At 36.6% G+C, this 72089-nt stretch overlaps 2 protein-coding genes across 3 annotated transcripts; both read right to left on the bottom strand.

Moving 5' to 3' along the window:
• Positions 1–7009: 7009 nt before the first annotated feature.
• On the bottom strand, positions 7010–8488 carry LOC149179889 (uncharacterized). Of its 2 annotated transcripts, XM_089418073.1 has the most exons (3): positions 8337–8488; positions 8101–8208; positions 7010–7698 (listed from the first exon to the last, which is right to left on the bottom strand). In XM_089418073.1, exons 2-3 carry the CDS (start codon positions 8112–8114, stop codon positions 7158–7160), a joined length of 555 nt encoding a protein of 184 aa, XP_089274199.1. In that variant the 5' UTR covers positions 8115–8208; positions 8337–8488; the 3' UTR covers positions 7010–7157. The 2 variants fall into 2 exon arrangements, with proteins under 2 accessions (XP_089274199.1, XP_089274198.1); XM_089418072.1 differs by lacking the exon at positions 8337–8488 and having other exon boundaries at positions 7011–7698; positions 8101–8286.
• Positions 8489–34424: 25936 nt separating this feature from the next.
• On the bottom strand, positions 34425–35703 carry LOC149179888 (uncharacterized). Its single transcript, XM_089418071.1, has 2 exons — positions 35504–35703; positions 34425–35102 (listed from the first exon to the last, which is right to left on the bottom strand). Exons 1-2 carry the CDS (start codon positions 35524–35526, stop codon positions 34562–34564), a joined length of 564 nt encoding a protein of 187 aa, XP_089274197.1. The 5' UTR covers positions 35527–35703; the 3' UTR covers positions 34425–34561.
• Positions 35704–72089: the final 36386 nt, after the last annotated feature.

Raw genomic sequence — 72089 nt, 5'->3', positions numbered from 1 at the left:
TTAAGTATCTCTCGTTATTGAAAACCCAACCCCCCATTACATTCAATACAGATGTAACCTTAATTTTTCCATACAAATCCATCAAAGATAGAAAAATTACATACATCATAGGGAGACTGACAGAGCACATAGGACAGACTTCACCTTTCATACTAATATCCTCATACCCAACACTGATTTCTTCAAGACTTACCATAAAACACATTTTAGAAACAACCAGTAAACTAGTTGAACACAGACACAAAACCAGGTTCAAGAGGAGGGAAAGAGGGGAAACAAAAGAAGCATATATGCATCAGAAGCATGCCTTCTAGAGGCCATAAGTACCTTTTCATCTCCCGCCCACGACCAATATTGCAACCTGAACCGGGCTCTTGAGTCTAATCAAGGAACAAATAGCCAAGTTGCATCCAAAACACCAGAGAAAACCGCACCACCTTCCTCCACAACTCCCTAGATATCTCTCCTCTAACGATGCCACCTTACACATGCAAATGATTAAATGTGAGTCATCAACCGACCACCTCGCCTTATGAACGATCATGCCTCTATTTGTGACTCGAGTCCCATCGAGTTCAATGCCCTGTCTCACACCCCGATCAGGGATATATCCTATGAATATATTAAAATCTTTAAAGACATAAATATTTCCACATCAAAGTTGTAATATTTGAAAATATTAGTTTGATGTAGTTTTATTATAAATTTTGCTATCATTCCATGTAAAAAACATCATTAAATTCAATATTAATATTATTAAATTTGATAACTTTGGAGTAATCTAATATTAAATTTAATATAATATTAAATTTGTTATATTATAATATATATTAATATATCATGATATATATTAACTCTAGATATATATGGAGGGAAGAACAAAGACATAGAGTGATAGAGGTGGAGAGATAGAGGGAGTGACAAGGGAGAGATGGAGATAAAATGAAGGAGAGAGGAGAGGAGGAATGAAGAGAGAGAGAAAGAGAGGAGTGAGAGAGGGAGAGAAGGGTAAGAGAGAGGGAGACACAAATATGGAGGGGGGGGAGAGGGGGAGGAAGAGAAGGAAAGAGGGAGGAGATAGTGACAAGTTTGAAGGGAGAAGAGAGAGATATGATATGGGGGAGATAGAGGGAGGTTGGAGAGAAATGGAGAGAGGGGGAGGAAAAGAGAGACAAGGAGAGAGGGATGGACAAAGAGATGGAGTTCACTACAACAAAACCCTGTGATTAGCAACCCTTTTTGCTTCCTTTTTTGCATCTAGATCCCATTTTTGGTGTTATTTGCGTCCATTTATCAAATATGGTGCAAAACTTGATGCAAAATTTGCATCGAGTTTTGCACCAATTCTTACACCAAGTTTAGCACCAGGTATTGCAATAGGCTTTGCACCGGGTTTCGCACCGTGTTTTATGCCAAGTTTTGTGCCATCCTTTGCACCAGGTTTTGTTCTAGGTTTTGCATCAAGTTTGGCACCTAATTTTGTTTCACCTACTTTTTCATCCTCTATTGCATCCATTTTTTGTGCTTACACTTGCATCAAATTTTGCATCCTCTTCTGCATCCTTTTTTAATCATATTTTGCATCCTTTTTAGCAACCCCTTTGCGCCAAGCTTTATGTTAAGGTTTGTATCTAGTTTTGCATCTCCTTTTACATCTACTTTTGTTGCATCCAATTTTTTTGTGCCACAATTTGCGCCTAGTTTGGCACCTCCATTTGCAACCATTTTTGTTTCTAATTTTTCATCCACATTTGAATCCTCACTTGCATGTAGGTTTTCATCATCTTTTACATGTATTTTTGCATCCCTTTTTGTATCCACTTTTGCATTAGAATTTGCATCAAGATTTGTTTCTCCTTTTGCATCCACTCTTTCACCCATGCTTACGTCCACTTTTTCATCCCTTTTTGCATCTTCATTTACATCAAAGTTTGATTTTTTTTTGCATCTATCATTACATCCACTTTTTTTGTGCCACAATTTGCACCATGTTTTGCACTTACGATTGTACCGACATTTGCTTCCAATTTTCCATCCAAGTTCGCATCCTCTTTTGCATCAAATATTGCATATATTTTTGCATCCACTTTTGTGTTGGGTTTCTGCATTGGGTTTTCTATATCGTTTTGTATCTACTTCCATTGCATCCAATTTTGTTTCGTTTATTGCACCCATGTTTGCATCCACTTTTACATCGCTTTTTGCATCTTGTTTTGCATCAAAGTTTATATATTTTTTTGTGTCTATTGTTACATCCACTTTTGTTGCACCACAATTTGTTCCATATCTTGTGCCTAATGTTGCAACCCAAATTTTCTTCCACTTTTACATCCACATTTGCATCCTATTTTGTGTCCAAGTTTACATCGAATATTGTGTATGTTTTTTCATCCCCTGTTGAATCCACTTTTATGTCAGGTTTTGCATCTCATTTTGCATCTACTTTTGCATCCACTTTTGCATCTAATTTTTTATCCATTGTTGCACCCATTTTTGTGTCCATGTTTACATCCCTTTTAACATCTTATTTTTCATCCAAGTTTGCCTCCTTCTTGCATATAAGTTTGTGTCCTTTTTTGCGTTCGTTGTTGTATCCACTTTTGTTTTGCAATAATTCATGCCAAGTTTTACACCTACTATTGCACCCATGTTTGCTTCCACCTTTTCATCCACATTTGCATCCTATTTTGTGTCCAAGATTGCATTGAATATTACATCTTCTTTTGCATCCACTTCTATGTCAATTTTTGTGTCTTGCTTTTCATCTACTTATGTTCCATCCATTTTTCATCCGATTTTACATCTATTGTTTCCCCCATTTTTGTGTTCGTTTTTGCTTCCCTTTTCCAACACTCGTCATACTTTATGCATTGATGATACTTCCTATGACATTGAAAATTATGAACAACTGATGGCAATGTCAATAATCATGACAATGATGATAATGAACATGGTGACGATGACATGAATTATGATTATGATTATCATGACTATGGTGATAAATATGATGGAGGTTACAATGAAACAATCCCTCCTTAACACACTTGGAACTCACTAACACTACCTTTCATACACTTTTCCATGCATTTTGACCTAATGCTCCCTTGTGTTTCCTTGGCACTCCCTAACACGCCTTGGCACACATTAGCACACCCTAGCACGTGGCACATCTTGGCATGCTTCTCTAACACTCTAGCATGCCTTGGCACTGCCTAGCATACCTTTTCACTCCTTCCTTAGCACACTTCTCACACTCCCTATCACACACTCTTATTTATTCATTTCCATGCATTTGAAACTAGTGTTCACTTGTGTTTCCCTGGAACTCCCTAACACTCCCTAGCATGTGTTGGTGCCACACCCTAACACCTGACACATATTGGAATGCCTTAGCACTTGAACTATCTTGGAATTCCTAACATGCATTGGAATTGTCTAGCATGTGTTAGAACTTCTTGGCACTCCCTAGTTGTCATGCCCTCATATATAGCCTTACTTTTTTGTGACTTGGGAACCCAATCAAGTCATTGGAAAAACATTATTGTGCTTAGCACAAAGTATCCCTTTGTCTAAAACTGCTTTATCTAGCCTTTTATTGTAGTTGTAAGCTTGTCTCCTGCAAGTCCTATTTTGAACTTGTCCTAACACACTTCATCCCTGGGACACCTGGAATTCGCTAACACTCCTTGCCACACACTCTTATTCCTTCATTTCCATGCACCTTGACCAATCCTCCCTTGTGATGCCCTGGCACTCCCTAACACTCCTCAATGTGCATTGAAATTGTATGGCATGTGATATCACACCTATTCATTCTTTGGCATGCCCTGACATCCCTTAGCTATCATGCCCTCACAATTACCCTTACTTTTTTTGTGACTCAGGAACCCAACCAAGTCCGGCCTCGATTACAATAGCTTGACCAAGTTACGGTTACTACAACTAGACTGTGCCTTGTTCACCTAAGAATTGCCTATAACTCATCTTAGGCTACTCATGTCGAATCTTAACTCATCCCACTTAATAAGTTATGAAGATAAGGCTCATGTCCAACTTTGGTCGTAAAATAACTAAGCAACATAGTTTACATCTTGACATGACATAACAATTGGCACATCTTAAAATCCCTTGGCACCATGTGGCACACGTTAGCACACCCTAGCACTCCCTGACATGCCCTAGCACTCCCTAGCACACCCTAGCACTCACTGACATGCCCTAGCACTCTAGCATGCCTTGACATTGCCTAACATATAACCTTGTCATCCCCTCCTTAGAACACCTGGAACTCATTGGCATACCTTATCACACACTCTTATTCATTCATTTCCATGCATTTTGACCTAGTGCTCCCTTCTGTTTCCATGGAATGCATTGACACACATTGGCACCTATCACATCATGGCATGTCGCCTTGGCACTCTAGTATTCCTTGGCACTACCTACCATACCTTGTCACTCCCTCCTTAACACACCTAGAACTCACTGACACTCCATGTCACATACACTTATTCATTCATTTCCATGCATTTGAAGCTAGTGTTCCCTTGTGTTTCCTTGACACTTCCTAACACTCCCTAGCATGTGTTGGCACACCCTGACACCTAACACATCTTGGCATGCCTTAGAAATTAACATGTCTTGGTATTCCTAGCATGCAACCTTGGAACTGTTTAGCATGTGTTAACAATTCCTCACATTCCCTATCACACCTTGGCACTCCCTAGTTATCATGCCCTCATAGACAGCCTTGCTTTTTTTGTGACTTGGAAACCTAACCAAGTCATTGGAAAAATAGTTTTACACCTAAAACAAAGGTTCACTTTGTCTAAAATTGCTACCAACCTGCCTTCCTCAGACCCTCCCCTATTAGTTGCAGGTCCGACCCTTCAGGGTCACAGGTCAATTCCCCAAAGGCGGTTGACCCACAACCAGCACTAGTGGTTACACTTCGCCTCAGACACCTCCTCTCAGCCTCAATTTGGTTTGCTTCTTCTCCCTAGTTCCAGGTTGGTAAGCGCGATTACTTACCAGCTCTCCGCCAACCTTGGCTAGCATACCCTTTACCCTTTGCCCAGGATGTGAAAGGAGGACCCGACCCAATCATTCACCCATCCTTGAGCTCCATGACTCTGCCATCTCAAATCTGTCGTACATAGCCAATGTCACTCCCTTGCCATACTTCCCATCCGTAATTTTCAACCTTCCCCCTCATGCTGAGGTTTCTACCTACCTCCCTATAGCTACGCATGGACCTAAAGCAGAGGCTGCCACCCAGAATGCAGGTGGATTGGCCAACTCTACCCCCAAGGCCCATCTCCCTAGCTTTACCAGCAGGACTCCTACGAACTGCAAAACTAGGCCCTTTGTCCAGTGCCAACATAATTCCCATACGGGAAAGGAGAACTTCAAAGCAAAGAGAAATGGAGAGTATGCCAAACGGGTGCGAGAGACAGACACAGAACCAAGCACATGCCACCAGCCTACGCCCCCAGTGCTTCTCAATTTTGCAATTCTCCCCCATAATTCCTCCCCTCTCCCTCAAACAAAAACCAGAGTAGGTCAACATTACAAGAGTAGAGAGATATCTGAGTACATACCCGTTAACCTTCGCGCACAGTTGATAGGCTTGTTGTTGTTGGTGGCGCCACAGAACCCGCCCGTTGCACCAGTCTCCTCGTCTGCAATCGTTCCGATCAACACCAACCTTCCCTCCTTCACTGTTACTAAAACCAACGTTGTCTTTACTCCCGCTGCCACCTTTCCCATATACACTGCATGCCATCATGCAAGGGGCCACCACACCCATCACCTTGAGCGTGTGGGGGGCAGTGGTACTGTACACTATGGTACAGACCATTAATCCCTTGTTTGAGTGCTTAACTACAGACTCACTCCCCGATCAAAATGAAATAATTATATTTAAAATTAAAATTAAATATATAATTTTCAATAAATTTTGAAATAATTATATTTTTCAAATATGTAATCTCTAATAAAATTTAAAATAATTATTATTTTTTAAATATTTTAATTATATAAATAAAACATGTAGCTGTGGGCCAAACATTACTAAACATGAAAAAATTATAATCAAATAGGAAACTAATATGCTGTCCTTGCACAACCTTAACAAAAGTACATGATTTACTAAGCATATAAAAATGTTCAAAGCCAGAATCTAAAACTTCGGCTACAGCGTCACTACATTAATTCAAAAGAATGCTCCTCACCAGCAAACGGTAAAAACCAAAAGACCATGTTATAGACATTTATAATGTGGGTTGAACTTCAAACTGCAGGATGAACATTAAAAGTAAAGTCAGCAACTATAAATTACCTTGAAAAGTCCACACATTATAAAGTTTTATACGAGGAAATAAACGCTACTCGATTCAAGGGCTCTTATCTCAGATTACATCGGGTGACAAACATTAAAAGTGAAGTCGCTAACTGTAGATAACCATGAAAAATCCGAACATTAGAAAGGTTTACATGAGAAATTAACCCTAATGGATTGAAGGGCTAGCAAATCAGATAAAGGAACATGGATTAAAATACAAAACTAAAGCTCCGGTTGGGTATCATAGCTGGTCGTTTGATCTTGAAGTTCAAATGCAATTCCATATTTGAGCTATACACAAAAACTGAAAAACTTCAAACCCTGTTGCACACACTTGCAACTTCAAATCCTGTTACACACACTTGAGTTGCAGTCTATGAATACATTACAATAAACAACTTAATCCAATGAGTCTAATTTTGAGTAGGATTATGTATGTTTCAGAGTTGCTATTATCTTGTTACAGTACAACTGCTATAAATATATGAAGAAGGACACGGAAGCCAAGGAATTATCTAGATAGTAAAAAATGTTTGGAATTTGGGTAAAAAAATTTCAAAAAATATTGCAGTAGAAGTGTTTGAATCATGTTTTCTAGGGTGGAAATGGATTCAACATCATCAAAAACCTATGGATACCCAAAATCTTAAAGTTTGACAACTATAACTTAGATTTACAAAATTCCCTGTCAGATTTTATCAAAACCTTAACAGAATTTATATAATATTTCAAGAAAAAAAAACAATTTGTTTAGAGTAGGTTAAATATATTACATCTCATTAAAATCTGACTTTCACTAAATTGCAGTACAGTACTAATGAGTAAAGGCATAAATGACTGTAGATATATAAACAACCAAGGCCGTTGAAACTAGAGCAATCAAAGTTGCAGTTGCCATCACTGTGGAGCTTACTCCACAGGACAGGACGCCCAACCTGATCTGTATCACGTGCACCATTGACAACATCAAGAATACACATCCAACAATAGACCCAAGTGCCGAGGCAAGCATGCCAATCCTCAGAAGCTTCTTGTTGATATGACCCTTAGTGGCCTCGTTAGGATCCTTGCTGTTGTCTATGACGATTATTAATTTCAAGCCCTGTGCAACCAGGCTGGAGAACAGAAACGAACTGAATGATACGACCTCAAATACCATAAGGTTCTTAAGAATGTTCTCCCCTGCATCACAACCGCCCAAACTCTTCTGCCCAGGAGTTGCCAATGACAGCCCAACGAATACTGCAACTGTGAACAACGAGTTGACACTCACCAGGCCATCCAGTGCTGTAACTTGCACACTTGTTGTTCCTTTGCTCAGATCCTTGTTAATATCTTCTAAAGGCTTATCAGTACTATATGCCCACACGGAAATTTCAGTATTAAAGAATGATTATTTCCTAAAAACTACCTTTAGAAAGTCAGAAAATCAAATCTTGCTACAAAGAGGAAGCAATAAAATTTTGACAAATTTATGAATGCATATGCCACCAGAATCTTAAGTACACTAAATATATCTAAAAACAATTTTAGAAAACCCAAAAATTAAAAACTACTCACCAGCTTGAATTTAATTTGATCGGAATATTTTATAATTTGATTCACATGTTTAATATCATCACTTTTGTATATCAAATTTTGAAATATTCTCAAAATCTACTCTCCAAAATGATAACCGAATCAAAACTAATGGCCTTCTTAAAAAATCAGAAAGTTGGAAAAATTCAAATGAAGAAATTGATACTCCTGAAGCTTACAAAATTGAATCCATTCCCGACAGAGTTGGTAGATCGCAGGTCAATATGCAGTGTGAGCTTCTTGGATGAATTCCTCGCAGCAATATGGATAGCTAATGATAATGTGTTCTGCAGGGGGAACAGCTAGATTGGAACAGTCTTAATTTTTTTTCCTTCACAAATTAAGTTGGTAGTTGTTGAAAAAACACACACCTGAATCACAATTAATTTGCTAGTTGTTGAAAAGAAGACGCTACCTGCATCTAAAAGTTAAGAGAGCCAGAAGGATTGAGAGGGACGCAGGCCACCGTGAGCTTTCGTTCTTTTCACGCATTCACACTTTCATTCCTTTCCAGGGTTGTTTTCCAATGTTATAATCAAAAGATCCACGCACTTCCATTCCTTTCAAAAGAAGATCTTCTTGACCGTCTCTAGAGTCTAGGTTTTGCTAGTTTTCCCGACAATATTTATTTACTCCACTTGTATTTATTCCCTATTTTATTTTCGCTCCATTTGCTTGGATTTGCTTGGATTTATGAGTAGTACTAGCATGTCTTTTATTCTTATATAATACAAAGACATGATAGTAGGAGTCATGAATGGAAATTGATTGATGGTTTGTTTTATTTTGAACATAATGTCATTTCTGTGTTTAGCTATGAACGGAAATTGATTGATGGTTTGTTTTATTTTAAATATAATGTCATTTATGTATTTTTATTTGCTCCACTTGTATTTATTGCTTATTTTATTTTTGCTTCTCTTGCTTGGATTTATGAATAGTACTAACATGTCTTTTATTTATATATAATACAAAGACATGATAGTGGGAGCCATGAATGGAAATTGATTGATGATTTGTTTTATTTTAAACATAATGTCATTTCTGTGTTTTTTTGACACATGTTATTTTTCGTCATAATGCACATGTGCACCCATCATTAGACCTACAATTCTTATGACAAAATATTATTATAAGTTACAAATGTTTTATGGAAAATTTAAAGAAATTCATTTTATTGAAATCTCTCCACATAATTTTTATATACACTATAGTTAAATGGTCCAATTGAATTCCCTCCATATGATTTCTATATATATTATAAGCAAATGAATGAAGATGATAAGATTCATAATTTGAGGTTTCCACAACTTGACATAGTGGTGTTGAAAAGTGTTCAACAAGAAATGCTTGTTGAGAATGCAACAAGATGATGGAGCTTAGTGGAAAGGAGTCGCCTTCACTAAGTGGGCCCACAGGCAAATTATGGCACAAAGTCTATTTTTGGATCACAACAGGAGTGATCACAGCAGGGGTGATCACAGCATGAGTGATCACAACAGAAGTGATCACAACAGGAGTGATCAGAGTCTATTTTTAGACTGCTAGTCAAAAATAGAAAAGTCAAATATTATTGTCTCATAATAATATTTAGACTATAAACTTTATCTTATTCTCTTGGAGCACTTCAGTTTGAGCTACAGATGTGGCACATGTAGCTGTCAGAAGGAAATACGTTTTCTTGTGGGTCAGTTGAGCTATTACATGCAGGACATCAGTTAGAACTCATGTGGTTGAGTTCTGTGGAGTTGGATGAGCAGTTAATGGAGTTGTGTTCAATTTGACTTAGTTGAACTAGTTGTATTTAGTCTAACTGATCAATAGACTAAGTGATGAGTTGTGTGAATTAGTTATTAATTAATTCACTAATTATTAACTCATAATGCAACTGAAGAATACATCAGTTAACTCGGTGCATGTACAGTTCAGTGGAGACAAGTGTTAGAGGTTGAGATTGCTACCAGTTGTGCATGAGATTGTACACATGCATGGGATTGGTTATGCTAATGATCTCTGCACAGTGTGGGCCAATACCAAGTGAAATATAGCTTGTGCTCACGTGATTTACAGTGTGGGTGATTTTCACAAGATAAATAGGAGTTTGGATCAACCATTCTCATTCATTCTCAGCAGGTATTGTGCAGTGGAGGCAGGCAAGCAGCGGAGGAGATTTAGAGATCAGATCTGAGTTGTATTGTGTGTAACAGGTGGAGATAGTGTTGGATACTTGTGAGGAGTATTGTACTATGTTTGTTACATGTTCTCAATCAATATAATATACAGATAGTTGGGGTTTTTAGCGAGATGCTTTCCCCGGGAAAATACTGTGTTGATATGTGTGATTGATGCTTCTATGTGCGCATGTTATTATTTCTACTTTTGTAAATTGATGATCAACGTAGAGGAGGTTATGTATTATGCATGTATTCCGCAATAGTGTATAATCGGGATAATCTCTGTGAATATGTGTCATATTATTCAAAATTTCTACATGGTATCAGAGCTGCTTGATTTGTAGAAGAGATTTTTACAGGATATCAAGCGAGGATTGATCATTGGATCTATTATTCAGAAAGTGTTTACATTTTATTTCTTCAGGCAGAGTCTGTAATCGGGCCAGGTAGCCTTTGGATTCATCCTTCCTTCGGAAGGTGAGATATCCGATAAAAGCCCATACAGTCGATCTCTGTACGAGAAATACTTTGTTCTCACGAATTTTAGATTGGAAGCGGTTGAGTTTTGAGCTGGTGGAATTTGTTTATTCCAAAGCAAGAGCGACCAAAGGAAGTTGGCGCTCAAGGATAAACTTAGAAACATTCAGTGTGAGAATGGAGACAGTATGCCCAAGTATCTCACGAAGTTCACCCAATGCCGGCATGAGATGGGAAGTGTGGGGGTGACTGTCGGATGGGGATGGTGAGTCTAAGACTCCTTGACCTTCCTAAGAGTTGGCATAGCTACCAGGACTTTGTGAACGACTATGGTCAGATTTGATGCAGGAGGAGATTAGACAGCGCACCAGAGACAGTTCTTCATCTATTATGATGAGGAGAATTGTGCCTTAGCGAGAAAGGCGAAGAAGGGGAAGGGGAAGGTTTCTCTTTCCGAATCCAGTTCTTCCAATGATGGGAAGAAGGTTGACAAGTCGAAAGTGAGATGCTTTCATTGTCATGAGTTGGGTCATTATGCTACTAATTGCCCAAAGAAGAAGTCTAAGAAGGGATCCGGGGAAGGATCTGAAGATGAGGTAGCCTCACTTGCTTCACAGTTTGAGTTGGACTTCACACTCTTCACATGCATCGTTTCATCCATGGTGGGAAGTGGTTTGTTTCTTAACAGTGGAGCTTCTTTCCACATGACCGGTGACAAGAGTTTGTTCAGTACTTTGGAGGAGAAAGATCTCCAAATACTCATAGGGATGGGTAATGATGAGAAGTATAGTGTCTCAGGTGTAGGCATGGTTATTTTTTAGAGGGAGCATGAAGCTCGCCTTACCTTGACCGATGTCAAGTATGTACCAGGATTGAAGAGAAACTTGGTGTCGATCGCGATGCTGGAAGACAGAGGCTATGATGTAGTCTTCAGTAAGGGAAAAGTTTTCCTTAGACACATCATCACTAGACAGGTGAAGCAGATTGGTTCACAGGTCAAGAACCTGTATGCTCTTGAGGTTCAAGATGCATGCAAAGCCTTGAGCAGCGAGGCAACTGATCGAGACTTGGTGGTTGAGAGGGAGCGTATATTACCTCTCGACATGCAGAGCCAGAAGAAGTCTCAGACGATTGTGGAGGAGCCACGATTGGTGCAGCAGCTTTAGGAGGTTATGGAGCAGCCACAACAAGGGAAGCTGAGAGGAGATCTAGTAGAGACATCTACTCATGCAGAGACCTCCAGTAGGGGGAAACTTTGAGCCAGGTGGGCTGAGGGATCACATGCAGCCATACCTCTAGGTAGGAGGTGGGGCGATATAGAGTGATCGTCCCAAGGAGGAGGGGCAGGATCCTTGAGGTACCCAACCTCTTGGATGAGACCTTGCTACGGAAGCCCCGATGTGGAGTAGCAGGAACTGACTGCTTGGGTAGAGACAGATGCAGATGGAGTGGCAAAGAGAGCAACAGTGCAGCGCATAGCACGCAGGCTGCAGCAATGCGAGAGGCACAAGTGTTTTGCACAATGCTAGGTGGCACAGAGAGGTGTGCAATGGTGCGAGATGCATGGAGATGTTGCAATAGCGCAGATGTCAGAGAGGGAGCACTTGTCAACAGCAGGTAGAGCTTCAGCATCAAAGTATGTTCCTTGCCCAACAGAGTGGTTAGTTGGGAGTGTTTTTGTTCCAAGTGTTGTCGGAGCAAAGTGGAGCGGGCAGATGTGTTGCATGCATAACATTCTAGAGTTACAGGATCGGGTTTGAGAGGAAGCCTTTCTTGTTGAGAGGGAGTGTTGAAAAGTGTTCAACAAGAAACGCTTGTTGAGAATGCAACAAGATGATGGAGCTTAATGGAAAGGAGTCGCCTTCACTAAGTAGGCCCGCAGGCAAATTATGGCACAAAGTCTATTTTTGGATCACAACAGGAGTGATCACAGCAGGAGTGATCACAGCAGGGGTGATCACAACAGAAGTGATCATAGCAGGAGCGATCAGAGTCTATTTTTAGACTGCTAGTCAAAAATAGAAAAGTCAAATATTATTGTCTCATAATAATATTTAGACTATAAACTTTATCTTATTCTCTTGGAGCACTTCAGTTTGAGCTATAGATGTGGCACATGCAGCTGTCAGAAGGAAATACGCTTTCTTGTGGGTCAGTTGAGCTATTACATGCAGGACATCAGTTAGAACTCATGTGGTTGAGTTCTGTGGAGTTGGATGAGCAGTTAATGGAGTTGTGTTCAGTTTGACTTAGTTGAACTAGTTGTATTTAGTCTAACTGATCAATAGACTAAGTGATGAGTTGTGTGAATTATTTATTAATTAATTCACTAATTATTAACTCATAATGCAACTGAAGAATACATCAGTTAACTCAGTGCATGTACAGTTCAGTGGAGACAGGTGTTAGAGGTTGAGATTGCTATCAGTTGTGCATGAGATTGTGCACATGCATGGGATTGAGTTATGCCAATGATCTCTGCGCAGTGTGGGCCAATACCAAGTGAAATATAGCTTGTGCTCACGTGATTTACAGTGTGGGTGATTTTCACAAGGTAAATAGGAGTTTGGATCAACCATTCTCATTCATTCTCAGCAGGTATTGTGCAGTGGAGGCAGGCAAGCAGCGGAGGAGATTTGGAGATCATATCTGAGCTGTATTGTGTGTAACAGGTGGAGATAGTGCTGGATACTTGTGAGGAGTATTGTACTATGTTTGTTACATGTTCTCAATCAATATAATATACAGATAGTTGGGGTTTTTAGCGAGATGCTTTCCCGGGGGAATACTCTGTTGATATGTGTGATTGATGCTTCTATGTGCGCATGTTATTGTTTCTGCTTCTATAAATTAATGATCAACATAGAGGAGGTTATGTATTATGCATGTATTCCGCAATAGTGTATAATCGGGATAATCTCTGTGAATATGTGTCATATTATTCAAAATTTCTACAAGTGGCATGTGTGATGTATAAGATATGCATGAAATTTTATATTATTTTTCATTTTCATATGAAAATAATAGTATACTTTACCTTGTCAATATTGAAAAGTTATAATGAAGTGACCCCTTCAAATTGAAATGTAACTTTTCTTTTCAAATTTGGTGTCTGATAATGACCTCTAACTTAAGAAAAGTTGTATTTTAAATATTCTTTACAAGCATACTTTCTAGTCAATTTTTCTGTAAATCCCAAAGAAATTTGTTGGAATTACAAGTTTGAGTTGTAAAATTTGCATAATTTGAGTGCTCCAAGATTTTTAGAGCATTGAATCCATTTATGTATTCAAAAACACATTTTAAACAACAACAACAAAAAACGAAAATTTATTGCCAAATTCTAATGGTAAAAGCCAAAACATAAAAGAGATAAATTCTACCTTTAAAAAGTGTAAATATGATTAATCTTAAAATATGATATAAATTTTTATATACATTATTAAAATTGAATTGTTTTAAATCTAATATATACACATTTTCCTTAGGCCAGTAGCCTTGTTTGACGGGTAAGCCTGGTTTCCCTCTTTGATGTACAACCCAGATACTAGGCAAACAAACCTTGGTTTCCCTATCAAGCAGGATACTTTGCACATTTTTGTTTATAAAGTTCATCTGAACAGTGGTTGTACACATTTTGACAACTTATAAATAAAATTATCTTACTTACCAAAAAAATGAATAATTTAAATATAAATATTACATAATTTTGTATAGTTAAATTTAAATGATTTAAAATTCAATAATTATGTTGAAAGGTGTTTTTTAGTCTAATATGGAAAAATAAAATAATAATACATATTTATTCTTTTTTAACCAAGAAAATATTTGAATATCCAACATAAATATTAATAACAAAAATATCTTTCAATATTCACTGCAAATAATTGAAAATAAAAATTTCAATGACTTCTTATTTCTAGTAGTTAGAAATGTGTATTCAATATGAAAATTAATATATATATATATATATATATATATATATATATATATATATATAAAGTTTATATTTATGAATTTTTTTTTATAGGGATCTCGTATTTTTTTTTCCCTTCAAGTTTTGAACATCTCTCTTTAAACTTGATAAACCAAATTTAAGATAGATGTATGTTGATATACATAAAATTATATACTATATTTAATGTTATATAATACAAAAAATAAATAAAAAAATATATAAAGGTTATGTGTAATTCCTTTCCTCCTTAAGTTGAGAGGTGTTCCATTTAAACTAAAAATAAAATATTCTTTAAATTAAAAAATAACAGTTTTTCTTAATTAAAATTATTATAAAACATAGTCTTACTCTAATTGTGATATCTTCATTCACGGTTGATCTTATAACTCAATACCACTGATATGAAGGAAATATGATAAAAATATTTCACTTTTGCTCTCAACAATAAATAAAATATTTCATTGTATATGAAAAACAACACAATTTATATTAAAGAGATAAAGTATGTTATATATATATATATATAATCTTTTGAGCTCAGAAGAAAATCATAAACCTTATATTTTTTAAAAATATTTTAATATAGAATATAAATAAACTATTTGAATATCCATATTAATTAATTTATTTCAATATTAGTTTTCTCATATATGTATGAAATAAAAAATAAATTCTTATGATTAAAACATTCATTATTTTACATTTTGGTCCATTTTTTAGGATTAATTTTGATTCTAGTATTGGAATAATTCCATGTTTAAACTATATAGTCTACACAATACAAGTAACCAAAGTGATTTTCAAGGAACTTAAAAAATGTAATCACAGATCAATACACCAGTATTCTTGACGTGGTTAAAACCCTCAAAGAGGGAAACACCATGGCCTGAGCCAACGCGGCCACTTCAGGCAATTTATTAATAAAAGAATGAAAATTTACATAAGCTTCTCTCATGAACGATTACCCTACAAATGACCCTCCATGCTATTTAAATAGATATCACAGACCAATCGGGTGTTAAGCCATGGATCAAGTGTCGGTAATACCAAGGAGAGAATGAACCGTCGGATCACTTCATGTCTAGAACATATTGTGAACACACTTTACCTAACTCTACACTAGACCAAGTTATATTAATTATTTCCTATGTGTCGGAATATCCTAACAACCCCCCCTTAAGAACAACTTGGGATATGATTGAAGGATGTACAAATATGACAGAACAGGAGAAGGAAGGAGGCATTAGAGCCTATCCCCCCTAGTGACAACTTCTTGAACTCCAACCATAAATCGAAGTTTAGTAAACTTCGCCTTTGTGAGAGCCTTTGTAAAGATGTCTACAGTTTGATCCTCTGTTGAACAATATTGCACTTCAAGAACATGGTCATGAATGAGCTTTCTGATGAAGTGGATGTGCAGTTCAATGTGTTTGTTGCGCTAATGTTGGATTGGATCTTTGCATAGTTGAATGGCACTTTGATTATCACACCAAAGTGTAGTCGGATGTTGCTGCTAAAAGCCAGACTCTAACAGGATCTGACAAAGCCACAGGGCTTCCTTACTAGCTTCTATGACACCATGATACTCTGCTTCTGCTGAAGAAAGAGAAATGGCACTTTGTTTCTTGTAAGCCCATGTAATAGGTCTTGAACCAAGAGTGAACACATAACCTGCAGTAGACTTCTGATCATCAGGGTCACCATCCCAATCGGAATCACTGAAACCAACCAATAGAGGAGATGCTTCTGCACTGTAATGAATCCCAAACTGAACTATACCTCGAACATATAGAAGTATTATTTTATTTGATTTCCAATGACTTTCATGTTGGTTTTGCATAAACCGAGCAATAAGGCCAATAGCGAAGGAAAGGTCAGGACGAGTATGGGTCAGATACAAAAGTTTTCCTATAAGTTGACGATATAAGGTAGCATCAACTTCAGGGGAAGTACAAGTGACTGAAAGTTTGGCTCCATAATGAAAGGGAGAAGGGGTTGGCTTATAGTATTCCATGTGAAAATGGCGTAGAAGATCACAGGCATACTTGGACTGGGAAAGGGAAATACCTTCCTTGGATTGCAAGACTTGAAGACCAAGAAAATAATGCAAGTGTCCTAATTCTGTCATTTCAAACTTATTTTTAAGGCTGGACTTCACATGGTTTATAAGGTTGGGATCACTACCAGTAAGGATAAGATCATCAACATAAAGAACAAGAATGATAAGAGACTTGCCCACTTTCTTGGTGTAGACAGTATTGTCAGAATAACACCTAGAAAAGCCAGTTTCTAAAAGAAATCTATCCATTTTGGCATACCAAGCCCGAGGGGCTTGCTTGAGACCATAAAGGGATTTCTTAAGCTGACATACAAGGCTGGAGTTTGTTTGTATAAAGCCAATAGGTTGTTCCATATAGATTTCTTCATGCAAGTCCCCATGCAAGAAGGCAGATTTAACATCCATCTGATGGACTTCCCATTTGAAAGAGGCAGCAAGGGAAAGAACAAGGTGGATAGAGTTCATTTTGGCAACAAGGGAGAAGGTTTCAGTATAGTTAATACCTTCAACTTGTGAAAAACCTTAGCAACAAGACGAGCTTTATGTTTATCAACTTTTCCATCTGGTTCGTACTTGGTTCTGTAAACCCATTTGCATCTAACAAGTTTTTGTCCCTTTGGAAGAGGAACAAGATCCCATGTATCATTTGCGAATAATGAACGATATTCTTCATTCATAGTTGTGTCCCAATCTGGATGGCTTGAAGCTTCTGCAAATGTGTCAGGATCATAATTCGTTGACGCTTGAGCCAGTAAAGAAGAGGTTCTATCGAACTGAGAACGTGTACATCGCTGATCTGTAGAATCACCAACAAGAACATCTGCTGCATCCCGAGTAGCACGGATCCATTTTGGAAGCTGAGGAGTTGAAGGAGGATCCTGAGAAGGTGGGAGAGGATTGTCATCCTTGCTGTCATCATCTGAAGAAGAAATATTTTCAGATGTAGAATAGATAGAGAGAGGTGGCACATAGGCCGATATATTTTCAGCAAAATTTACATCTCTTCTAATGATAACATTTTTGGACTTAAGTGGAATAAGTCTATATCCTTTGACATCTTTAGAATATCCAACAAAAATACATTTTTCACTCTTAGGTTCTAAAGCTTTATGTTTCTCATCTAGAATATGGGCCCATGCTTCACTTCCAAAAACACGAGAGTGATATTCTTTAAAACCTTAGTAGGAGTGCAATTTACTATGTAATTTGCACAGTTAATTGCTTCTGCCCAAAAATTAAGACTAAGTCCTTTAGATTGAAGCATACAATTAGTCATTTCCTTTAAGGTGTGATTCTTCCTTTCAGCTACACCATTTTTGTTGTAGAGTATATGGAATAATATGTTGCATTTGAATTCCATTCTCAGTGCAAAAGTTGATGAATTTTTTGTTAACATATTCTCCGCCATTATCATATTTTAGTTTACGAATTTGATGTCCAGATTGTTTTTCAACTAAGGCCTTAAAGGCCAAGAACATGTTAAATACTTCACTCTTTAGTTTTAAGAAGTATACCCAAGTGCGTCTAGAGAAATCATCAATTAAAGTTAAGAAATACTTGTAGCCAGAGAATGAAACAACTGGAAGTGGACCACATAAATCACTATGCACAAGCTGTAAAGGGGTTGAGGAGTGCCAAGAGGCACGTTTTTCAAAACTATCCCGATGATGTTTTCCGAGTACACTTCCAGAACAAACACCATCTCTGCAAGATATAACTATTGGAAGACCTATCACCATATTTTATTTACTTAGATTCTGAAGGGAGCGATAGTTTAAGTGACCAAATCACTCATGCCAAAGTTTGCTCACTTCATCATTATGAGCAACAAATACCGAGGGAAGATTTGATGACCCAAAGTTGTTAAACTTATACAACCTTGTAGAATCATCAGCAATGCCAGTAGCTAAAATATGTCTAGGATATCTTAGTTTCTTAATTACAACATCGTGAGGAGAAAATCCAACAATTTTACCTTCACCTGAATGAGTTATCTGATATACAGATAGAAGGTTGCAGGATAAGGTTGGAACACATAATACATCATTAAATTGACTATTGTCTAGATGAACAGTTCCAGTCCCTACAACACTAAGAGATCTATCATCACCAACATATATATTTTTTGTGTTACAATCATTTACAGAAGAAAACATGGCTTTGTTCTTTTCCATGTGATAAGAAGCTCCAGAATCAATGAGCCACTCATGAGAATGAGAAGAAGAAGATACATTTAGTGCATAACCAGAATGAGATGCTTGACAACCACATGCAGAAAGTGTTATTCCTGAAGATGAAGTTGAAGTTGAACAGTGCTCCAAATGGATTTTATGCTTCTTCATTGTTGCTTCCAAGGCTTCCATCTTCTTAAAGCATTTGGATTCTAACTGGCCATCTTGATTACAAAAGTGGCAATGTCTATCAGTCTTCTTCCCTTTGTTTTTATTTGCCTTATCATTTTGAGACTGAAATTTCTTAGGACCCTTGTTTGGTTTAGGACTATTCTTTTTAGGATACTGCTTCTTAGGATTCTTTGAATTTGGTGGTTGCTAGGCGGCTAAGGCTTTCTTAGAAGACTTTCCAAGATTAAGAAGACCAAAATATAAGAGCTTTTCTTGTTCTCTTATTAAAGAATCACAAAAGGCATCAAAAGAGGGGGACTTGTAGTCCTGTCCTTGATAAATAAAGGCTTCTCTAGTAGAATGGAAGGTGGAAACAAACACAGAGTATGTTGGTCTCAATTTAGTAAGAATGGAATAGATAAGGCTATCATCTTCCTTCTTAACCTTAACACCTTCCAAGAGAAGTCTAAGGGTCTTGAACTTGGACAAAAAATCTTCAATGGAAGAAAAAATATTGGGGTCCAATGTAAGCAACTCATTTTCGAGTTGATGGGCTCCAATTTCATTTTTAATTCCAAAAACTTTAGTGAGTTGTTTCATTGTTTCATTAGGAGCATCAAGTTCTACAATATGGAATCTAAGGTCTGGAGAAATAGACATCCTTATCAATCCACGTGCTTGATCTTGCCTATTTTCCCATTTGGTTGCCTTATCTTCATCTTGAGTTTTGGTTTCTTGGCCTGAGGCTATTCTGTAAAGACCTTTACTTCTAAGTAAATCCACAATGTAGGACCACCATTGAAAGTAGTTGGTGTTGTCAAGAATAACTTGTCATGGAATTTCCATTTTAACAGAAACAAAAGTTGTCGATGCTAAAATTAAGTGTTCCAATGGAAAGATCTCGAAAAATTAGGCCGATTAAAAAAAAGCGGCTCTGAAAACAGCTTATGGATGAAGAAGTTATGGCTTTTTGAAGAAACGTTATTGAAGATGCCGACGAAGTGCGTGAATGTGCATAAATTAATGATAATGTTATATTTAAAAAAATCCCTCCATTTTCCAAACTTAACCTAATTAGCTCACTTAAAAAAAAGAAAAAGATTTTATGTGACTCACTTCTATAAATAAGTGAAATTCATTTTTACAATGCTACTTTATGAGCTACCCACTAAATTGTAACTTAAATAAAAGATAAAGAGACTTTAGAATTATAAATGACTCACTTTTTATAATGGGTGAGAACACTTTTACATAAAGTAACTTTAAAATATAAGTTATATGTGCTTTTTGAAAAAGTAACTCAACAAAAAGAAAGACTTGAATTCAAGACCTCTATTCTCACAAAGTAACTTTGGACCAAGTAAACTAGTTTAAAAGGTTAGTAATTTTTGGAAAAAAATGAAGGGTTTTTTTTTTTTTTAGTCACTGAAGCTTTGGGGTGTGTGCTTACTTGAAAAAACTCTTTTTTGCCTACAAAAGAAAAACCACAAAATCCAACACGGACATACAAAAAAAAACAGACCTTACGGCTTGAAGTTAGCTTTATCCGGAAACTAAATTTTTTCCTCAATGTTTCTGATTTTCCGAGATCACACTAAGGCGCGGTGGAAAAGAGCATACGCATGAGAAAAATCCTTCCTTTCTGTTTCTGGTTTGCCCAGATCGTACAAAGTCGCGGGACAAAGAGCATACACAGAAATGAAAGGTATAGATCCGGTAATAAAAAACAGAGCTAAATAAACCAAAATAGGCAGAGAGATGAATAGCTAGAACTGCAAATAAAGACTTTATACCTCCAGATCTTAAAAATGACGTAACTAGGGCCATCAGAAACCTTTTCGCGTGAACGAAAGGGGTTCCCCACTGGAACATATGCTCCTAACACAATAAAGCAGTCCTTTCGGCCCGAAAGCAGTCAGAAATAATAGATCTGGGAAACGATAGTCGGATGCAGTTGTACCGACTTCAGATTTGGATCACCAATATATGTGGCCCTCAAATAGTTCTGATACCATGTATGAATTTACAGGGTAGGTACCTCAGACAAAACTCCAAAGGACACCGCTCACAAACAGATCATAGATCAATACACCAGTATTCTTGACGTGGTTAAAACCCTTAAAGAGGGAAACAGTCCATGGCCTGAGCCAACGCGACCACTTCATGCAATTTATTAATAAAAGAATGAAAATTTACATAAGCTTCTCTCATGGACGGTTACCCTAAAAATGACCATCGATGCTCTTTAAATAGAGATCATAGACCAATTGGGTGTTAAGCCACAGATCAAGTGTCGGTAATACCAAGGAGAGAATGAACCGTTGGACCACTTCATGTCTAGAACATATCGTGATCGTCAAATTGTAAGTTACAAAAGTACATAGTAAAGAAACACACTTTACCTAACTCTACACTAGACCAAGTTATACTTAACTATTTCCTATGTGTCAGAATATCCTATATATATATATATATATATATATAACAAACACAAGTATAGATCCATCTTATCCATGGATCTATCAAGGGGTGTAAACTTTTTAGGCTTTGCACTTTAAAAGGGATTTGCACATCAAAAGATTTGATCCCTCTAGGTTCTTGCTAGATTCATCTTTAAGATGGATCTATCTCAGTTTTAACAATAATAACGACACTTGTATTGATTTCAAAATGTGTGTCGGTTCAAGTTTTACACCATGGGTTACAATTCCATTTTTTCATATACTTCACTTATTAACCTCTATTGAGGGAAGATAAACTTATAGACAAACTAGGGGTCTTTGGAGGTGAAAACCTTCCAAAAGGACCCCAAAATAAAGCAAAATCTACAAAACATCCAACCTATTTGAGGATAAAATCCTCCATTACATTATACTTGCCCACAAATTCATTCATATATAGGCAATTATTTATTGTTGTGCAACTTGAGCTAGCAAAATCACTCATGTTCATTGGAAATGAAACTTAAGAAACAAAGGTCATCCACCTTTAATTAGCCAAACTTCAACCTGCAACTTATTTTCATTGGCACATCTATTTGTTTCTTTATTTTTATCATGTAAAATATGGAAATAGTTAATTGAGGGGATTTCATTTACCACTTTTATGATGTGATTTAATAGGTTTTCCAATATCTTATCCCTGAGAGAGGATCTTTTTACCATGTGCTGAAAAATTTGAAGGGAATCCCCCAACACACTAAGAGAAGGAACATTGTTTTCTCTAGCTATAAGGAGGTTTTTTAGAAAACCATAGGTCCCTGAGAGACAATATTTTTACCACATGCTAAATTTTTTGAAGAGAATCCCCCAAAACACTAAGAGAAGGAACATTGTTTTCTTTAGCTATAAGGAAGTTTTGTAGAATACCATAGGCTTCTGCTTGATTACTTGTCATATTTTCTCATCCCTGTGAGTACTTCAATACTTTAGTTTCCATTGAAACCATAGAGTATCCCTCCCCTCCTACAACTCCTATTATAAAATAATTATTTAATATTATATAATAGAAGAATTATTAATTCACCAATTTGGCACATATTGCAGATCTAGAGCATACTAATATGTTCCAGCAGGCATGGAAAAATACCATCACACTGAATATCCCACCATGCTGGCAGGTCAATTGGCAAAACTATATTATAGCATTGATGGAATCGCATGTTCAGATTACCGAGTGGGAGGATGAACTAAACTGGTCACACTCAACAAATGGGAAATATTCCCCCAAACTCAGATACTTGCACATTAATGTTGAACACAGACCCCTTGATATGAAATGGTGGTGGGTTGTTTTATGGAAGCTGAATGCGACCCCTCGGGAAAAACTATTCATGTGGTGCATCATACAGAATAAGGTTCCTACAACAGACAACCTACTTAAACGCACATTTCATGTCCCGACTTGGTGCGTATTATGCAAGAAGGCAATGGAAACATGTGATCACTTATTCCTCAAATGCACAACCACTACTTCCATTTGGACCAAGGTAACTGCACAATTACAGATTCAGAACAATTGGATGGGACAGGATTTTTGGGTGGCATGGCACTGATGGTGGTCTACTGCTCATACACACAAGTGTCGGAACCTACCTGTTATGGTTTCTTGGTGTATCTGGTTACAATGGAACAAGATAATATTCACAGACATTGCACTATGTTGGGCCAATATCATTGCTTTACTCGTTATTAATTATCCAAGTTTACCGGATGAAACCCGAGATCCACCCACTGGCAACATCATTGCTGAAAACATTGATTATGATATTCCATGGGCTTATTTTGATGGATCGACACGACAACATGGACGTGGGGGAGGAATACTTCTTCATATCAATGACACACACTCCTTTAGGATTCAATTGGGACTGGGGGTGGGACAAATAATTTTGCAGAACTAATATCTCTCCGGCATTTATTATATTTTTCTCTTATCAAAGGATGTGGAAATTTGCAGATTTTTGGTGACTCACAGATCATTATTAAATGGTTTAATCAACAATTTGTTTGTCACACGAACACACTACGACACATATTGGATGATGCTTTGAGTCTGAGAACACATTTTGACATATCTTCTTGTCATCATATATACAGGGAACGCAACCAAGTTTCTGATAAGCTATCCAAGGAAGCCACGCCCCTGCCAAGGGGGGTCTGGTTGATCCATGAACTGCAGGATATGGACTCGTACAACTATTACCACCACCGATTCATGGATGGGCAATTTTGATGGGGCCAGGGGCCCTGATTTTTTAGTATATTATGGCACAATTTTGTTGTAAATATTTGAATTATAGCATATTTATGTATATATATTACTGAACTTTCATACGTAATTATTCATAGCAATCTCCCTTAGATGGGATCAACATATATTTTTGAGACAACAACATAGATAGTGGTCAAACCACTGATAACTCATATGTAACCTAGCATCTTCAACATGTAATTTTCTATATTAATGAAAATTATGATTTTTCCATGGGAAAAAAAGAAGAATTATTAACTATTAATATAATTAATTAATATTCTAATGAATCATTGACAATTATGATATATATATAAATAATTATTTAATATTATTAATATAATTTCAACATGGCTAACAAATATTTGTGTGTGGAAAGACGCATGGAAAGGCACATTCTACAGCATAGTATGACCCTTCCTCAGAAAATAATAAAAATAATTTTCGTTAATGTTGGGCAAAACATTAGCTTGAATCTTAAATTATATATAACTTAAATCTTTAGATTATATATAACATTTTAATTTTATTAATGAACTAAGATTAATTATTAAAATATAACTATGTATTATTATATATAATTTGAATGGATAATAAATTATCTCATGTTTTTAATAGTTCCTTTCTCATATAGGTGAATTTGATAAGATCTTAAATTTACCTTTAACAAAAAAAATTATCACATTAAAATTCGAAATTACGTAAAATATTAGACATCTTTACTCTTTACTAAAGTCAATACCATTTCTTAAATCAAAGAAAAAAAGGTTAATTCAACACACATAATAGAAATCTTGCTCCAAAAGCTTTTAATAATTATTTTAATTAAATATTTGTAAAATGAACCTTTAAAAGGAAAAACCATATCCTATGGATATCTTTTTTTTGTACGCTGGGTAGGACTCTTCTATTTTATTTCAAAAAGCAGACATGAATACATACACATCCAACAAATGTTAGATGCCTCAACCCACCCACTGGGAAACCAGATTTGTTGGCCATCTAAGTGTGTGATAAGCCATCCAAAATTCAGATGTCTTCAAAATGTTAAGAAGTGCAATATAGGTCTGAATGTCTTTAGCAATCCTAATATCTAGATAACTACAATAGCAAGGAACTTTTGGAGAAACTAAACTAACATAACTCAAATTTTTCCAAACAGAACAACCATGCTAGTTTGACCATTACTTGTCTAAGGAGTCCACAAGTGTTGGATCTCTGGCACTGGAGACTGACAACTTAGTATGTGGAAGACACAGGTGTTGGATCTCTAGCACTAGAGACCGACAACTTAGTCTGTGGAAGACACAGGATATGCTTCTCAATCCAGCTAAGAAAAAAATTCTAGAGTTGGATTTGTAGGAGTGTGATTTACTGTGTAATTAGCACAGTTAATTGCTTCTGCCAAAAAATTAAGACTAAGTCCTTTAGATTGAAGCATAAAATTAGCCATTTCCTTTAAGGTGTGATTATTCCTTTCAACTACACCATTTTGTTGTGGAGTATATGGAACAGTATGTTGCAATTGAATTCCATACTCAGTGAAAAAGTTGATGAATTTGTTGTTAACATATTCTCTACCTTTATCATATCTTAGCTTAAGAACTTGATGTCCATATTGTTTCTCAACAAAGATCGTAAAGGCCAAGAACATGTTAAATACTTTACTCTTGAGTTTTAAGAAGTATACCCAAGTGCGTCTGGAGAAATCATCAATGAAAGTTAAGAAATATTTGTAGCCAAAGAATGAAACAACTGGAAGTGGACCACATAAATCACTATGCATAAGTTGTAAAGGGGTTGAGGCGTGCAAAGAGGCATGTTTTTCAAAACTATCCCGATGATGTTTTCCATGTGCACATTCGAAACACACACCATCTCTGCAAGATACCATAGGAAGACCTGTCACCATATTTTCTTTACATAGATTTTGAAGGGAGAAATAGTTTAAGTGACCAAATCGCTCATGCCAAAGTTTGCTCACTTCATCATTATGAGCAACAAATACCGAGGGAAGAGTTGATGACCTAAAGTTTTTAAACTTATACAACCTTGTAGAATCATCAGCAATGCTAGTAGCTAAAATCTGTCTAGGATCTCTTAGGTCCTTAATTACAACATCATGAGGTGAAAATTCAATGGTGAATGAGTTATCAGATATACAGATATAAAGTTGTGGGATAAGGTAGGAACACATAATACATCATTAACTTAACCATTTTCTAGATGAATAGTTCCAGTCCCTACAACACTGAGAGATCTATGATCACCAACATATATATTTTTGGTGTTACAATCATTTAAAGAAGAAAACATGGCTTTGTTTTTTGCCATGTGATAAGAAGCTCCAGAATCAATGAGCCACTCATGAGAATGAGAAGAAGAAGATATATTTAGTGCATAACCAGACTGAGATGCTTGACAACCACATCAGACCCCAATAATTTTTCTTCCATTCAAGATCTTTTGTCCAAGTTCAAGACCCTTAGACTTCTCTTGGAAGGTGTTAAGGTTAAGAAAGAAGATGGTAGCCTTATCTATTCCATTCTTACTAAGTTAGGACTAGCCTTCTTATAGTAATTTACATGGCATCAAAGTGATAAACAACTATAACTGCAAATAAAGACTATATACCTCCAGATCTTGAAAATGACGTACCTAGGAGCATCTGTTCGAGTGAGGAACCCCTTTCATTTCACACGAAAAGGTTTCTAGTAGCCCTAGGTACATAATTTCCAAGATCTGGAGGTATATAGTCTTTATTTGCAGTTATAGTTATTTATTGTTCTGATACCATGTAAATTCCTACAGGGTTTTGCGTTGAATCAACTGAAATTCCCTATGAATTTCCTGGAGCTCATAAGGGGGTTGAGATGGGCTAGCTAGACTCTATGGATTTTTCAATAATATTCTTCGTAATCTAGTAAAGTTATACTGACTACTGGAATTGGGTATATCTACCTCTGGAGTGGCATGGATCTTGCACTAAAGATAACCATTATCCAAAGTCTAACTCTAAGTTTTCAGCTTGCTCTTTAACTTCTGCTTCCCACCCTTGTATTAGTTGAGGAACAGGAGGAGGGGTGATGTTATGATAGACCTGGGAAGCATCTCTAGGTTTTTCAACTATACCTCGGCGACCTCTACCCTTGACTGACGGAGTCAGGGTCTACCTTGTAAGCCCACGACCACGGCTTCAACCTGAAACATTTCTCCCCGTCTAGTATTTCCTTTACAAGAGATAGGGCGTGCTACAGAAATCCAATTTGAGCAATCCTGATAACCACTTGACTCGAATCAAATCAACCAAGAAAACCCAAATCTTGGATAAATAATATTGCCAATGTCGATCAAACATAATTTCGACCAAGAAATAACCCGTCCAATGGATAGACAGGAAGGCACAGGAAAAAATCCTAGTAAGAGGTAAAATAAACCTGTAAAAATACGAGGGCATGGTATAAAATAAACATGAGCAGGAAATTCAGTAAACCATTTAGACTTTCCACCTTTAAACTGACCATAGCTCAGTGGGATGTCCTTGTTTTCCAAGACAGTCCATAACCCAAACAAGGACAGGGATATCCGCCATGTGGAAGTCCCCTCCACCCAATTGACCTAGTCCTCTTGTAGCAACTAGTGTTTCCTTAAGTATCTCTCATTATTGAAAACCCAACCCCCCATTACGTTCAATACGGATGTAACCTTAATTTTTCCATATAAATCCATCAAAGATAGAAAAATTACATACATCACAGGGGGACTGATAGAACACAGAGGATAGACTTCACCTTTCATACTAATACCCTCATACCCAACATCGATTTCTTCAAGACTTACCATAAAACGCATTTTAGAAACAACCAGTAAACTAGTTGAACAAAGACACAAAACCAAGTTCAAGAGGAGGGAAACAGGGGAAACAAAAGAAGCATATATGCATAAGGAGCATGCCTTCTGGAGGCCACAAGTACCTTTTCATCTCCTGCCCACGACCAATATTGCAACTTGAACCGGGCTCCTGAGTCTAATCAAGGAACGAATAGCCAAGATGCATCCAAAACACCAGAGAAAACCGCACCACCTTCCTCCACAACTCCCTAGATATCTCTCCTCTAATGATGCCACCTTACACATGCAAACGATTAAATGTGAGTCATCAACCGGCCACGTCGCCTTATGAACGATCATGCCTCTATTTGTGACTCGAGTCCCATCGAGTTCAATGCCCTGTCTCACCCCCGATCAGGGATATATCCTATGAATATATTAAAATCTTTAAAGACATAAATATTTCCACATCAAAGTTGTAATATTTGAAAATATTAGTTTGATGTAGTTTTATTATAAATTTTGTTATCATGCCATGTAAAAAACATCATTAAATTCAATATTAATATTAATATTAATATTATTAAATTTGATAACTTTGGAGTAATCTAATATTAAATTTAATATAGTATTCAGTTTGTTATATTATAATATATATTAATATATCGTGATATATATTAACTCTAGATATATATGGAGGGAAGAACAAAGAAATAGAGTGATAGAGGTGGAGAGATAGAGGGAGTGATAAGGGAGAGATGGAGATAAAATGGAGAAAGGAGAGGAGGAATGAAGAGAGAGAGAAATAGAGGAGTGAGAGAGGGAGAGAAGGGTAAGAGAGAGGAAGACACAAATATGGAGGGGGGGAGAGGGGGAGGAAGAGAAGGAAAGAGGGAGGAGATAGTGACAAGTTTGGAGGGAAAAGAGAGAGAGAGAGAGAGAAGATGGGGGAGATAGAGGGTGGTTGGAGAGAAATGGAGAGAGGGGGAGGACAAGAGAGACAAAGATAGAGGGAGGGACAAAGAGATGGAGTTCACTACAACAAAACCATGTGATTAGCAACTCTTTTTGCTTCCCTTTTTGCTTCTAGATCCCATTTTTGGTGTTATTTGCGTCTATTTATCAAATACGGTGCAAAACTTGATGCAAAATTTGCATCAAGTTTTGCACCAATTCTTACACCAAGTTTAGCACCAGGTATTGCAATAGGCTTTGCACCAGGTTTCGCACTGGGTTTTATGCCAAGTTTTGTGCCATCCTTTACACCAGGTTTTGTTCTAGGTTTTGCATCAAGTTTGGCACGTAATTTTGTTTCACCTACTTTTTCATCCTCTATTGCATCCATTTTTTGTGCCTACACTTGCATCAAATTTTGCATCATCTTTGACCCCTCTTTTGCATCCTTTTTAGCAACCCCTTTGCGCCAAGATTTCCGTTAAGGTTTGTATCTAGTTTTGCATCTCCTTTTACATCTACTTTTGTTGCATCCCCTTTTGCATCTTATTTTGTATTCATATTTACATTGGATCTATTATTGTGTCCATTATTGCATCCAATTTTTTTGTGCCACAATTTGCGCCTAGTTTGGCACCTCCATTTGCAACCATTTTTGTTTCTAATTTTTCATCCACATTTGAATCCTCACTTGCATGTAGGTTTTCATCATCTTTTACATGTATTTTTGCATCCCTTTTTGCATCCACTTTTTCATCAGAATTTGCATCAAGATTTGTTTCTCCTTTTGCATCCACTCTTTCACCCATGCTTACGTCCACTTTTTCATCCCTTTTTGCATCTTCATTTGCATCAAAGTTTGATTTTTTTTGCATCTATCATTACATCCACTTTTGTTGTGCCACAATTTGCACCATGTTTTGCACTTACAGTTGTACCGACGTTTGCTTCCAATTTTCCATCCAAGTTCACATCCTCTTTTGCATCAAATATTTCATATATTTTTGCATCCATTTTTGTGTTGGATTTCTGCATTGGGTTTTCTATATCGTTTTGTATCTAATTCCATTGCATCCAATTTTGTTTCGCTTGTTGCACCCATGTTTGCATCCACTTTTACATCCCTTTTTGCATCTTGTTTTGCATCCAATTTTGCATATTTTTTTGTGTCTATTGTTACATCCACTTTTGTTGCACCACAATTTGTTCCATATCTTGCGCCTAATGTTGCAACCCAAATTTTCTTCCACATTTGCATCCACATTTGCATCCTCTTTTGTGTCCAAGTTTACATCGAATATTGTGTATGTTTTTTCATCCCCTATTGAATCCACTTTTATGTCAGGTTTTGCATCTCATTTTGCATCTACTTTTGCATCCACTTTTGCATCTAATTTTTTATCCATTGTTGCACCCATGTTTGTGTCCACGTTTACATCCCTTTTTACATCTTATTTTTCATCTGAGTTTGCCTCCTTCTTGCATCTAAGTTTGTGTCCTTTTTTACGTCCATTGTTGTATCCACTTTTGTTTTGCAATAATTCGTGCCAAGTTTTACACCTACTATTGCACCCATGTTTGCTTTCACAATTTCATCCTATTTTGTGTCCAAGATTGCATTGACTATTACATCTTCTTTTGCATCCACTTTTGTGTCAATTTTTGTGTTTTGCTTTTCATCTACTTATGTTCCATCCATTTTTCATCCAATTTTACATCTATTGTTTCCCCCATTTTTGTGTTCATTTTTGCTTCCCTTTTCCAACACTCATCATACTTTATGCATTGATGATACTTCCTATGACATTGAAAATTATGAACAACTGATGACAATGTCAATAATCATGACAATGATGATAATGAAGATGGTGACGATGACATGAATTTTGATTATGATGATCATGACTATGGTGATAAAGATGATGGAGGTTACAATGAAACACTCCCTCCTTAACACACTTGGAACTCACTAACACTACCTTTCATACACTTTTCCATGCATTTTGACCAAATTCTCCCTTGTGTTTCCTTGGCACTCCCTAACACGCCTTGGCACACATTAGCACACCCTGGCACGTAGCACATCTTGGCATGCTTCCCTAACACTCTAGCATGCCTTGGCACTGCCTAGCATACCTTGTCACTTCCTCCTTAGCACACTACTCACACTCCCTATCACATACTCTTATGTATTCATTTCCATGCATTTGAAACTAGTGCTCACTTGTGTTTCCCTGGAACTCCTAACACTCCCTAGCATGCGTTGGTGCCACACCCTGACACCTGACACATATTGGAATGCCTTAGCACTTGAAATGTCTTGGAATTCCTAACATGCATTGGAACTATCTAGCATGTGTTAGAACTTCTTAGCACTCCCTGACACACCTTGGCACTCCCTAGCTGTCATGCCCTCATATATAGCCTTACTTTTTTGTGACTTGGGAACCCAATCAAGTCATTGGAAAAACATTACTATGCCTAGCCCAAAGTATCCCTTTGTCTAAAACTGCTCTATCTAGCCTTTTATTGCAACTGTAAGCTTGTCTCCTGTAAGTCCTATTTTGAACTTGTCCTAACACACTTCATCCTTGAGACACTTGGAATTCGCTGACACTCCTTGCCACACACTCTTATTCATTCATTTCCATGCACATTGACCAATCCTCCCTTGTGATGCCCTGGCACTCCCTAACACTCCTCGATGTGCATTGGCATTGTATGGCATGTGATATCACACCTATTCATTCTTTGGCATGCCTTGACACCCCTTAGCTATCATGCCCTCACAATTACCCTTACTTTTTTTGTGACTCGAGAACCCAACCAAGTCTGGCCTCAATTACAATAGCTTGACCAAGTTACGGTTACTACAACTAGACTGTGCCTTGTTCACCTAAGAATTACCTATAACTCATCTTAGGCTACTCATGTCAAATCTTAACTCATCCCACTTAATAAGTTATGAAGATAAGGCTCACGTCCAACTGTGGTCGTAAAATAACTAAGCAACATAGTTTACATCTTGACATGACATAACAATTGGCACATCTTAAAATCCCTTGGCACTATGTGGCACACGTTAGCACACCCTAGCACTCCCTGTCATGCCCTAGCACTCCCTAGCACACCCTAGCACTCCCTAACATGCCCTGGCACTCTAGCATGCCTTGACATTGCCTAACATATAACCTTGTCATCCCCTCCTTAGAACACCTGGAACTCATTGACATACCTTATCACACACTCTTATTCATTCATTTCCATGCATTTTGACCTAGTGCTCCCTTCTGTTTCTCTGGAATGCATTGGCACACATTGGCACCTATCACATCATGGCACGTCGCCTTGGCACTCTAGTATTCCTTGGCACTACCTACCATACCTTGTCACTCCCTCCTTAACACACCTAGAACTCACTGACACTCCATGTCACACACACTTATTCATTCATTTTCATGCATTTGAAGCTAGTGTTCCCTTGTGTTTCCTTGGCACTTCCTAACACTCCCTAGCATGTGTTGGCACACCCTGGCACCTAACACATCTTGGCATGCCTTAGCAATTAACATGTCTTGAATTCCTAACATGCAACCTTGGAAGTGTTTAACATGTGTTAACACTTCCTCACATTCCCTATCACACCTTGGCACTCCCTAGTTGTCATGCCCTCATAGACAACCTTATTTTTTTTGCGATTTGGGAACCTAACCAAGTCATTGGAAAAATAGTTTTACACCTAAAACAAAGGTTCACTTTGTCTAAAACTGCTACTAGCCTGCCTTCCTCAGACCCTCCCCTGTTAGTTGCAGGCCCAACCCTTCAGGGTTGCAAGTCAATTCCCCGGAGATGGCCAACCCACAACTAGCGCCAGCGGTTACTCTTCGCCTCAGACACCTCCTCTCAACCTCAATTTGGTTTGCTTCTTCTCCCCAGTTCTAGGTTAGTAAGCGCGATTACTTACCGCTCTCCACCAACCTTGGCTAGCTTACCCGTTACCCTCTGCCCAGGACGTGAAAGGAGGACCCGACCCAAGCATCGACCCATCCTTGAGCCCCATGGCTCTGCCATCGCAAATTTGTCGTACATAGCCAATGTCACTCCCTTGCCATACTTCCCACCCGTAATTTTCAACCTTCTCCCTCATGTTGAGGTTTCTACCTACCTCCCTACAGCTACGCATGGACCTAAATCAGAGGTTGCCACCCAGAATGTAGGTGGATTGGCGAACTCTACCCCCAAGGCTCATCTCCCTAGCTTTACCAGCAGGACTCCTACGAACTGCAAACTAGGCCCTCTGTCCCGTGCCAACATAATTCCCATATGGTAAAGGAGAACTTCAAAGCAAAGAGAAATGGAGAGTATGCCAAGCGGTGCGAGAGACAGACATAGAACAAAGCACATGCCACCAGCCTACGCCCCCAATGCTTCTCAATTTTGCAATTCTCCCCCATAATTCCTCCCCTCTCCCTCAAACAAAAACCAGAGTAGGTCAACATTACGAGAGCAGAGAGATATCTGAGTACATACCTGTTAACCTTCGCGCACAGTCGATAGGCTTGTTGTTGTTGGTGGCGCCACAAAACCCGCTCGTTGCACCAGTCTCCTCGTCTGCAATCGTTTCGATCAACACCGAACTTCCCTCCTTCACTGTTACTAAAACCAACGTTGTCTTTACTCCCGCTACCACCTTTCCCATATACATTGCATGCCATCATACAAGGGGCCACCACACCCATCGCCTTGAGTGTGTGGGGCAATGGTACTTTACGTTGCAGTATTGACCATTAATCTCTTGTATGAGTGCTTAACTGCCGACTCACACCCCAATTAGGGTGAAATAATTATATTTAAAATTAAAATAATTATATTTCTAAAATATATAATTTCCAATAAATTTTAAAATAATTATATTTTAAAATATATAATTTCCAATAAAATTTAAAATAATTATATTTTTTTAATATTTTAATTATATAAATAAAATATGTTGTTGTGGACCAAACATTACTAAACATGAAAATTTTATAATGAAATAGGAAACTAATATGCTGTCCTTACAAAACCTTAACAGAAAGTACATGATTTACTAACCATATAAAAATGTTCAAAGCCAGAATCTAAAAACTTCGGCTACAATGTCACTACATTAATTCAAAAGAATGCTCCTGACCAGCCAAGCGTAAAAACCAAAAGACAATGTTATAATTTACAACGTGGGTTGAACTTCAAACTGCATGATGAACATTAAAAGTAAAGTCAGCAACTACAAATTACCTTGAAAAGTCCACACATTATAAAGGTTTATACGAGGAAATAAACGCTACTCGATTCAAGGGCTCCTATCTCAGCTTACATCGGGTGACAAACATTAAAAGTGAAGTCACACCATGAAAAATCTGAACATTAGAAAGGTTTACATGAGAAATTAACCCTAATGGATTGAAGGGCTAGCAGATCAGATAAAGGGGCATGGATTAAAATACAAAACTTAAAGCCCCTGTTAGGTATCATAGCTTGTCGTTTGATCTTGAAGTTCAAATGCAATTCCATATTTGAGCTACACACAGAAACTGAAAAACTTCAAACCTTGTTACACACTTGGGGTGCAGTGTATGAATACATTAGAATAAACCACCCAATCCAATGAGTCTAATTTCAAGTAGGAATATGTAAGTTTTGTGGTTATTCATAGTGCGATTTTTTTAATTTAAAAAAATAGTAATTTCCACAATTATAGTATTTAATGAAAATTATTTTACTACAATACAACTGTTATAAATATATGAAGAAGGATACCTGGGTAGAGGAATTGCCTAGACAGATCAAAATCTTTAAAAAAAATTGTAATAGTCGTGTTTGAATCATGTTTTTAATGGTGGAAATAGATTCAGCACCATCAGAAACCTTTAAGTACCCAAAATCTTAAAGTTTGACAACTATAACTTGGATTTAGAAAAATCCCTTCCAAATTTAATCAAAATCTTACCAAAATTTATATAATTTTAGGAAAAAAAACAGTTTATTTAAACTACAGCTAAATATATTACATCTCATTAAAATCTGATTTATCACTGAAATTGCAGTACAGTACTAATGAGTGAAAGCATAAATGACTGTAGATATATAAACAACCAAGGCCGTTGAAACTAGAGCAATCAAAGTTGCAGTTGCCTTCACTGTGGAGCTTACTCCACAGGACAGGACGCCCAACCTGATCTGTATCACGTGCACCATTGACAACATCAAGAATACACATCCAACAATAGACCCAAGTGCCGAGGCAAGCATGCCAATCCTCAGAAGCTTGTTGTTGATATGACCCTTAGTGGCCTCGTTAGGATCCTTGCTGTTGTCTATGATGATTATTAATTTCAAGCCCTGTGCAACCAGGCTGGAGAACAGAAACGAACTGAATGATACCACCTCAAATACCATAAGGTTCTTAAGAATGTTCTCCCCTGCATCACAACCGCCCAAACTCTTCTGCCCAGGAGTTGCCAATGACAGCCCAACGAATACTGCAACTGTGAACAACGAGTTGACACTCACCAGGCCATCCAGTGCTGTAACTTGCACACTTGTTGTTCCTTTGCTCAGATCCTTGTTAATATCTTCTAAAGGCTTATCAGTACTATATGCCCACACGGAAATTTCAGTATTAAAGAATGATTATTTCCTAAACACTACCTTTAGAAAGTCAGAAAATCAAATCTTGATACAGAGAGGAAGCAATAAAATTCTGACAAATTTATGAATGCATGATGCCACCTGAATCTTGAGAAATACACTAAATATATCCAAAAACAACTTTAGAAAACCCAAAAGAAAAAACTACTCATTAGCTTGAATTTAATTTGATTAGAATATTTTAAAATTTGATTCATATGTTTAATATCACTCTGGTATATAAAATTTTGAAATATTTCAAAATCTACTCTCCAAAATGATAACCAGAATCAAAACTAATGGCTTTCTAAAAAATCAGAGACTTGGAAAAACTCAAATGAAGAAATTGATACTCCTGAGGCTTACAAAATCGAATGATGTGATGCCATCCCAGACAGAGTTGGTAGATCGCAGGTCAATATGCAGTGAGCTTCTTGGATGAAATCCTCGCAGCAATATGGAATAGCTAATGATAATGTGTTCTGCAGGGGAACAGCTGGATTCAAACAGTTTTAATTTTTTCTAAGTCGGTAGTTGTTGAAAGAAAAAACACCTAACAATTTATTTGTTAGTTGTTGAAAAAAAAAACACCTAACAAATAAATTGTTAGTTGTTGAAAAGAAGACGCTACTTTTAGTGGGAAGGTAGTGGCCCACTGCATTTAAAAGTTTAAGAGAGCCAGAAGGATTGAGAGGGACACAGGCCACCGTGAGCTTTCGTTCTTTTCACGCATTTGCACTTTCATTCCTTTCCAGGGTTGTTTTCCAATGTTATAATAGAAAGAGCCCCCAAGCTCCGTGAAAATTTAATTACCAAAAATTACAAGTATTAAAAATTTAGTAGAAATTTTGGGAAATTTGAGTTGTAATTGTTAAATTTTAAGATTTTAATGTTCCAAATTTTTTGATAGTGTTGAATCTATTTTTATTATCTAAAATTTTATTTAAATATTTTTGTGATTAAATTTATTTAAAAAAAAATAAAAAAGAAAAAAAATATTCAAACCAAAATTATGATTTTAGAAAACATTTTTAATAAAATTTATTTAGAATTTTATAAAATAAATTGAAATCACTTTTCACAATTCCAATATTCAAAATTTTCAAAAATAATAAATATATATACAAAATAAATTACATTTTAAATAATAAAAAAATCAAATTAGATATAAAATTATTTCATCAAATTCCAATAAAAAGCCCTCGTTGAAAACAAAATCAAGTTCTGATTAGCAGACCACTTGAATGCCCTGTTCAATTAATGAGTCCCGAAATATATTGAAATGTTACACTTTAAAAGAAAGTGAAGTTGGTTGGCAGTTCTTTTTTTGGTTCTTTATTGGGCGGTTTCAAAATTGATGTAGTCATTTTTTTAGTTTTCAATTATCAAAGTATATGGTTATTAATTTAAAATAAAATTATTAAAAATATAATATTTTCTATAGTATATTTTATTTTATTATTTTAATAATTAGATATTTTTATATATTATAATAATTAAAACAGTTTGAAGAAAGTTTAATTGGTGGAGTTCATAGTGCTAAGTATTTTGTTTATGGGGAGAACATTTTTTTGACTGAGTCTTGAGCCTAGGCTTTGCTATTTTTGCCAACAAGATCTATTTACTCCACTTGTATTTATTGCCTATTTTATTTTTGCTCCACTTGCTTGGATTTATGAATAGTACTAGCCTGTCTTTTATTCCTATATAATACAAAGATAAGATAGTGAGAATCATGAATGGAAATTGATTGATGGACTGTTTTATTTTAAACATAATGTATTTTTTGTGTTTTTATTTGCTCCACTTGTATATATTCCCTGTTTTATTTTTGCTTCTCTTGCTTGGATTTATGAATAGTGCTAACATATCTTTTATTCCTATATAGTACAAAGACATGATAGTGGGAGCAATGGATGGAAATTGATTGATAGTTTGAGAGATGGCCGAGTGGTTAATGGCTCCGGTCTTGAAAACTGGTATAGATAAAAAAACTATCGAGGGTTCGAATCCCTCTCTCTCCTTTTGTTTTTCAACAATTTTAAACATAGTATCTTTTATGTGTTTAGCCATGAAAGGAAATTGATTAATGGTTTATTTTATTTTAAACATAATATCATTTTTGTGTTTTTTTGACACATGTTATTCTATGTCATAATGCACATGTGCACCAATCATTAGACCTACCAATCTTATGGCAAAATATTATTATAAATTATTAACCCTGAGTTGGCTCGCCTGATACCGGCATTGAGGGTGGGCGACTCCTATTTCCAATCTTATAGCAATATTAATGCTATCTGACATGCGAGTGGAATAGCCATGGAGTGCCCTCTCCAGGCTCGCCCTCTCTCTCCACGTGCTGTCACTCAGAGGGCCATGACTATTCCGCTAGCATGTCAGATTGCATTAATATTGCTATAGAATTGGAAATAGGAATAGCCTTGAGGGTGCTCTTGAAGTTGGCAGCGTTGTTCCCGGCGTGAAGTTGGCAGCGTTGTTCCCGGCGTGAAGTTGAATGACAGAAACTCTCTTTCTGGGCGTGAGATCAATCTGGGAGTTTGGCTTTCGAATTCTTCGTCGAGCGGTTCTTTTACGGTGACTGTCAACGCTGATCTCGCTGCGGTTACCAGGTTTCCTGATGGCATTGCTGTTCCCGGCGTGAAGATGAGTGACAGAAAACGTGCCGAGGGTTGCTCTCTCTCTGGGCGGGAGATCAGTTTGGAAGTTTCGTATCCCAGTCCTTTATCGAACGGTTCTTTTCCAGTGGGGGTCTCACGGTTTTCGCAAGGGAAATGCTCCTCTTCTCTGCTGCCGAGTCGCTGCGTGAAGACTGTTGACGGGTTGGCTGGCCGGAGTTCGATGGACTGCGAGCGCTCCGTAGGTGATAACCCGTCGTTCATGAATCCTCCGCGCGTGCATTCAAATAAGGATTTGGGTTTTAATTGTAATATGAATTGCAATCGATTGAGCATTATAAGAATATTAATAAAACATTATTAACAATAATATTAATAATTTATTTAACTGTTGTAATAATACTATTATTCACTGCTTGGCTAAGAGCTCGTCTTCCTCGGACGTAAGGAAACAGGTTAACGGTCCAAGACCCAGAGGCATCTGGCAGGAGTGAAAGCCTGCTCCCTTACGGACCACCAGCGGAGCGGGTTATTACAGGTGGCGTGGTTTTCCTTGATAACAGTGATGAGTCAAACCGATATTCGCGGATAGCAGCCAGAGATGGCTGTCCTCACTGTTGGTTTGACACCTGAGTTTGATAGGTTTTGCCACCTTCGGAAAAAATAATTATTAATAATAGTTTATTTAATAATAAGAATAATAGCCATGATTATAATTTATTTAATAATAATAATAATATTCTTGATAATAATAATTTATTTAATAATAATAATAATAATAATTTATTTCTTAATAATAATAAAAGTGGTAATATTGATAATATGAATGTTAACATTAATAAAAATGAAACATTATTTAATAATACTAATGATTTTATCACAGTAAGTAATAAAATATTGAGTAATAATAATAATAATTTAAATCATAGTACAAATAATCTTTTTCCTTTTTCTCATTTTAATAACAAGGTTATTAATCTTTCTAGTTTCTCTTTCCCTCTTCGGTTTTTAAAGTTTTAAGGGATTAAATTTTGCCTTAGCTCCTAAGAAAATTTCTGTTGATGATATCATTTGTGACATTGAGTTTGGAATCAGAAGTTTACCTGATAAAATCAAGGACATTATAAGGCAGGATTGTGCGGTTGTCTTGAGAAAGGCTAAGCCCCCTAAGAGCAACCTGAGCAAGGAAGAATCAGTAACCCTCAGATCCTTAAACCAGAACAAAGATATCATTGTTCTAAAGGCAGACAAAGGTGGAGCTGCCGTCATTCTTAACAGGGTTGATTATCGCAATAAGATGTTGGATCATCTTCATAATAGTGGTAGCTATAAAAAGCTTCCCAAAAACCCCTTAAAAAAGGTTGCTAGGAAGGTGGCTCTTGCCATTAAGTCCATTAGCTCAGTGAGTTCCCTGCAACATAAACTCATTGAGAGCAACCCTATCACTCCCAGGATCTATGGTCTCCCCAAAATTCACAAGGAAGGAGCTCCATTAAGGCCCATTGTCAACACCATTGGAGGTCCTACCTACCTTCTTGCTAAGTTCCTTGCGTTAAGGCTTAAGCCCTTAGTTGGTCGTACGAATTCCTTCGTAAAAGACTCTGCGTCCTTTATTAATGAACTCAAGGACATTAGGCTTGACCCTGGGGACATTCTTGTTAGTTTTGATGTTGTTTCCCTGTACACTTGCATCCCTATTGGTGAGGCCTTGGAGGTTATCAACCGCCTTACAGATCCTGATACGGCTCGGTTAGTTGAAATCTGCCTCACTTCCACCTTTTTCTCTTTTGAGGGAGAGTTCTTTGAGCAAACCTATGGGGTTGCAATGGGCTCACCCCTATCCCTGTCGTTGCTAATCTGTTTATGGAAGATTTTGAGTCCAAGGCTCTTAGCTCATCCCGTCTCCTGCCCAAGCTTTGGAAAAGGTATGTGGATGACACCAATGTTATCTGGTCTCATGGCCAAGAGGACTTAGATCTCTTCTTCGATCATCTCAATAGTCAATCCTCAGCCATTAAGTTCACTAGAGAGCAGGAAGTTGATGGATGCCTCCCTTTCTTAGATATTCTTATTTCTAAGAATAGTGATGGTTCTCTCTCCCACCAAGTTTTTCGAAAGAAAACGCATACGGAGCAGTATCTTCATGCCAGTTCCCACCATTTCCCTGCTCAAAAGATGGGGATTCTCAATACCCTTGCTACCAGGGCCCTAAGGATCTCGGATAAAAAGAGCTTTGAGAAATAAAAATCCCATCTCCTTGATGTCTTTTTTGGGAATGGTTATAGTAGATACATGGGACAAAAGGCTTTCAAAAAAGCTGCCAGGAATTCTCTTACTAAAAGGGAACCAAAGGAGCGTATTCCAGGTGTCCATCTTCTGTTTGTGCAAGGGACCACTGATAAGATTGCAAGGATTCTCAAGATGCATAGTATCCCTGTAACCTTTAGGCCCCTTAACACCATTCGTATGTCCCTCATATCAGCAAAGGATCCTATCGACCCTAAAGATATGAAAGGGGTATATATTATCCCTTGTTCCTGTGGGACCCCCTATATTGGTGAGACGGGCCACTCCATCAATCAAAGGATTAGTGAACACGCAGCTGACCTTAAGCATAGGAGATCTAAGTCTTCAGCTTTAGCTGAGCATGCGGAAAAAACCAATCATCATGTTTGTATTGAAGAAGCTAGGGTCATTGCTAGCGTTTCTCAGTTCCATCATCGAAAATTTAGGGAAGCTCTGGAAATTGAAAAGAGGCCAAGCAATCTCAATAGAGAGGATGGTTGGAAAATTAGCAGATGTTGGGTCCCAGCTCTCTCTTCCTAGTCGCTTCCTTCCTTTCCGCCCCTCCTCCTTCCCCTCCCATCCTTCCCTTTCAGATTGTGTCTGTAATTTTTTTATTTTATTTTTACCTAATATTTATTATTATTATTATTTTAACCTGTTTTAAACTCTTTATATAGTTTGTTTTTTTTTTAAACCTAATAGTTATTTATTTTTATATTATTATTATTATGATTATTTATTTATTATTATTATTTTATTATTTTTTAACTCTTTGTATAGTTTTTCGTGGGTTTTAATCCTTATTTATTTTTGCTATGTATTTATTAATTTACTAATGACTCTATTTATAGTTAATTATACATTCTATCCTAATAGTTATATTTTCTATGTATTTATTTAATTGTTAAATCCCGCTTAACAACCAATTAAATTAAATTATTTATATATTTATTTGGTCCCTTATTACAACTAACTTCCTATTAAATTAAATTATTTATATTATTTATATATTTATTTTCGAGGTTAGAACCCTAATCCATTTTAGTCGTCGGCCTAGCTAGCCGTTAGAGGCTCTGCTCAAGCTATTTAACATGCAAAGATGGATCTGGTTCTTCAACTTGTCCTGACGATGAACCACATTGGCTGGTTTAAAACGCGTCGACAAATGATAGATCTTGTGATTTACACTGAAAAATCTCTCATAATCCCTCCACATACTGACCTAGAGGCTGCTCTGGCCGCGTGACCTAGCTCTTCTTAGCTCTTGCATTGCGCATGCCCGCAACTGCATACTTACTACCCTTCAATCTGCCATGGCCTGAGACGGGGGCTCAGAGCCCCTCTCCCTTCCTCCAGAAGTTCTTGAATTTAAGAAAATGGTGGCTGCATGCTGCAAACTTCCCCCAATAGCACAACAACAAAAATTCGTAAAAAAAAAAGGACAACATACCCTCGGTGGCCCTCCCTGAGGAAGAAACTTGTCGATCTGCTCTGAACCTAGTGGACAAAGGACTCATAGGGCAGTTCACAGGCCTTTGGCCCTCGCCCAAATCGGTAGAAGATTGGATTAAGAGAAACTGGTCCCCATTGATCAAGGAAGGTATCAAATCTTACTTTGTTGGCAAAGGCTACTTCGTGTTCATGTTTGAATCTGCTGAGGATCGGAGTCTCATCTTTAGGAATGGGCCTTATTTCATGGGGCCAAAAGGTTTATATCTAAAAAAATGGTTGCCGGATTTTGACCCGACACAAGATGTGCCCACTGCCGTCCCAGTATTGGTGTGACTTCCCCACCTACCCCTGCTTTGCTGGACCCAGAAATCGCTCCAAATAATTGGCAACTCCCTTGGAAAATATATCGACCAGGCTGTGAGGAAAGATCAATACTCCTGTGCTCGAATATGTGTGGAAGTAGACCTTGAAGAAGGATTACCAGAAGCAATAAAACTCACGATAGTCGGATGGTCTCACATCCAAGAACTGGATTATGAGAAGCTACCCTTCAAATGTAGACACTACCATGGCTATGGGAATTTTGCGAGATACTACAAGAAAAAGGCTGAAGAATAGAGTGATAACTCGAAGGGAGACAGTGGACCACAGTCCAGAAAGCTGGTCATGCAAAAGCACAAAGGAAAGGACCTACAAAGGAGAACAACACTGAAGATCAAGGAAATGAAAAGAGGAACCTCCATGCCCCGGATGAGAATCCAAACCCTAATGGAGGCCCCCCCCCAGATCCTCCTGAAGCAGATCTGATTACCCCGACACAGATTGACATCCCTCAAACAAACAAAGAAGGAGGAGGAACTGCCTCTCCTGGTGTCTCTCAGGGTAGCCCCTCCATTCCCTCGTATGCAGATATAACAAAGAAAAAAGCGGCAGAACCCTCTGACTCCTCTGAGGATGAGATCTATGAGAGACCCTCGAAGAGGGCGGGCAGGAAACCTCACAAAGTAGTGAGGGAAGAAGAAGCAGAACATCTAAAGATGCAAGGTAGCCAATCCACAATAGAAATGTCTATTGGGAGAAATACAAGAGCAAGACCTTCCAAGGGAGGCCTCTCAAACCCCTCGCCAGGTAAATAATGCGTATAGTCTCTTGGAATTGCAGAGGTCTGGGACACAACCAAAAATCAAAGCCGTCAAAGATTTGATGAAAATAGAATCCACATATATCCTATTGCTCCAAGAGACCAAAATCAAAGGGCAAGCCCTCATGGAGATCAGTAAGTCAAAATGGAAAAGAATGCAGGCAAAGCAGTCAGCTCGAGGGGCTCTTCAGGAGGAGTTGCGACACTCTGGATTGATGACCACTTCCATCTGCTTAACTCGCATGAGACCCAACATTGGATCTACACTGAACTCAAGCACCTTGAAAGTAAGTTAACTATAGCCCTATTCAATCTCTATGTCCCTGTCTTTTATGCTGAAAAAAGAGAATGTTGGAATTCTCTCTACGATTTTTTAGGCCTTCATTCCCCCAACAACATCATTATGGCCGGAGACCTCAATATTGTTATGAAGCCAAAAGAAAAAATGGGGGGAAACAGCATCAAAGACCAACTACTACCCTTGGTCGAAGAACTCATGCAGCAGAGGGACCTTTTAGATTTTGCACCTGTAAAAGGCACATACACTTGAACCAATAATCGAACTGGGACTGATCACATTTCTTCCCAGTTGGACAAATTTCTGATTCAAAGCTCCTTGCTGCTGGAAAATCTTCTTATCTCCACAAAAATCCTCCCCAAACTCACCTCGGACCACAAGCCAATTCAACTCCTTATGGCTCGTGAGGAAGACCTGGACCCAATGCCATTTAAATTCAGCCTTCTCTGGATTGAAAAAGAAGGTTTTCTTTACTGTTCAATCAACCTAGGATATTCCCATCAATGGATCTCCCAGCTATGTGTGGGAACAAAAGTTAAAAGCCACAAAAAAAGCTTTAAAAGAGTGGTTGAGGAATCCATCTAAAAACCCTATTCAACAGAGAATTGAAGTTGTTCACTCATTGGAAACTCTGCAAATGGGAATAGAAGACCTTCACATCACTCCGGAAATTCTAAATAAAGAGGCTGCACTCCAAAGCAACATCCACCGCTCTTTCAAATGGGAAGAACAGTATTGGAGGCTCAAATCTCGTAGCCTATGGCTCAAGGCCGAAGACCGAATTTGTTCTTTCACCGACAGTACAAAGCCTAATTATCTCGCAACCATATTACTGAGATAAATAATGAAGAAGGACAGATATGCAAAAACTTCGACCAATTAAATCAGCAGCTGAAAATCATTTAAAAAACATCTACGGGCCTGGTAATAAACCAGCAAAGAGGATATTGAAGACCTTCTCTCTAATATCCCTCACCTCATCAATCAAGAGGACAATCAAGCTCTTCTGAAACCACTATCTGAAGAAGAAATTATCAAAGTAATATGGGCAATGGAATCAGATAAGGCCCCTGGGCCAGATGGCTTCTCTATACACTTTTACAAAGTCTGCTGGAACATCATCAAAACAGACCTGCTGAAAATGATACAAGGTTTCTTCAGTAAAGCCAAGGTTGGGGGAGGCATCAATTCAACCTTCCTAGCCTTAATTCCAAAAGAGGTCAATCCAGAAACTTTTAGCAGATTTAGGCCCATTTCACTTTGTAATGCTTCCTATAAAATCTTGGCCAAAATCCTTGCAAACAGAGTCAAACCCCTCCTTGAAAAATTAATCTCTAGCTCTCAAGGGTATTTGTTAAAGGTAGACACATCTTGGATAATGTCATTCAAGTCCAGGAAGTTGTCCACTCCAATAAACTGAGAAAAGAGAAGGGGATTTTGATCAAGCTCGGCATGGCCAATGCCTTCGATAGGGTCAACCACTCCTTCCTCTTCCAAGTCCTCCAATCCTTCGACTTCCCTGCTCAGTTCATCAATCTCATCAAAGCCTGTATTGATAATCCTTGGATTGCCCCTCTAGTCAATGGCCGGCCAGCATCCTTCTTCCAAGCTCAGCGTGGATTGAGGCAAGGCTGCCCGTTATCTCCTTTCTTGTATATTCTAATGGCGGACTCCCTCAGCAAGAAGCTTACTGCAGAAATGAATTCTGGTGACCTCCCCAGAATTCGCACTTCCAATGCCCAAAAGCCTATAAACCACACCCTCTTTGCAGATGACTCCCTCCTTCTTGGTGGTGCCTCTATGAGAATAGCTAAATCTTTCGACTTTGTCCTAAAAAGCTATTGTAGAGCCTCAGGAGCTATGATAAATGACAGAAAGAGCTCAATCTACGGATGGAATGTGGATCAAGGCAATCTGAATAGTATAGCCCAGATCCTTGGCTTCGAGGGCTACGCCCATTTGGACAACATCAAATATCTTGGCCTACCACTCACCTTCGGGGTTAATATCAGAACTTTGTGGCAAGGTATTATCAGCAATATCAAATCCAAGATCATCTCTTGGGGAGGGTTCTGGCTCACAAAGGGAGGAAAAACAACCTTAATAAAATTTGCACTTTCTAGCCTTCCTATCTACCAAGCCTCTTTTCTTCTTGCTCCTAAACACATCATGGAGAAAATCTCCTGCCTTCTGTGAAACTTTCTTTGGCAAGGAGGCAAAGGCAATCAAAGAAAAATGCACTTGGAAAACTTGGATCTAATAAAACACCTAATAGCGGATGGAGGACTCCAAATAAGAGACCCTGCACTCTCCAATCTCGCTCTCGACTGCAAGCTTCTCTGGAAAATCTATTCTGACCCTGCTCATCCAGTCAGTGATACGCTCAGGAAAAAATATGCACAGGGGGGTCTCTCTCAGGAAACTATCTGTTGACAACACCTCCCCTGGAACGTTAACTTGGAATTTATACAGAAACAACATTAGTTGCTTTAAGTCTCACCTCTACTGTATTCCAGGCAATGGAAAAAAAATTTACTTGTGGGAAGACCGTATAATGAATAGCGCACCCCTTATATCCCATGATGAAATTTGTGACCTCCGATGTTGGCTTCTAGATGCAGGGTATCGCAAGCTATTTGGCATAACAGAGTGGGATCACAAAGGGAATTGGTGTGATTGGAGCTTCCCAATCGTACCTGAGCATCTCCTCCCACAACTGGCAGCGCTAAAATCACTCCTCTCCAACGCTACGCCCATCCATCATGACAGTCCAGATAGCTGGGGCTGGGGAGACACCGACACTTATACCACTACAATAGGTTATATCGCTCTGCAGCCAAAAAAAGATAAAATACGTTCTCCCAGCATTTGGAAACAGGTTTGGCATTCTACAGGACTTCCGAAAGTCAATTTTTTTTTTTTTTTTTCCTGGATCCTCATGCATAACAAACAATTGACAGGTGACAATATGCTAAAAATAAACATTGTTGGACCTCATCGATGCATCATGTGTAGAAATGTTAGAGAGACAGCCCCTCATCTGTTCCTAGATTGTGTTTTTGCCAAGGAAGTCTGGAAATTAACGCTCCTTGATCTGCAAGTTAATTTGCCCCAGCAATGCACCGCGGCTGAGCTTTACTCCACATGGTTCCAAAATTATCCCCATCCCATTCCCAACAACTCTCTATGGTAGCACATCTATCTTTCAATCCCTAAATTCATGTGCTGGAAAATCTGGTTTGTCCGGAATGACTTGACATTCAATAATACTCCTTGCTTCCCTGCAAAAATAGCTGCTAAAGCTAAAGCTCTTATCCTAGAATCTGTTCTTTAGCATTCGCAAAAATCAGATTCTTCTCTCCTCCCTTCTTTAAAGAGCTGGTTGAATCATCTTAGCCCTCTCCCCAAAGGCAAATCTCTGACCCTCCCCCTTCCCAACCCTCACTAGAGATTAAGAGATCCAGAAGTCAGCTTCCAACTTTGGTGGAGGAATCAACTCAAAACTACAATTTTCTTCGACGGAGCCTCCAAGGGAAACCCTGGGCCAGTGGGTGCTGGTGGAGTTATCTACTCCCTGGACAGCACTAGAAAAGAATGCTTCAGCTGGGGACTTTGTCATACAAATAACCAGGCAGAACTTCTTGGCCTCACAAAAGCCTGCCAAATTGTTCAGGAAAGAGGCATCAAAGATTGTTGACGAGCCCCAAATTTGGTAACTTTTTGGGCTCATTTGGCCTAATTATCCTTGTTCAGTCCTTGTTCAATCCTTCATTTTTCATAGCTTATGCATTATTTTTCAGTATGTTTATGTCATTTGTACGAATAAGGGTAGTCACTCTTCCTAGGTGGCTAACACGTGCTCATTTCAGGTTTTTTGACACATGTTGGAGCAAAATCGAGCAATCATGGGCTAGAAGACAGCCAAGCTTGAGGTGAGGATTCATAGGGGGGTTGTCTATGGCATTAAATAGCCCTTCCTCGGGATCTTCACCCCCAACTCCGAGCTCCAAAGGCCACCAAAACCAAATCTAGAAGGCAACCAAGCAGATTTTGGAAGGGGCTGTCTACTCACAGTTTGGACAGCCAAGTCCCATAGATTTAGGAGGCCAGCTAGGGTCCTCGTGGTGTATAAATGTTAAGGCCTTAGCCTTCGTAAGGGACTTTTGAAACCATTGCATATTTTGCACTACAGTGCTGTTAGCTTTACTTTGTTCTCTTGTAGCCATTTTGGCATAACTCTTGATGTATGACTATTTTTTGATAATGAGAAGCAGTCTGATTTTATATCAACTCTGAGTAATGTAATGTTACCTTTTATGCATTTGAAATGTATTTCTGTTGGGCAGATTTAGTTGTGTTGGTTAAATAGGTCACTGTTTATGAATAGAATTGCTTCAGATGTTTAAAATAGATTGGTAGGATAATAACAGGAAAAAAGCTCCAAGAAAAGGGTCAACAACACTCTCAGTTTCACCTCATCCTTATTGGATCAGGGGCTGGAATTGAAGAAACAGTGCCGCCCCAACAAAAGACACTAGTTTGCTTGACCATGCAATCCTTAGTGTATTGTTTTCATTTGCAGAAGTTAGTTATGGATTCAAATCTCTAAAATGTTTCTTTGCATGATTGATGTACATGGTCTTCTTTCCAAATAAAGATGTTGTTCATTCGTTTTATTGACAGTTAGATTAGATTAGCTAGGACTTTGATTATTTGTAAGACTTTGTTGATTTGGTTAAATGTACACTGTGCAGGGCATCTCTACCACTCTCTCATCTACCTAAGCTTCATTAGAGCCAGCTGTTCCATCTCCTAGCTAGGTTCCTCGTCTCACACCTGTCCTTTTGCCCACGTAACCCTACCTTCTTGCTCCATCATTGTCTTAGCCTTCTTTAAGCCAAGTCAGCCTTCTACACCCTCTCACCACTCGATCCACCAGTCCCTGGGTCACTCTAGGCCCCTATCCTACCTCCCTATCCGTTCATGCATCTTCCCTGACTCACCCATCCTCTAAAATCCACTTTTTAAACATCCTGTAGAAATTTCTGAACATCCTGTAGAAATCTTTGAACATCCTGTAGAACCCCTGCAGACTTCCTGTAGAAGCTCACAAATGAGGTTTCTTGATAGCCAAACTTTGTGAAACTCTCCGGAAGGGTGTTAGGGACTCCTTAGACCCTCTCTGAACCTTCCCAACCTTTTCCAAGCATTTCTCCTCCTTGATCCACCCCTACACAGTAAAAAGCCAGTTAAAAGCACATGCATGATAATTCTAATAACTTATTCAAAAATACAAAAAGATGTTTTCTTCAGGTAGAGGTAGTCTAGACACATGTATTTTACCTTCATAGAAGTAATAGCATCCCTTCCAGTAGTTTGCATTCTCTCCTTTGCATCAGTAGGACTAGCTGGTAGAATTAGGGTTTGCTAGGGTTTGCGTTACTTTTTGGCTTTCAGTTTCTTTCCGCAAGTAGATTAGCTTCCTTGAGTTAGCTTTCATCCATCGGTTAAAAAGCTTCTTCTAAGAGCTCATAGAAGTTGGCTTAAGCCCCTAGTGGACTTGTGTCAGCTGACCAAGTGACAGCTGCGGCAAGAGCTAGTACTTGTGCATACAACACCGTCGCTTCCAAGTTTGTTACCTACTACCGGGTTGATAAAAGTAAAGAAGGGAGTCCCAGGAGTTGTAGCATTATTGCTGCAATACTGGAACCCACCAATCTTCAATCATTTGGAGACTTAGAAATCCTCATCAAGAAGATCAATATGCAAGACCAATTCAACAATGCCACACTCAACAAGTCTCTGAAAAGGCTAATGACCATACTGAAGGACTTTGAATCCTTTCAAATTTTCCACATTCTCAGAAGCTCGAATAGTGAAGCGGATATAATGGCAAACAAAGGTTGCCTTCTTGCATCGGGCGAACTCAACATCAATGACCTTAGAAACAGAGTTCATCAAGATGTATTAAAATGTAAGATATTGCAGTGTAACAAGGTTGATTAGGTACCAGCCCAACCAAATCATAAATAAAACATAGCCGTTCCAGTGAAAAAAAAAATCCCTCCACATAATTTTATATACATTATAGTTAAATGGTCCAATTGAATTACCTCCATATGATTTCTATATATACTATAAGCAAATGCATGAAGATGATAAGATTCCTCATTTGAGGTTTCCACAACTTGACATAGTGGGATGTGTGATGTATAAGGTATGCATGAAATTTTAAATTATTTTTCATTTTCATATGAAAATAATAGTATACTTTAACTTGTCAATATTGAAAAGTTATAATGAAGTGGCCCCTTCAAATTGAAATGTAACCCTTCTCTTCAAATTTGGTGCCTGATAATGACCTCTAACTTAAGAAAAGTTGTAGTTTAAATATTCTTTACAAACCTACTTTCTAGTCAATTTTGTGGTAAATCCCACAGAAATTTGTTGGAATTACTTTGCGTTGTAAAATTTTCATAATCTGAGTGCTCCAAGATTTTTAGAGCATTGAATCCATTTATGTATTCAAAAACATATTTTAAACAACAACAACAAAAAACAAAATTTCACCAAAAATTTATTGCCAAATTCCAATGGTAAAAACCAAAACATAAAAGAGTTAAATTGTCCTTTTAAAAAGTATATCTATATATATATATATATATATATATATATATATATATATATATATATAAATATATTATATATATATGTTAAGTTCATATTTATGAACCTTTTTTATTTATGAACCTTTTTTTACAATGATCGTGTATTTTTTCTTCGTTTTGAACATCTCTCTTTAAACTTGATAAACCAAACTTAAGATAGATGTATGTTGATATACATAAAATTATATACTATATTTAACATTATATAATACAAAAAATAAATAAAAATCCAATTTGGGAGGTGTTTCTTTTAAACTAAAAATAAAATATTTTTTTAAATTAAAAAATAACAGTTTTTCTTAATTAAAAATATTATAAAACATAGTCATACTCTAATTGTGATATCTTCATTAACCGTTGATCTTACAACTCAATACAACTCGTATGAAGGAAATATGGTAAAAATATTTCACTTTTGCTCTCAAAAATAAATAAAATATTTCAATGTGTATGGGAAACAACACAATTTTATATTAAAGAGATAAAGTATGTTTTGTATGTGTGTGTGTATATATATATATATATATATATATATAATCTTTTGAACTGAAGAAAAAATCATAAACCTTATATTTTTTAAAAATATGTTAATATAGAATATAAATAAACTATTTGAATATTCATATTAATTTATTTATTTCAATATTAGTTTTTCAAGGAACTTAAAAAATGTGATTCAAATTATATATATATATATATATAACAAACACGTGTATAGATCTATCTTATACATGGATCTATGGAGGGGTGTAAACTTTTTAGCTTTTGCACTCTAAAAGGGATTTGCACATCAAAAGATTTGATCCCTCTAGGTTCTTCCTAGATTCATCTTTAAGATGGATCTATCTCAGTTTTAACAATAATGACGACATTTGTATTGATTTCAAAATGTGTGTCCGTTCAAGTTTTACACCATGGGTTTACAATTCCATTTTTTCATATACTTCACTTATATCTAGCACAACATGTATCAAAATTAACCTCTATTGAGGGAAGATAAACTTATAGACAAAGTAGGGGTCTCTGGAGGTGAAAACCTTCCAAAAGGAACCCAAAATAAAGCAAAATATGCACAACATCCAACCTATTTGAGGATAAGATCCTCCATTACATTATACTTGCCCACAAATTCATTTATATTATACTTGCCCACAAATTTATTCAGATATGGGCAATTATTTATTGCTGTACAACTTGAGCTAGCAAAATCATTCATGTCCATTGGAAATGAAACTTCAGAAACAAAGGCCATCCACCTTTAATTAGCCAAACTTCAACATGTAACTTCTTTTCATTGGTGCATCTATTTGTTTCTTTATATTTATCATGTGAAATATGGAATAGTTAATTGAGGGGATTTCATTTACCACTTTTATGATATGATTTAATAGGTTTTCCAATACCTTATCCATGAGAGAGGATCTTTTTACCATGTGCTGAAAATTTTGAAGGGAATCCCCCAACACACTAAGAGAAGGAACATTGTTTTCTTTAGCTATAAGGAAGTTTTATAGAATACCATAGGCTTGTGCTTGATTACTTGTCATCTTTCCTCGAGGTTTTGTAGAATACCATAGGTCCTTGAAAGAGGATCTTTTTACCAAGTGCTGAAAATTTTGAAGAGAATCCCCCAACACACTAAGAGAAGGAACATTGTTTTCTTTAGCTATAAGGAAGTTTTGTAGAATACCATAGGCTTGTGCTTGATTACTTGTCATATTTCCTCATCCCCATGAGTACTTCAATACTTTAGTTTCTGTAGAAACCATAGAGTATCCCTCCCCTCCTACAACTCCTATTATAAAATAATTATTTAATAGTATATAATAGAAAAATTATTAATTATTAATATAATTAATTAATATTCTAATGAACCATTGAGAATTATGAATATATTATAAATAATTATTTAATATTATTAATATAATTTCAACATGGCTGACAAATATTTTTGGGTGGAAAGGCACATTCTAGAGCGTAGTATGACCCTTCCTCAAAAAATAATAAAAAAAAATTCGCTAATGTTGGGCAAAACATTAGCTTGAATCTTAAATTATATATAACTTAAATGTTTAGATTATATATAACTTTTTAATTTTATTAATGGACTAAGATTAATTATTTTAATATAATTATGTATTATTATATATAATGGATAATAAATTATCTCATGTGTTTAAGAGTTCCTTTATCATATAGGTGAATTTGAATGGATCGTAAATTTACCTTTAACAAAAAAAATTACCACATTAAAATAACAAATTACTTAAAATTTTAAACATCTTTACTCTTTACTAAAGCCAATATCATTTCTTAAATCAAAGGAAAAAGGTTAATTCAACACACATAATAGAAATCTTTCTCCAAAAGCTTTTAATATTTCTTTTAATTAAATATTTGTAAAATGAACCTTTAAAAGGAAAAAGCATACCCTATGGATATATGATTTTTTTGTAAGTTGGGTAGGACTCTTCTATTTCATTTCAAAAAGCAAACAGGAATACATACACATCCAACAGGTGTTAGAAGGCCTCAACCCACCCACTGAGAAACCAGATTTGTTGGCCATCTAAATACATGATAAGTCGTCCAAAATTCAAATGTCTTCAAAATGTCAAGAAGTGAAATATAGGTCTGAATGTCTTTAGTAGTCTTAATATCTAGATAACTACAATAGCAAGGAACTTTCAAAGAAACTAAACTAAACATAACTCAAAATTTTCCAAACAGAACAACCATGCTAGTTTGACCATTACTTGTCTGAGGAGTCCATGGGTGTTGGATCTCTGGCACTAGAGACCGACAACTTAGTCTGTGGAAGACACATGATATGCTTCTCGATTCGACTGAGACAAACATTCTAGAGTTGGATTTGTAGGAGTGTGATTTACTATGTAATTATCACAGTTAATTTCTTCTGCCCAAAAATTAAGACTAAGTCCTTTAGATTGAAGCATACAATTGGTCATTTCCTTTAAGGTGTGATTCTTCCTTTTAGCTACACCATTTTGTTGTGGAGTATATGGAACAATATGTTGCAACTGAATTCCATGTTCAGTGAAAAAGTTGATTAGTTTGTTGTTAACATATTCTCTGTCATTATCATATCTTAGCTTAAGAATTTGATGTCCAAATTGTTTCTCAACAAAGGCCTTAAAGGCCAAGAACATGTTAAAAACTTCACTCTTGAGTTTTAAGAAGTATACCCAAGTGTGTATGGAGAAACCATCAATGAAAGTTAAGAAATACTTGTAGCCAGAGAATGAAACAACTGGAAGTGGACCACATAAATCACTATTCACAAGTTGTAAAGGGGTTGAGGCATGCCAAGAGGCACGTTTTTCAAAACTATCCTGTTGATGTTTTCCAGGTGCACATCTGGAACAAACACCATCTCTCCAAGATACCATAGGAAGACCTGTCACCATATTTTATTTACATATATTTTGAAGGGAGCGATAATTTAAGTGACCAAATCGCTCATGCTAAAGTTTGCTCACTTCATCATTATGAGCAACAAATACCGAGGGAAGAGTTGATGACCCAAAGTTGTTAAACTTATACAACCTTGTAGAATCATCAGAAATGTCAGTAGCTAAAATCTGTCTAGGATCTCTTATGTCCTTAACTACAACATCATGAGGTGAAAAATCAATGGTTTTACCGTCACCTGAATGAGTTATTTGATATACAGATAGAAGGTTGCAGGATAAGATAGGAACACATAATACATCATTAAATTTACCATTGTCTAGATGAATAGTTCTAGTCCCTACAACACGAAGAGATCTATCATCACCAACATATATATTTTTGGTGTTAGAATCATTTAAAGAATAAAACATGGCTTTGTTTTTGTCCATGTGATAAAAAGCTCCAGAATCAATGAGGCACTCATGAGAATGAGAAGAAGAAGGTACATTTAGTGCATAACCAGACCAAGATGCTTGACAACCACATTAGACCACAATCATTTTTCTTCCACTGAAGATTTTTTTTCCAAGTTCAAGACCCTTAGAATTCTCTTGGAAGGCGTTAAGGTTAAGAAAGAATATGGTAGCTTTATCTATTCCATTCTTACTAAGTTAGGACCAGCCTTCTTGTAGCAATTTACATGGTATCAGAGCAATAAATAACTCTCAAATAAAGACTATATACCTCCAGATCTTGAAAATGACGTACCTAGGAGAAGTTGTTCTAGTGAGGAACCCCTTTCATTTCACGCGAAAAGGTTTATGGTAGCCCTAGGTACGTCATTTTCAAGATCTGGAGGTATATAGTCTTTATTTGTAGTTATAGTTGTTTATCGCTTTGATACCATGTAAATTCCTACAGGATTTGGCATTGAATCAACTGAAATTCCCTGTGAATTTCCTGGAGCTCATAAGGGAGATGAGATGGGCCAGTTAAGCTGGACCTTATGGCTTCTGCAACAACATTATTCATAATCCAATATAGTTATATCAACTATTGGAATTGGGTACATCTGCCTCTAGAGTGGCCTGGGTCTTGCACTAAAGATAATTATTCTCCAAAGTTTGGCTCTGATTTTTCAGCTTTCTCTTTAACTTCTGCTTCCCACCCTTGTATTAGTTGATGAACAAGAGGAGGGGTGATGTTATGATAGACCTTGGAAGCATCTCTAGGTTTTCCAACTATACCTCGACAACCTTTGCCCTTGACTTACAGAGTCAGGGTCTACCTTGTAAGCTCACGACCATGGCTTCGACCTGAAACATTTCTCCCCATCTGGAATTTCCTTTGGAAGAGGTAGGGCGTGCCACAGAAATCCAATTCGATCAATCTCGATAACCACCTGACTGGAATAAAATCAACCCAGAAAATCCAGATATTTGACAAGTAATACTATCAGTGTTGATCAAACATAATTTTGACCAAGAAAGCACCCGTGCAATGGAAAGACAGGAAGGCACAGGAAAAAAGACTATTCTGAGGTAAAATAAACCTGTAAAAATATGAGGTTGATATAAAATTAACACGAGCAGGAAATTCAGCAAACCATTTAGACTTTCCACCTTTAAACTGACCATAGCTTAGTGGGATATGCTTGTTTCCAAGACAGTCCACAACCCAAACGAGGACATGGATATCCGCCATGCAGGAGTCCTCTCTGCCCAATTGACCCATTCCTCTTGGAGCGACTGCTGCTTCCTTAAGTATCTGTCATTATTGAAACCCAACCCCCCATTAGATTCAATATGGATGTAACTTAATTTTTCCATACAAATCCATCAAAGATAGAAAATTCCATACATCACGGAGAGACTGACATAACACAGAGGATAGGCTTCACCTTCATTACTAATACCCTCAGACCCAACACAGATTTCTTCAAGACTTACCATAAACGGATTTTAGAAACAACCAGTAAACTAGTTGACCACAGACACAAAACCAGGCTCAAGAGGAGGGAAATCGAGGAAACAAAAGAAGCATATATGCATCAGAAGCACGCCTTCTGGAGGCCACAAGTACTTTTCATATCCCACCCATGAAGAATCTAGCAACCTGAACTGGGCTCCTGAGTCTAATCAAGGAACGAATAGCCAAACTGCAACCAAAACACTGAGAAAACTGCTTCACCTTCCTCCACAACTCATCTCTCCTCTAACGATTCCACCTTACACATGTAAATGATTAAATGTGAGTCGTCAACTGACCACCTCGCCTTATGAGCAATCGTGCCCTCTCTGTGACTTGAGTCCCATCGAGTTCAATGCCTGTCTCACACCACAATCAGGGATATATCCTATGAATATATTAAAATCTTTAAAGACATAAATATTTCCACATCAAAGTTGTAATATTTGAAAATATTAGTTTGATGAAGTTTTATTATAAATTGTGTTATCACGCCATGTAAAAAACATCATTAAATTCAATATTAATATTAATATTAATATATTATAATATTAATATTATTAAATTTGATAACTTTGGAGTAATACAATATTGAATTTAATATAGTATTCAATTTTTTATATTATAATATATATTAATATATCATGATATATATTGACTCTAGATATATATGGAGGAAGAACAAAGATATAGAGTGATAGAGGTGGAGAGATAGAGAGAGTGATAAGGGAGAGATGGAGATAAAATTAAGGAGAGAGGAGAGGAGGAATGAAGAGAGTGAGAAATAGAGGAGTGAGAGAGGGAGAGAAGGGTGAGAGAGAGGGAGACACAAATATGGAGGGGAGAGAGAGAAAGGAAAGAAGGAGGGATATAGTGACAAGGTTGGGGGGAGAGAGAGAGAGAGAGAGAGAGAGGTTGGAGAGAGGGGGAGGACAAGAGAGACAAGGACAGAGGGAGGGAGAGAGAGGGAGGGGCAAAGAGATGGAGTTCACTACAACAAAACCTTGTGATTAGCAACCCTTTTTGCATCCTTTTTTTCTTCTAGATCCCATTTTTGGGGCTATTTGCATCCATTTATCAAATATAGTGCAAAACTTGATGCAAAATTTGCATCGAGTTTTGCACCAATTCTTACACCAAGTTTAGCACCAGGTATTGCAATAGGCTTTGCACCAGGTTTCGCACCGGCTTTCATGCCAAGTTTTGTGCCAGCCTTTACACCAAGTTTTGTTATAGGTTTTGCATCAAGTTTGGCACCTAATTTTGTTTCACCTACTTTTTCATCCTCTATTTCATCCACTTTTTGTGCCTACACTTGCATCAAATTTTGCATCATCTTTGCATCCTCTTCTGCATCCTTTTATAAATCATTTTTTGCATCTTTTTTAGCAACCCCTTTGCACCAAGCTTTGCATTAAGGTTTGTATCTAGTTTTGCATCTACTTTTGTTGCATCCACTTTTTCATCTTATTTTGTATTCATATTTACATTGCATCAATTATTGTGTCCAATACGGCATCCAATTTTTTGTGCCACAATTTGTGCCTAGTTTGGCACCTCCATTTGCAACCATTTTTGTTTCTAATTTTGCATCCACATTTTCATCCTCACTTGCATGTAGGTTTTCATCATATTTTACATCCCTTTTTGTATCCACTTTTGTGTCAAAATTTGCATTGGGATTTGTTTCTCCTTTTGCATCCACTCTTTCACCCATGCTTATGTCCACTTTTGCATCCACTCTTTCACCCATGCTTACGTCCACTTTTGCATCCACTATTTCGCCCATGCTTGCGTCCACTTTTGCATCCCTTTTTTCATCTTCATTTGCATCAAATTTTTCTTCTTTTTTGCATTTATCATTACATTAACTTTTGTTGTGCCACAATTTGCGCCATGTTTTTCACTTACGGTTGTACCAACGTTTGATTCCAATTTTCTATCCAAGTTCCCCTCCTCTTTTGCATCAAATATTGCATATCTTTTTGCATCCACTTTTGTGTTTGGTTTCTATATTGGGTTTTGTGTATAGTTTTGTATCTACTTTCATTGCATCCAATTTTGTTTCGCCCATTGCACCCATGTTTGCATCCACTTTTACATCCGTTTTTGCATCTTTTTTTGCATCCAAGTTTGCATCTTGTTTTGTGTCTATTGTTACATCCACTTTTGTTGCACCACAATTTGTACCATATCTTGCACCTAACATTGCAACCCAATTTTTCTTCCACTTTTACATCCACATTTGCATCCTCTTTTGTGTCCAATTTTACATTGAATATTGTGTATGTTTTTGCATCCCCTGTTGAATCCACTTTTACGTTAGGTTTTGCATCTCATTTTCCATCTACTTTTGCATCCACTTTTGTTGCATCCACTTTTGCATCTAATTTTTATCCACTGTTGCCCCCATGTTTGTGTCAAAGTTTACATCCCTTTTTACATCTTATTTTTCATCCAAGTTTGTGTCCTTTTTCACGTTCATTGTTGTATCCACTTTTGTTTCAAGTTTTGCATCTTACACCTACTATTTTACCTACTATTCATGCAAAGTTTTACACCTACTATTTCACCCATGTTTGCTTCCACTTTTGCATCCACGTTTGCATCCTATTTTGTGTCCAAGATCACATTGACTATCACATATTCTTTTACATCCACTTTTGTGTCAGATTTTGAATCTTTTTTTGCATCTACTTATGTTCCATCCACTTTTCATCCAATTTTACATCTATTATTGCCTCCATTTTTGTGTTTTCTTTTGCTTCCCTTTTCCAAGACTCATCATATTTATGCATTGATGATATTTCCTATAACATTGACAATTATGAACAATTGATGACAATGTCAATAATCATGACAATGATGATAATGAAGATGGTGACAATGACATGAATTGTGGTTTTGATGATAATGATTATGGTGATAAAGATGATGGAGGTTACAATGAAACACTCCCTCCTTAACACACTTGGAACTCACTAACACTACATGTCCTACACTCTTATTCATTCATTTCCATGTGTTTTTACCTAATTCTCCCTTATGTTTCCCTGGCACACCCTAACACTCCTTGGCACACATTAGCACACCCTAGCATGTGGCACATCTTCGCATGCTTCCCAATCACTCTAGCATGCCTTGGAACTACCTAACATACCTTATCACATGTTTCCCTGGAACTCCCTAACACTCCCTAGCATGTGTTGGTGCCACACCCTGACACCTGGCACATATTGGCATGCCTTAGCACTTGAAATGTCTTGGAATTCCTAACATTCCTTGGAATTGTCTTAGCACTTCCTGGAATTCCCTGACACACCTTGGCACTCCCTAGCTGCCATCCCCTCATATAAAGCCTTACTTTTTTTGTGACTTGGGAACCCAACCAAGTCATTGGACAAAAATTGTTGTGCCTAACCCAAAGTCTCCCTATATCTGAAATTGCTCTATCTAGACTTTTATTGCAACTGTAAGCTTGTCTCCTACAAGTCCTATTTTGAACTTTTCCTAACACACTTCATCCTTGGGACACCTAGAATTCACTAACACGCCTTGCCACACACTCTTATTCATTCATTTCCATGCACATTGACCAATCCTCCCTTGTGATGCCCTTGCACTCCTAACACTCCTCGATATGCATTGACATTGTATGGCATGTGTTAGCACACCTATTCATTCTTTGGCATGCCCTGACACCCATTAGCTATCATGCCCTCACAACTACGCTTATTTTTTTGTGACTTGGGAATCCAACCAAGTCTTGCCTCGATTACAATAGCTTAACCAAGTTACGGTTACTACAACTAGACTATTCCTTTTTCACCTAAGAACTGCCTATAACTCATCTTAGGCTATCATGTCGAATATTGACTCATCCCACTTAATAAGTTATGATGATAAGGCTCACATCCAACCATGGTCGTAAAATAACTAAGCAACATAGTTTACATCTTGACATGCCATAACAACTGGCGCATATTAAAATCCCTTGGCACTATGTGGCACACATTAGCATCCCCTACATTTCTTTGCATGATTTGGCACTCCCTAGCACACCTTAGCACTCCCTGACATGCCCTAGCACTCCCTAGCACACCCTAACACTCCCTGACATGCCCTAGCACTCTAGCATGCCTTGACATTTCCTAGCATATAACCTTGTCATCCCCTCCTTAGAACACCTAGAACTCATTGACACTCCCTATCACACACTCTTATTCATTCATTTCCATGCATTTTGACCTAGTGCTCCCTTTTGTTTCCTTGGAACGCATTGGCACACATTGGCACCTATCACATCATGGCATGTCGCCTTAGCACTCTAGCATTCCTTGGCACTACCTAGCATACCTTGTCAGACCCTTCTTAACACACCTAGAATTCACTGACACTCCTTGTCCCACACTCTTATTCATTCATTTCCATGCATTTGAATCTAGTGTTCCCTTGTGTTTCCTTGGCACTTCCTAACACTCCCTAGTATGTGTTGGCACACCCTGGCACCTGACACATCTTGGCATGCCTTAGCAATTAAAATGTACTGGAATTCCTAACATGCAACCTTGGAACTGGTTAGCATGTGTTAACACTTCCTCACATTTCCTATCACACCTTGGCACTCCCCTTGGCACTCCCTAGTTGTCATGCCCTCATAGACACCCTTTCTTGTTTTGCGACTTGGGAACCTAACCAAGTAATTGGAAAAATAGTTTTGCACCTAAAACAAAGGCTCACTTTGTCTAAAATTTCTTTGTCCAGCCCCTTATTGCAACCGTACTCTTTCTTCTTTCAAATCCTATTCTAAACTTATCTTAACACACTTTGTCCTTGGTACACTTGGAATTCACTGACACTCCATAAAACACACTCTTATTCGTTCATTTCCATGCATTTTGACCTAGTTCTCCCATGTGATGACCTTGCACTCCCTAACACTCCTTGGCATGCATTAACACTATATTTCATGTGTTAGCACACCTTTTCATTCATTGGCATGCCTTGACACTCCCTAGCTATCATGCCATCACAACTACCCTTACTTTTTTTGTGACTTGGGAACCCAACCAAGTCTTGCATCGACTACAAAAAATAGAACAAGTTACAGTTACTACAACTAGATTATGCCTTATTCACTTAAGAACTACCTATAACTCATCTTAAACTACTAATGTCCAATCTCAAGTCATCCCACTTAACAAGCTATCAAGACAAGGCTCACGTTCCTGTGGTTATAACACAACTAAGAAACATAGTTTACATCTTGACTTTCCATAACACCGGGCATGCCTTAAAATCCCTTAGAACTATGTGCCACGTGTTACCATACCTTACATTCCTTTGCATGTTTTGGCTCTCCTTATCACACCTTAGAACCCCCTGACATGCCTTGGAACTCTAGCATGCCTTGGCACGTCCTAACCTATATAACCTTATCACTCCCTTCTTAGCACACCTGAAACCCACTGACACTCCCTGTCACACACTCTTATTCATTAATCTCCATGCATTTTGACCTAGTGCTCCCTTGTGTTTCCCTGACACTCCCTAACACTCCCTAGCACACATTGGCACACCCTGGAACTTGGCACATCTTGGCATGCCACCCTGACCTCTAGCATGCCTTAGCACTACCTAGCATACCTTATCACTCCCTCCTTAACACCCCTGGAACTCATTGACACTTCCCATCACAAACACTTATTCATCCATTTCCATGCATTTTGACTTAATGCTCCCAAATGTTTCCCTAACACTCCTAAACATTTCCTAGTACATGTTGAATTTAAAGATAAATGTCACTTCATTCTTGTTTTCTTCCATCACAATTTTTTCCTCATTTAATCATTGGGTCTCCTTTGATAAAACACATGTTATCCCACATTGCTCTCTAAAACCGTGTGAAATAATTTATCTCAAATGAATATACAAGTACTATTAATGGATCACCAAATGCTTTAGAGTTTTTTTTAGTAGTTGATTTGTGTTATTCATCCATTTTATATTTAAGATAGAGTCACTAAAGGATTATATTGGTTTTGAAATTTTTTAAAGCACATTTGAGAGGTAACTTTAGAGCCACAATCCCTATGCCTTCATCTTGACAATGTGATTATCAAAAAGATTCAAATTACATCTAGCACAAACTTTGTCTCGTGGTTCTTATTTGAATCCATTAAAGGATCTTCAAACTTGTTTGTTGTGTATATAAAAAAAATTCCACTATTCTCACTCTTTTTTTAAATGATTGGCTTGTTATAGGAAAATTTCTTGTTTTCCATTGTTAGGTGTAGAAATATTTTTTATGTCATTCATCCATTTTATATCCGAGAGTGAGTCACCAAAGGCTTACATTGGATTGACATTTTTTGTAAAGTACATTTGAGAAGGAACCTTAGAGCGATAATTCCTAGGCAGACCTTCGTCTTGACAATGTTATTCTAAAAAAGATTCAAAATACATCTAGCACTAGTTTTGTCTCATTGTTCGTATTTGATCCCATTAAAGGATCTCCAATCTTGTTTTTGGGTATATAAGTTATTTTCCACTATTCTCTATTTTTAAATGTTTCGCTTCTTATAGGAAATTTTCCTCTTTACCATTGATAGGTGTAGCAATTTTTTTATATTGTTAGCACTAAACTTATTTGTTTAAAAAATCATACACTACATGGTTATTTTTTATACTAGTTTGTTATGGGTTTTAATTGGTTTGATAACAGGTTAATCCAATGTTAATAGGGTAGGCTAATTTTATGTCTTACTCATAGTATGGGCATTTGAGATAAATGTGGAAGAATAAAATGATCACCTATATCTGTGTGTGTGTGTGTGTGTGTGTGCTTGCATAAATTTTATGTGGTGGTAGAAAAATGTTCATTAATTTTATCTAACAAAATAAAAGTTAATTTATTTTAGATATGTCTCCATGATTCATTCATGCTATAATTTTGAAGATCTAATGTATTTTGGGTGCAACATACATCCATCATCTAAAAGAGAAATACTTCAAAAGAATTATGTAGACATTGTCCACTTGTATAAGCCCCAACTAATGAATCAAATAATATACTTCAAGATAGAGTTATAATATACACAATATTGTATGATAAAGACAACTTGCAAGGTCACGTCCATCAAGGTTTAGTTCTCGTGGAAGAATGAATGAGTGATTGAAAATAGGTATAAATCTTAGAAAATCTTAATGACAACTTAGCGAAAATGATTATGTTCAGTGGTTTATTTCTTTGAGATTGTTGAACTCACACATAATATTAACATATTGTTATTCAAAAAAACATCAAAAAATCGTTATTTCATATATTTAGAATTAGAATTTGAGATTTGAACGCATCACTTTGCAAATAAAACCATGTAAACCAACAAATTTAAAAAGATCCTATAGAAACACATTAGTCAATCTTAAAAATGGTGAGAGAAACCTCTAAAAATGTAGCCAATAAAATCAATAAGAATGAATAAATGTAAGAATGAATAAATCCATGAAAATATTAAAAGTAAAATGCCAAAACAAAAGAGAAACATTCCATAAAGAAAGTGACACAGAAGAGACCGACTTCATTACTCATTTTAAATCCTCCAAGGTTGCGAGTTGTTCTTTCTTCCGGTGTTGGCAAGGGTTTTGGTGGCTCTAGCTCGAATTGTGTTTCATTGAAGGACTCTGTGCTATTTTGGCTTCCAATACCCAGTTGAATCTCAACTACCCATGAACTCTCATTATTCCCAGCTCGTTGATGGAAGCATTTTCGAGTTTGGCGGTTTTTTTCTAGTCCACCATTTCCCCTTGACAGAGTGTTAACGTCCATAAATTGCAACCATGCATGCTCAAGTTCTTGTTTTGAGGAAGTATCTTCAGCTTTTTTATCATACCATCTTTTTGTTTGAAAATAATGTGTTTTTGTTGCCATTAACATTTATTTTTGGGTTTTTTTGGTGTTGGTGGCAGTCGTATAGGAACTGATTTTCACAAACACTAGAAAATAGTAAATGCACATCACTTGCAATGCTATTGGTGAAATCATTGCAGACCATTTTTGTTTTTTAATCTTAGGGTAAAAAATGTGCCCACATGATTTCTAGGTTAATGTAAGCCTCAATTATATATTATTTAGCGAAAACTTGTAAACTATTAGTGCATACTATGATACAATTAAGGTTTAAAGGATCTATCTTTCTCAAAAAAGTGCTTGTGGTATCCATTTAGAATACTTTCATGATCATTATTTTAAACTACCTTTCATAGTTGGTCTGGAAGAAATTTTTATTTATTTCAATTTCAATTTCAAATCAATGTTTTGATATTTTGCAAGAGATTACAGGTCTTCTATTGAGTGGAATCCCATAAAACTCAAATAAATTAACAATATCCTTTCCAAAAACCTTCTTGGAATACTTACAAAGCTCAAGCATCAAACATAGGTTCATGGTTACTGAGGGTCTCACTTTCACGGACTTGGAAGGTTCACACTTGTGGCTTACTGTGTTGCACGTGCTCACGATTTCACTTATCTTTTGAAATCAAAACCCAATGCCTTGATCATTACAGGAGACAAATTTCCATTGAATTCTCTCCATAAGCTTGATGTGCATCGATTTTAACTGATAATACTATCATATCAGTGCATTTTATGCAATAGTGGATCACATAGTTCATGCTCCCTTTATCGTACATCATATCCTCAAAAAGTGTTTTGACTTGTGGGCACTTAAATTTGCAGAAATATCATAATTTATGAAACATGGTCAGCTCTAAATGGATTTTTGGTATTGATCAATACATATTTGCTCTAGTGTAATCGAAATACAAAAAAAAGGTGTGAATGTGAGTGTAATAATATGGCATTGGCAACAATTTTGAGACAACGATGGTTTACGAAACACCACTCTCATCAAAAGCTTGAGCTAATCTAGGAGTTGGCTATGGCATGAAATTCCCCATATCGATGTGAGGGAAATGTCTTATTCTAGTGTTAGCATTGCTTAGAGGTGTCTGGGTGCTCTGTAAATTCCCTTCCTTATGATGCTCTTATAATTGCAAGCTCACCAAAGATAAAAGTGGAAAATTTCTCAGGGAGGTTTCATTTCACATTAACATGGTTGATTATGACCATCTAGGAATTTCGTGGAATATTTTCTTTCTTGCAGTTTGTATTGTCAATTATGATGAGATCAATTCAAGTTTCCCCTTAAAGTTGGTCGCATTTAACTTCTGAATTAATATTTCTTGCATGGTTATGAAAGGAAATATTCACTTATTGGATTAAAGTTATAAGTGGTTCTTACATATAGGAAGTATCCAAGACTGCCAAGTTACTAATTTAGCTAAAGTGTATAAGTGGCTACCATTTGGGTCCTTCTCCAACAATGATTTTATAGAGAAAATATGTCTGATTTTTGTTGGAATTCTTAGGGATTTTCCCCATATTGGAAAAAGCTTCTAAATTTGTCATGAAAAGTATTGTAGTTGGAATGAGATTCAGGGATTGTGATTGCAAAATTTTGAATACCATTGAGAATTGGTTAACATGATAGTTTGATATGTTGAGAAACCAAGTATAGAATAAATTAGGCTTGATTTCTCTTCTTGATCATTACTTGAGAATGTTTGTTTGCTTCTTATTAACTTTTATGTTCTCTTCATCAAGAAATTACCAAAACATAAAGATCATAAAGAGACAAAGAACACCATAAATTAGGCTCCAAGCCATGGAAAAACTCCACAAGGGGTAAAACCCAACCAATCCTTGTCTTATAAAATTAGATCAAAATGAGATATCCAAGACCCAAGATCAAGACCAAAAATGTCATAAAGATTCCAAGTCAACCCTCCTCCAAGTCTCCTCCAATCAGGTCAAAAAAAAAAAAAAAAAATTAATGTTGGTCAAACCCCGAATTTTCAGCGCCTGAAATTTTGAGGCTATAGTACCACATTATGAGTTGGATTAGGGTAGAAAACTTTGATCTTCTCTCTCCTTTGACTTTCTTCTCTCTCTCTTATGAATTTGACTCCTTTTAGTCTTAACCAATCGTAGAAATAGATAGATGATGTGTGATGAATGAATGAATATCCAAGGGGTCAAGTTGACTTGTATATATGAGGGTTGAATAAATGCCACATTGGTTGACTTGTCCAAGGAGAGCCGACTTGGTCCTTGTTTGACTACTTTACTAAAAATGATAATTCTTTTTCATTTCTTTCAAATGTCCAATTGGGACATGACTCAAATACAAATTCTTTCGACTCTTTGAGCATGAAGAATGTTCTTAGACCAAAATAAAATAATAATAATAATGTTGAGAAATACTTACTGTAACATAATTATGGTTTCTCTAATTGATTTCTCTTTTACTTGAAAACTTCTTGTGATATTATTATTACTTCTTCTTTTATTATGTTTAGATCATCAAGACAATTGCCAAAACAATAAAGATCACAAACACAACAAGAGAACACCAGAGATAGGCTCCAAGCCAGGGCAAGACCCCTCCAAAGGGGAAAACCCAGAGAACTCTCTTCTTATAGAATCAATTTCAAAGGAGACTTCCAAGACCTAAGACTCAAACAAGGCCTCCCAAGATCAAGCCAGCCACCAAAAACAACTTCTTCAATATAAGATAATGTCTCTAGTATCAACGAACCATATTTTTCCAAAGACAATAATTTTGGTCTTCCTTTAAGGTCTGCAAACCCTCCTGCAATTCATGGATCTGAGGTAACCCTAGTATACCTAGGGTATACACATGTGTGAGTTGTCCACATCAAGAAATGTGCACTTCCTTTCTTCTTTGTTTGCCTTCTAGTCTTCATCCAATACTTTCCCACTTGCTTCTAGATGCAGATCAAAACAAGATATGACAATTGAGTGTACGATTCCAAGAGTGGTCAAAGTCCTCTTTATATAGTCTTTGTTGGGGCTAGAATATGCCCCTCCAGGTTGACTTCAACAAGGGTTGGTTCACTTGATCTTGGGGGATTTTAAGGTAATTTTGGAGATAAAATAATATTTATTTTCCTTGTTACATGTGCCCAATTGGTTCTATTGCAATATGACAAGGACCATGACTCAACACATAAACCCTAGAGCACATAATGGGTGCTTTGACCTAGGACCAAAGACTCTAAGCATGGAACCCATGCTATAATAATAATTTTCTTTTACAAATTATTTTTCTTTATTTTTGACAAATACAAAATAATGATTACATCATTTTATGAGCCAAATACAATTATGAAGACCGATACTAGTTACAACTTTCAAAACTCCCTCTTAACTAGGGAGGTATTAATAATTAACCAATGGTACAAGGAAAATACTCACTTTGAAAAGTTCTCATAAGAAGAGTATCAACATACACAATGCTAGGGATCTAGAAACCATAACTTCCAAGGTATCCTCCCAACACATCAAAGGTCCAAGTGCCAAGACATTATTATAAGTATTTGACTCAAGGATCCAAGTGTCATACACTGATACAAGGATATAAGACACTAATAGGGACTAAGGTGTCATCCAGGAAACTACCACTATAGGTACCATTAGGTTACAACCCTGGTATCAATATAGATACCATATCGGCCTCCATGTGCTGACGCTGACCCTTACTGGATCTAGGTATCTCAACAAGGTCAACATAAATGGAGCTCCAAAAGACCAAGATACCCTCCCTCACCGGGATCCAGACATCATCTAGGAAAAAAAAAATAAGATCTTAATACTAGCTAGGTCAAGATGTCCTCCCAAGTACCATCATACAAGCAGTTCATGGTACTCATCTCTCCCTCTCAACTAAAGTAGAGATATCTACCAATCCAAGCATGCTTATCAAATATTCAAACTTCTCAAGGAGAGATCCACACATCGCTACGTATTCAACCATTAGAACATCTAGTAGCATTACAACCCCAACCAATACTAGTACTTTTCATTAATATAAAATATGAGGATGTCAACCATTATGATGTTGCTTTAAGTCATTACGATATCCAAACACATCTCGATGGAAGATTCCTTTTCCAACTTCTTAAGTAGCGCCAAACTCAACTTCAACACTTCTCCAAAACATCCAAGATGTGTTCATGACATATCAATATCATCTACCAACTGTGCTTTAGCCATTCTCCAATCTCATTCTTTCTTCAAGGTCTTCACTATAGCTATCACAATATGTCCTCCCTCTTAACTGGGGAGATATACACTTTCCTTTATCCAAACTTCTTCTCAACTAGGGGACAACATTATTCTTCCAGCAACACAGGCTCTTTTCTTTCACGTCAGCATATCATCAGAGAAACTTCAACCTTCCGAAAACTTCATTCCTTCATGAACATCATTATTTATATTCATCTAGTAATAAGGTCATATATCAATCATCAATGTAAACTTCAATGCCATCAAGGTTCTTCCCTCTTTCCATCATGCTCAACATCATCATGAAGTCATCATCAAGTATGAGGTAGGAAAGCATATTCAACATCTTGAAGGTTATGTACCTACAAATCTTATCAAAAATTATAACCAAGCACAAGTATACAAGAACATGAAGTTAATTTTATAAAATTAGGGTCACCGAGAGCATCTAGGGTTAACAAAACTTCAATTTTCAATATGGAAACATCTAAACTATGTTAGGGTTTCATTCACAGCAGAAACATTTAAATATATAGTTTTAATTTCATGCCCCAGGATCTTATACCAATCTCTACTAGGGTTTTATCATAAACCCTAGAAATCATCACCACACCCTAAATAGTTAGGGTTTCATCAAAGTGAACAAATAGCAAAAGATAATACTTACAAAGGTTGATTTAATCTAGAAATCAACACACCTTAACAATATATGAATCTTCATGATTCTATAGTAAAACCCTAGACATAGTGAATTATTAACACAAGGAAATTTCAAAGACAAATTATTGTACCTTCTATGATGAAGACTTGCTATAAGTCTTATGATCTTAAACACACCTTGAGTTTCTTCTTTTTATAAGCCTTAAAAAGTTGCTTTTGCAACAAGGATTCTACTCAAGTCTTTCTTTGGAGGCTCCCTCTCAATCTATCCATGATCCTTTCTGTTAGTGTGAAAATTCCTGGAAGATGTACCAAAAAACCCTCACTTAAGTCACTAGGTGACAAGTGACCCTAACAACAAGTTAATGGTTGTTTTTGTTCTAGATCTGCAACACAAATGGAAAATTACTGTAAAAGAAAACTAGATCCAAAACAAATAGCAGCAAAATGATATATCCAGAATAATAACCTAGTGGAAAGACGATTTTAAACAAATAAATCTTTATTGATAACACCTGGTGAAGGAGATCTACAAATTGGTCTGTAAGTACCCTCCGTGGGATGGGTCCTTTGATATCCTTGACGCTTCAGAAATAGATTCTCTCTCTCAATCATGTGAAAAACCCAAACAAAGTGAAGAACTCAAGTGGGATCTCAAGAAAAAATGATTATAATATTGACGATGATAATGATCATGGTGAGGAAGGAATGAAAAACCCTCATTTATATATCAAAGAATGAAGTTAATCTTGAAATGGGAAAATAATAAAATATTATTGACCAAATTCAGATCTAACTACTCGGAATGCTTTATTATATTATTGGAGAGGGAAAATGAATTTAAAATGGTTAAATTCCTTTATTTAGAAATAATTAACAAATAAATTGATTTATTAAATATTTTGCGAGAAACAAGAAAGGTGTGAAATCAAAATAATTATTAAATAGTGATTTAATAATTATTATAATAACATAAATAAGGAAATTCAAATAAATAATGATCTATTTAAATATTCCTAAGGGATTTAGTCAAATGGGACAAGGAATAATTATTAAATAATGATTTAATGATCATTCTTAGAGAAAATTAAATAAATAATGATTTATCTAACTATTCTCATGGGGTTTTTTTATTTAAATCGGAAAATAATTCAATAAAAGTGGTTTACTAAATTATTTTCTATAGCAAAAGTGATTTTACTATGGTAAAATTAAATCCATATGGTGTATTTCGATCCACCTAGTTAGAAATGGCTAGGTGATCATTTTTTGGTGATAACATTTTCTTTAGAATATTCCTGCAAACCTTCCTTTCAAGGAAAAATACAAAGTAAAGGATTATAATCAAGTGAGAAGAATAGAGCTAGATACATAGAGGACATCATTAACAATGTAATGAAAGGAACAAAGAACAAAAAACTTATCTTTTGTAAAAGTAGAGGTTCCCTCTTAACATTTTCATGGTCCATCTCCATATTAATATACTTTTATTAGAGTTCCCAAGGATCCAACTTGATTACCAAGTCACCATTCCCTTTATCCAACATGCTCTTTGTCTTTCATGATCATAGAAGCTTTTACAAGGCCTTCTTTTGGATGCCATGATCTTCTTACTGTTTTTAAAAATGAAGATTTCATTAACTGCCTACAAATTTACTGCAACCTTCATCGATGTCATCATTAAGCCTAGATTTTTTTCACAAAGGTGACCAATTGTAGCTTCTCCTTGAGACAAAGATTTTAGTTGTTCTTGCACAGAGGTTTACACAAAATTATGTCAATAGGTTTGTCACTTATGCTTGGATTCCTGAATTTAGAGACACCTGTAATTTGTATTTTGATTCCTTGACTTTTTCTTTAGTTGACATGTGTCATCTTCCTCTAATAGAGATACTTCAGATCTTGCAGACTTCAATGAATTAGATAGGTTGGCCTTGTTGATGCAACTCGTCTTTCTTTTCTGTATAAGAAGGAAATCTTGGTAGTATTTTTGCTTCATATTTTTGTGCCACAGAGATGAACTTCAAGCACCTTCATATTTTTTGTCACAATCCTTACTACAACTAGATATTTAGGCTTGACATCAGGGAAAATTTTAAGAACCCCCCTAAATTTACATGTATAATAAATGGGCGAATCTCCATGGTATATAGGAAAAATGGAAGGCGATTTTATCAATAATATGATATGTATATATAATTTTTTGGCGAATCTCTCACCAAGCATGGCGAATATTTTACTCAATTATAAAATCTTGTGTTTATTAAATACACAAATGAAATCATTGCATTTCTTTAATATATCTTTTGAAACCAAAATTACCGAAATTACGTATCGATAACCTAGTAGGTGTAGGATAAAATTCACCCGTGCCATTCACAGAAAGCATGATAAAAAACCTAATACTATATATAAAACCAAGAAAAATTCAAATTCATCACTTCTAGGGAACTCGTAACACACAAGTATGTTCTTGTTTGCAATTAGAAAAATTACCCAAATTACAATCTGTTTACTCTAGCATATGTTGGAAAGTTATAGAAGGATGACTAGTGTAATCAATCCATTCCTTTTAGCTCTGGATTTGTTTCAGTCTAAAACAGAAGTATACAAATATACTTGTCCAATGTCTATGCTTTAACCATTCACCTTAAGATGTTTTTACAATATAATTTCCTAAGTCTATTTAATATCTTCATTATCATAAAAGCCAACCTATATCCATCTTAACTCCACATCTACCACTCTTAGGGCGATGAAATCTATTTATCCCTCTGAGCACTTGGTAGACCAGAATTAAGATGGATCTAAGATGATAGAATTTCCCCTTTAAATAGTCTATGCTCACATGAATACCATGGTATTACCATGGGTCAATACCATGGGTTATCATAAACCTGGAGCTTAAAAATTACTATTAGTAATTTATAAAAATTATAACTAAGCTAAAATGTTTAACATACATTAAATTACAACATCCATTTTTACTCTTGATCGGATCAAATATTTTTTCACTCTATGCTAGTTTTCATATCACGATATTTGATACCTCTCGGGGGTTAGTAGATCCAGAGTAAAGATGGATCTATGCTGGTTTAATTCCCCCATTTAAATAGGCTACATTCCAGGTGAATACCATGGGTCAATACCATGTGCCATTTTGGTGAATACCATGGGTCAATACCATGTGCCATTTTTATTTTTATTAATACTAATATTAGGGCTAATAATGTTTTTTTGCATGGTATTAATAACAATCTAGTCCATGGTATTTGTCCCATAGTATTTTGCCCATAGGTTTCACCTAAATATAACACATTTTTTGAGTGTTCGTAAATATAAGGTGACTTATGGAGTAAATATAAAAAAAATGTTTTATTTGTTTACCATACCTCTCATTTATTTATATTTTTATTAATTTACCATACCTCTTTTACAAATATGGTATTTGGCCCATAAGATTCACTTAAATAAAACCTCTTTCTTGAGCCTTCATAAATAGAAAGAGGGTTATGGACTAAATATAAAAAGAGGTTTTATTTATTTACCATGCGTCTAGTTTATTTATATTTTTATTTATTTACCATACCTTTTGAGTAAGTATAAAAAAACGTTTTATTTATTTACCATACCTCCACTTTACTTATATTTTTATTTGTTTACACCCTTGCATGTATATAAGGTGACTTATGGAGTAAATATAAAAAATGTTTTATTTATTTACCATACTTCTCATTTATTTATATTTTTATTAATTTACCATACCTCTTTTATAAATATGGTATTTGGGCCTTTGGCCCATAGGATTCACTTAAATAAAACCTATTCTTGAAAATGGGCGGATGGATTCACTTAAATAAAACCTATTCTTGAAAATGGGCGAATGGAAGGTTGTAACTCCTAATTTCAAGGGCTAAATTTACCTTTTTTACCCTCTCCCTTAAAAGAAGGTGGGCTATTTGAGGTGATTTGTAAAAATGTACTATGATACAAAATAATCGCCCACTAAAAATTTAAAACCCCTTAATTTCGCCAAAGGGCGAACATTCACCCCTAAAATCACCCCTACTTGACATTGGTAATACAATTCCTTTTTTAGAGAGTACAATCCTCATGATCAAAGATAGAATTTAATAGTTTGGTTTCTTTCCACATGGTTTACAAAATTTCTGTCCCTTCCACTAGATACCCCAGACATTTGGTGATTTTCAAAACAAAATGTCATATGTTTTACATTCATTGTAACATGGTCAACTTCAGGGGTCAACAAACTTT

Source organism: Pinus tabuliformis, chromosome 3_2 (genome assembly GCF_031772625.1).
Source record: "Pinus tabuliformis cultivar Carrire ecotype Pingquan chromosome 3_2, CPIR1, whole genome shotgun sequence".
Lineage (NCBI taxonomy): Eukaryota > Viridiplantae > Streptophyta > Pinopsida > Pinales > Pinaceae > Pinus > Pinus tabuliformis.
The sequence above is the reverse complement of the archived record's forward strand: the minus strand, read 5'-3'. Positions and strand labels throughout refer to the sequence as shown.

Bases quoted from the DNA above. Each gene is read 5' to 3' on its own strand.
- LOC149179888 (XM_089418071.1), bottom strand. From the start codon at position 35,526: ATGGCATCACATCATTCGATTTT. The intron at 35,103-35,503 runs GTAAGCCTCAGG...GTGGGCATATAG, and splicing joins GCATCACATCATTCGATTTT to TACTGATAAGCCTTTAGAAG.